The 72,089-nt window shown below is 37.7% G+C and overlaps 1 protein-coding gene across 4 annotated transcripts; it reads right to left on the minus strand.

Moving 5' to 3' along the window:
* Positions 1-6,962: 6,962 nt before the first annotated feature.
* On the minus strand, positions 6,963-44,646 carry DDX6 (DEAD-box helicase 6). 4 transcript variants are annotated; one of them, XM_090266050.1, is made up of 14 exons: positions 44,617-44,646; positions 40,858-41,330; positions 38,139-38,202; positions 36,691-36,795; positions 29,706-29,835; positions 28,769-28,915; positions 26,288-26,382; positions 24,823-24,945; positions 24,201-24,329; positions 22,825-22,941; positions 21,420-21,483; positions 12,039-12,140; positions 11,379-11,561; positions 6,963-10,375 (listed from the first exon to the last, which is right to left on the minus strand). In XM_090266050.1, the coding sequence occupies exons 2-13, from the start codon at positions 41,055-41,057 to the stop codon at positions 11,386-11,388; spliced, it is 1,452 nt and encodes a 483-aa protein (XP_090122176.1). In that variant the 5' UTR covers positions 41,058-41,330; positions 44,617-44,646; the 3' UTR covers positions 6,963-10,375; positions 11,379-11,385. The 4 variants fall into 4 exon arrangements, with proteins under 4 accessions (XP_090122176.1, XP_090122174.1, XP_090122173.1 ...); XM_090266048.1 differs by lacking the exon at positions 44,617-44,646 and adding an exon at positions 44,102-44,163; XM_090266047.1 differs by lacking the exon at positions 44,617-44,646 and adding an exon at positions 43,893-44,041.
* Between the last annotated feature and the right edge of the window lie 27,443 nt (positions 44,647-72,089).

The following is a 72,089-nucleotide window of genomic DNA, read 5'->3' on the forward strand; positions in this document are numbered from 1 at the left end:
GGCTGTGGGAGAAGGTGTGGGCAGGGTGCAGGGAAGCAGTGGGGAATAAAGTGGGACAAGTGTAATAGAAAAACAAATTTTAGTGGGGGCAAAAAATGAAAGCAAAATAAGAAAAAAAAGAAAGAAAGAAACTAGAAGTCAATTGCAAAAAATACCCTGAAAAACTTAAACACATACATGGAGGTTAAATAACATGTTACTAAGCAATGAATGGGGTTAAAAATGAGGTCAAGGAAGAAATAAAAAAGATACCCTGAGACAAATGAAAAGAACAACAAACAACCCAAAATCTATGGGAAACAGTGAAAGCAGTCTTTTTTTTTTTTTTCCATCTTCACCCAAGTACATTTCTTTTTGTTTTTTTGTTTTGAGAGTGAGAGGAAGGGAGGAAGGGGGAGAGAGAGAGACAGATAGAGAAAGAGAGAGAGACAGACTGGTTGCCTCTCATAGTGCCCAGACCCAGGATCAAATGCACACCTGACTGAGAATCAAACCCCAGAACCTTTCAGTGCACAGCATGGCTCTCCAACCAAGTAAGCCATGTGAGCCTAGGCAAATAGTAGCCTTAAAAGGTAAACTCATAGCATTACATGCCTACAAGAAACAATAAAAATCTCAAATAAACAATTAGAACCTTACACCAAAAAACAAAAAAAGACTAGAAAAAAACTGACTAAGCCTAAATTGAGTAGAGGGAAGGGAAAATAAAGATGAGAATGGAAATGAGTGAAATAGAGTCTAAAAAAAGCAATACAAAAGATCAATGAAACCAATAGCTGGTTCTTTAAAAAGATAAACAAGACTGATAAACCTTTAACCAGACTCATCAAGAAAAAAGAGAGAGGACCAAAGTAGATAAAATCAGAAATGAAAAAGAAGTAACAACTGACACCACAGAAATACAGAGGATTGTAAGAAAATATTATAAACAACTATATGCCAACATGTTGGAAAATATGGAAGAAATGGATAAATTTCTAGAAACATACAATCTTCCAAAACTGAATCAAGAAGAAACAGAAAATTTAAACAGACCAATTACAACTAACAAAATTGAAGCAGTAAAAAAAAGCTTCCAACATACAAAACTTCCTGGACCAGATGGCTTCACAGGTGAATTTTACCAAACATTCAACAAACTAACACCTATCCTTCTCAAACTATTCACAGAAATTCAAGATAAGAAAAGACTCCCAAGCTCATTTTATGAGGCCAGCATTATCCTAATTCTAAAACTAGATAAAGGCACTACTAAGAAAGAAAATTATAGGCCAATATCCCTGATGAATATAGATGCAAAAATTCTCAACAAAATATTAGCAAACCACATTCAGCAATACATTAAATGGATCAAATACATCAAACACCTTCCTGAGATTCAAGGTACAATATCTGCAAAGGAACTAACATGATGCACCACATAAACAAAATGAAGGTTAAAAACCACATGATCATAGTCATAGATGCAGAAAATGCATTTGATAAAATTCAGTACCCATTTATTATAAAAACTGAGCAAAGTGAAAATAAAAGGAATACAGCTCAACATAATAAAGGCCTTTTATGGCAAGACCAGAGCCAACATCATATTTAATGGGCAAAAACTAAAAGCATTCACCTTAAGATCAGGAGCAAAACAGGGATACCCACTTTCACCACTCTTACAACATAGTACTGGAGCCACAGCAACCAGAAAAGAAGAAAAAATAAAAAGCATCTAAATTGGAAAAGAAGAAGTTAAACTGTCATTATTTGTGGATGACATGATACTATATTGAGACAGCCCTAAAGATACCATCAAAAAACTACTATAACTGATAAATGAAGTCAATTAAGTAGCAGTATACAGAAATAATATTCAGAAATTGGTTGCGTATTTATACATCAATAATGAACTATCAGAAAGGGAAACTAAGAAAACATTCCCATCTACAATTGTCTCAAAAACATACTTAGGAATAAATTTAACCAAGGAGATAAAAGACCTGTACTAGGAAAATTATAAGACAATGAGGAAAAAAATTGAAGAAGATAAAAATAAATGGAAGCATGTACCGTATACATGGATAGGAACAATTAACATCATTAAAATGTCCACACCCCAAAGCAATCTATAGATTGAATGCAATTTATATTAAAATACAAATGGCATATTTTACAGAACTACAACAAATAATCCAAAAATTTATATGGAACTACAAGAGATGCCAAATAGCCAAAGCAGTCTTGAGAAAGAAGGACTAAGTTGGAGATATCATGTTACTTGATATCAAATTATACTACAAAGCTATATTAAACAAAACAGCATGGTACTGACATAAAAACCGACATATAGATCAATGGAACAGAAGAGAGACCCCAGATAAAAACCACGACTATATGGTCAATTAGTCTATCAGAAAGGATGCAAAAATATACAATGGGGTAAAGGCAGTCTCTTTAATAAGTATTGTTGGCAAAACTGGACAGATACATGCAAAAAAAGTGAAACTGAACTGCTTTCTTACACCACATATAATAAACTAAAAATTTATTAGACTTAAATGATCTGAAAACATAAAACTCCTAGAAGAAAAAATTGGCAATAAAATCTCTGACACATATCTTTAGGCAAGAGAAACAAAAGAAAAAATTAACAAATGGGACTACGTTAAACTAAAAACTTTTTGCACATCAAAGAAAACCATCAACAAAATGAAAAGACAACTTACTGAATAGAAGAAATTTGCCAATGATACATCTGATAATGGGTTGATATCCAAAAATTATAAATAATTCATACCTCTCAGCAGCAATTAAAAAGTTGGCAGAGGATCTGAATAGACTTTTCCAAAGAGGACATACAAGTGGCCAATAGACATATAAAAAGATGCTCAATGTCACTAATCATCCAAGATATGCACATTAAAACCACAATAATATCACCTGACACCTGTCACAATGGCTAATATCAATGAACAAACAACAAGTGTTGGTGAGGATGTGGAGAAAAGGGTGCCCTGGTGCAGTATTGGTGGGAGTGCAGATTGGTGCAGCCATTGTGGAAAACAATATGGAGTTTCCTCAAAAAATTATAAATGAAACTGCCTCATGACCCAGCGATCCCACGTCTAGATATATATCCAAAGAAACCCAAAACACTAGTTCATAAGAATGTATGCACCCCTATGTACATTGCAGCATTATTTACAATAGCCAAAATATGGAAGCAACCCAAGTGCCCATCAATAAATGAGTAGTTAAAAAGCAGTGGTATTGCAATACATATATCCAATGAAATATTACTCAGCCATAAACAGAATGAAATCTTACCATTTGTGACAGCATGAATGGACTTAAGAGTGTATTTTGGTAAGTGAAATAAGTCAGAGAAAGGCAAGTATAATATGACTTAACTTACATGTGGAATTTTAAGAAAATAAATGAACAAACAAAATGGAAACAGACTTACAGAGATACAAAGAACAAACTAATGATTACCAGGTGGGAGGGGGATTGGGAGACCAGGTGAAGAGATTAAGAAGTACTGATCAGTAGGTACAAAATAGTCACGGTAATGTAGTCAATAATATTGTAGTAATTATGTATGGTGCCAGGTGGGTACTGGAAATATTGGGGAACACTTTGCAAAGTATATAATTGTCTACTGCACTGCTGTATACTTGAACTAATACAAAGTAGTATTGAATGTAAACTATAATTGAAAACTAAAATAAAAAAATAAAAATAAACTCAAAATGGATTTAAGACTCAAATCTTAGCCCTGAAACCACAAAACTTTCAGAAAAAATCATAGGCAGTATATTCTTTGACATTGCTCTTAGCATTATCTTTTTGTATATAACTCCTTGAGCAAGGGAAACACAATAAAAACATAAACGGGAGTACATCAAACTAAAATGTTTTTGCACAGCAAAGGAAACAATTAACAAAATGAAAAGACAACCTACTGAATGGAAGAACATAATCACCAATAAATAAATTCCACAAGGGCTTAACCTTCAAAATATATGTGAAACTCATACAACAAAAAAAAAAAAAAAAAAAAAAAAAAATTAAAAGATGGGCCAAAAACCTGAACATTTCTTCAAAAAGGAAGTACAGATGGCAAACAGACATGAAAAGAAACTCAACATCACTAATCATCAGAAAAGTGTAAATTAAAACTACTGAAATGTCACCTCATATCAGTCAGAATGGGTATCATCAATAAGTCAACAGATATCAAGTGCTGGTGAGGATGTGGAGAAAAAAGAACCCTTGTGTATTGTTGGTGGAATTGTAAATTAGTGCAGAAACTAAGGGAAACAGTATGGAAATGCCTCAAGAAATTAAAAATAGAACTGCTGTATGATCCAGCTATAATTCCACTTCTATTTATCTGAAGAAATCCAAAACACTATTGAAAAAGATATATGCACACCTATGTCCGCTGCAGGATTATTAGGAATAGCCAAGACATGGAAGCAACTTAGATGTCCATGGACAGATGAAGGAGTAAAGATGAGGTGTACAATAAAATATTATTTAGCAGTAAGAACGAATGAAATCTTGTCATTTGCAACATGGTTGGACCTTGAGGTTATTATGTAAGTATAGTAAATCAGATAAAGACAAATACCTTATGAAACAGACCCACAGATATAGAGAATGAGCTGACAGTTGCCAAAGGGTAGGGCGGTGGGGAGGATGAAAATTTTAAAATCTATATAGATATATTAAAAAAGAAACACAAAACTCCATGGATCACTTGACCTCCATAAGCTTTTACTGTGACCTGCAGCATTTTGGGTCTTAGTAATCCTCAAAAATGTATTTCTTCTTTTCAAATATACAATCAACCTAGTAAATAGTCACAAGTCCTTTTGAGGAAGACTAGAAGAGGGACCCAGCTTCTAAGAGGCTTCTATCAATGAACTGACTCAAGTCTGAAAACATCAGAGATGTTCAACAGACTGGCTTGTTAGAATTCTGTTCATCAGACCTAGGGCTTTTCTGTGCATGCAAATCATGTAAAACTAGAAGGCTGCCATCTATTCTGTTCTAGGGACACTGTAGTCAATTACCTAATTACGCATTCAAGGGCCTATTGTTGCTCATTGCTACAGTCCCTTGATTTCCCCCATGCTGTTCTTTTCCTTTACCTGTAGTTCATCCCACGATACCATTAGTAAAAATCTGAATTGACACTATGCCATGAGTTATTCATCCCATCCCCTGCCTCCCCTCCACCAACCCCCATAAGGTTATTATTGCTCTCATCAAATATAACCCAACCTTAGATACTAACGTTTCTTGAGGTAACTTCCGGTCCCTAATACTGACTGTCTGGGTCCCAACAAAACACAGAGGACACACTTGTAATGGGAGGAAATGAGGACAGTTTATTTACATACACCCCACTTACAAATGTAGAGATGTAGGGGAAACTCAAGTTAGCTGAGGCAGAAATACCCAGCACTTTTTAACGTTTTTTTAAATCCTCACCTGCTGTTGATTTTAGATGAGAGAAAACATTGATTTGTTATCTCCTGTACACACCCTGGCCAGGGACCAAACCCACAACTTTCTGATGCATGGAACACTTCAACCAATTGAGCCACCCAGCCAGGGCACTCAGTACTTTCTGTAGATTGCACAAACAGGGTGAGCAAAAGTAGATGTACAGTTGTTCATATGGAAAATAATACAATATATAACTGTCCCACATACTCACAACTGTACACCTACTTTTGCCCCATCCTGTATTGTTATACCTAAGTATTTTGGGGGGTGGGGGTGTATTCAGGTTTGTCTCTGAATTTCCCATTCTTTCCTTTCCTGCTTTGTAGTTCCTTAGCATATAAATGTCACTTCTTGTTAGATTTATTTCTTAAGTTTTGTGGGCATGTTCGTATTCCTTAAGTATCTGAAAAATTCTACTGGTATTCCCCTTGGACACCTTGTGAACCAACATCTTTTTTCCTTTCCAAATGATTCTCAATTGTTTAGGCTATGAAAACTGACTAAGTAAAATGTGGTTAGCTGGACGGTGTTCTCAGGTTTTATTCAACAGGGCTCACAGAAATAGTGTAGCTTTACTGCCTCAACTCAGTATTACTTTAGAGAGCATAGCCTTCTGCTTAATAAACACACACACACACATTTGGAGTTCCAGTGGGCTTTTATTGAGATAAATTAACAAAAAAAATCAAGATTTTATCAACCATCTTTTCTAAATTTTATAAAACTCAGCAGAGACTCTGGTCCATGTGCATATACAACATAACACATCCCAACAAAAACAAAGTCCCACTGGAACATTCGCCAATTAACAGAAATTTTCCCTCTTCCAAATGTTTTCAAAATGTTGAGTCCCCACTGTTCACATCTCAGTGGAATTGGTCCCTTGTGGCTAGGGACAGTGAAATTCTACCCCCCCCTTTTTTTTTTAACAAAAAAAAAATTTTTTTTTCAGGTTTGAGTTTTCTTTCAAAAAAGGGAAGTCACTTTGTTTTCTCCAGGCACCCCTCCCCCCAACCATTGATTAAAATACAGTAGTCTGTACCTTAATAACCCAACCCTACCCCCTCCCCAGCCCAGTATTGTCTACTGGAGAATTTAAACACACTTCCTATTGGAATCTGTCTGCTGTGGAAGAGCAGAGTCCAGGTGCCAGGCTAGCTCCCTCTGACCTCATGAACTGTTATAACCTTTGGACCCTTAACTCTTTACCCCAAAGATGAGTTTTTAGATCAGGAGAGTGGATTTTTTAGGGGGGAGTTTTAAAAAACTATCTTTAAGGACATACAGAACAAGCTCATCCAAGCCCATGTAAGTTTACCAAAAAGTTGACTGACTTCAGCTCCCACAAGACCAATAATTTTGTTTGACAAAGGTATTTTGCCAGCAAAATGATCCCACAATAAATTTTTTAAGATACATAGAACACTGAAAACAGTAGCAAATTAAAATAACATGGCTTAATTCCCAAGAATTTATTTCATCTTTTTGTTACTCATCTATAAGGTCAGGAGTATGGCTAAAGGCAGTTTCTGATGAAGTTATGAGCTTTCAACAGTGTCTGTAAATCCTTAGTGCAGACACCCTCCCTTTTGGGGCACAGTCATCTCCCTCCCACCCCTATTTAAAACATAAAAATAAACCAAGTGATCAGAATGAGATGTTTTGATTCCAACAATTTACACTCAAGCTTTGTGCTGAGTTGTTTGGTTCTAACTCAAGCATGATGGTATCAAACACAAAGCACATGGCAAAGGAAAGATGCTCCCATCTCATTCTGAAGACAAATATTGATAACCAGTTGCCTCCCCCCACCCCCAGCCTTTGGTGTCAACCCTTATTATGGTGCAGGGACAAAATGAAAATAATTTAGAGACATATTTGGTTTTCCCTCTCCCTTACTTCTTCTCATGGAACATCGTTTTGGAATTTATTCCATTCCTAAGGGAAAGGCAAGAAAGCTCTTCCATCAGCATGTATGGGAAGAGAAAGACAAAACAGGCCCAGAGGCAACAGTGTGTAGCAGTCTATAACCCATTACACAACTATACAACCACAGGCTAAACCATGGGCCAGACATTATTTAAATATTAAAAATAATAGTTTTCATCCAAATGAACTACTGGAAAAAATGTTACCATTACTTAAAATAAACACCCAATACTGGAAGAATACAAAAATTTCCAATAGTAACAAATGCTCCTTATTTGTGAGGGGTATTTAAAGAGACTAGGCTTTGACCTAGTACTTAGAGCATCTTTCCATTTAACAATTCCTATTCAAGAGTCAAGCACCAAAACTGGACAGCTGCCTGTACAAGGTTGTGCCCAATATTGGTGACCCAACAGTTTAAGTGCCACTCCTCATCAGAGGATGAACTTCAGTAATACTTTCAATTTAAAGTCTGTGCTTTAAGGACCCACAGGCATGTGGCACCAAGCAGACACAGCCTGAGGATGGCAGAAGACTGTGCTGTGTATAGTCACCACACTCTTTGGCAAGATACAAAATTGCATCTATGAGCTTTTCTTTTATGACCTCTCTTATTTATCTTGCCAGAGGTGTGGGAGAAAGAGGACTGCATCAGTACTAGGGCAAGAATTTTTATTGGTCAAGAGTTGATGACTTTTAAATCCCCTCCCCCATCCCTCCCGGGGAAAGGTTACTTAATTAGGGCTTGTATTTAGGAGCCAACATTGGCCAGATATCAAATAAATGAGCTTATTCTTTTTTGAGTTTGTACTGTGCAGCTCTTGCTACAGTTTTCAAGGAATTAGGATTATGTCTGACCAGGAGGCATCTGCAGGATTTTGATCCTCAAGAAATTTTGAGTCACAAAGTTTTTGTTTAGAACAAGACAGAGTAAAATGGAACTTTGAATAATTGATTTCTTTATCCAGATCAGTTAAACATAAAAGCATTTGCAGGACTTCTAATACTTTAGGGCTTTGAAAAACAATGAAATATGGAAATCAAATTCTTAAGCATTTTTATTTTTTGTATTTATTCATTTAACCCTAGATGCCTCCTGATTGACCTAGTACACTGGGTTAAAAGGGAATTTAAAATATTTTTTAAAAAAGTTCACTGGTTTTGATTCATCTCACTCCTTTTGCCTGGAGATCAGGCCAAACATCAAGCATGTTGGGAGGGGCACAATTTAATGCAACACTATTGACTGTAAAGCATTTGCCTGCAATTTACAATGTAAAATGATAAACAAGCAGCTTTCTGCAGCATGAAAATTAACAGCTTTCAGGGGTAGCCCATTCCTGCAAGCTGACGTATCAAGGTAGGCAGAGGGCAATACCTGCACAGTACAGGAGGTGAACCACAGAAATTAAGCCCCAAAACTGCTAACTTTACCAAAGCTGGCACTGGCTAATACTGTGAAATGCAAATCCATGCTTTATACTTACACTATTCAAGATACTACTACTCAACTGAATTCCCATTCAGCAAGGGAGATTAATCTCTGTCCCCTTTTGCAGAACTTGTAAAGTTTCTCAAACTTTTAAAAAGGGGGAAGAAGCAAAATCAGAGAGCTTCTCAAAAGTAACACCATGAATTATAGGTTTTGAAGCTTCTTGCTCCCTCTGGGAGGCCTCCTCTGAAAGTACTACTTGAGATAGTGTAGCAGCAAACAGTGAAGACTTCTGAGGCCCATTTCCAACATGGGGTCCACAGAGAGGTCTCTCTACAGTAGGAGATCAAAGCATGTTTTAGAATTTAGTGTTGCAGAAAACTGAGCCCCTCTCATTGTTAGCTGCTCCCATAATCACACTAATCCCCTTAATCCCAGCAACCTTCATCCGAAAAAAAAAACAAAACATATATATGTGTATGTGTGTGTGTGTGTGTGTATGAACCCAGAAAAAAACTTATTTACAAAGTTTATACAAGTATACACACCCAATTTACATGGGACACGCTTTTGCCACAGGAAAGAGGGTCAAGGCTGACATGTCTACACATCAAGTGCCTTAACTGCTAATGGAGGCGTATGTAAACCAGTCTTTAGTGTTCTGCTACAGAGCACAAAGGCTTGTCATATGGCTCCTGCAATGATATAGACTGCTCTTTCCTTTGGGAGTGATGATGTTGCATCTACTCAGCCCAGAAAACATTTTTACTTGGAAGGTTTTTTTTTAAATACATGTATTTACAGTGCGATGAACTGCAGTTGCATAACAACTCCTCCACTTAAAGAAAAGAAAATGGTATTTATCATTACTATTATGTTTCATCTTCCAGCCCTGGGCTTGAGTATTGGGTAGAAAGGGAAGAGAGATTTCAACTTGAAACCAAAATGAAAGAAAAAATTTTAAAAAGAAAAAAAGAAAGAAAGGATTACTACTGTTGATTCCTTGGGCTGTGTCTAAAAGATGATATTCTGAATGGTCTCATAGCATAAGGCACTTCGCACAAATAAGTAATAAGCTCTCCAGGCTTAAAAAACGGATGAGTAATCAAGGAGAAGTTGAAATGCACTCAAGAATCAGCTGTTGGAGAATTCTGAAATCGTAGACAAGCTTGCGTGTTTGTCAGGATTCTTCTCTTTTTAGGGTTTTTCCCCTTCTCTTCTTTCTCCTCCTTCCTTGTCCCCCTTCTGCCCCAGAAAACTTTTTTTAAAAACCAGCAGTTAGTGCAACTAATGTTCGGTCAGCACACAGTGCAAACAAATGGAACAAAAAAGGTAAATTCCTTCTTTTCAGCTTTTTTCTCTTCACCAGTTAAAAAAAAGAAAAATGTATGAGCTCTTTTAAGTCTTCAGAGTTCCAAAATAAAAGATCAAAAACCCACAAAGAGAAGAGCATCCCCCCCCAAATGATGTGTCACAGATCCGAACAAGCCTTCTTTAGTTTGTCAAAGCCTAAAGAAAGAAACCTAAAATTAACACTTGTGAAAGCAATATGAATTTATAGTACATGGTTTTTCACAATCCCCATCCTAAATGGTCTCTCTGTAATTGCTTTTACTGAGCTTTTGTCTACTGTACAATCCACGTGGGATTAAGGGATTTCTGCTAGGCATTCTAGAGACAGAATGAGAGTAACAGTCAGCAATCATTCACAACACTTGAGTCAACATTTTTAAAATCCTTACTCAAACTTAATAAATAGCCTGACAATACACTAGCAAACACTGGCTAATTTCATGTTTGGATGAGGATTTTGTTTGACATTTAAATTTTTCAAAAAGGAGTAATTCAAAAAATCTAAAAGCAGATAAAATGTTCATTCCTAATTTGGATCCATCATCCCTCAAATTAAATAAGATTTTCATTAGAAAAAACTCCACAGTCTACTTTCCTTTATGTTGAGCCTTGTTTTGAGCATTTCTATCAGGGCCCAATAGTCACCAAAAGATGAAATGAGAGGGTGATGCAGGATACCAGAATAGGTGGGCATTTAAAAAAAAAAAAAAAAAAAAGTTATCCTCATAACCTGATTACACATTTGGCAATAAGGTATTACAAGTAATTTAACCTGATTTATTGAGGTACCCATTAGAAATTAAGAGTGAATTCCAAAAGAGATAAATGAATGATAAATGAAAATATTTCCATACTCAAAAATTGCTGGAAAAGTTTCTCTTTGTTTTCATTATTTTTTAAGACTTAATTTGTCTTAGTACTGCTCACATATCACATTACTTTAGAAGATTGCATTCAAGAACAGTATAGATTCTCTAATGAAACAGACCACAACTTCACCCAAGAGATATTGCCTGTTTTACTGTCATTTATGCCAACCAGTGTTTTATCTCTATTGCTTTTACATATGGTGGGGACATCAAATTTCCCCCATAAAAGAGGATCTTGATTTCTTTCCTTTAAACATTATGTTCACTTAGCTATCCTGCAGGGTACGCACATGCTTGTTACGGTTTATCGTCTTCTACAGGCTCACTGTGGTATTCTGCCACATATAGGCTCTTGTCAATGTTGCTTGGGATAGGTTTAATTTCTGTTCCCAGCTGCTCCTCAATACTTTTCAGGTTGAAGCGATCATCATATGTGATCAAGTTGATGGCTAAGCCAAGATGACCAAAGCGACCTAACATGAAAAAAAAAAAAAAAAAAAAGTTAAAATATGAGAATCAATGTGCATGTGCAAGTCTGTAAGTGTCAAAACCAAACAGGATTAATGTTTCTGTTCATTGCCATTCTGGATATATGAAACCACTTTTTCTAGTCTCATATTCACGTTACTTCAAGTTTCAAAGTCCAAACTAGTACTCTATTTTACCTTTTTTAAATGACAAAACAGATGTTTGTGTCTAAAGTTGCCAAAATACACATACACCACCTAATGAAAAAAGTGAGGTTTTCCTTTGTGAATTTTTATCACAAATTAAGCATATGGTAGTTAACTTTTCTGAATAAGTGTTCTAGAAGAACTAGAATTTAGCCTTAATTTACTTTTAATTCACTGTTGTCATTGCTACCACATTTTACTTCACAGAAAAATAAAACTTAGTGAATAAATTTCTCAAAAAACTTCCACAAAGAACATATCCTTTCCTTTCCTTACCTGATCTTCCAATACGATGGAGATAGGTCTCTGCCAGCTTTGGGAAGTCAAAGTTTATTACCACATTCACAGCTTGTATATCAATACCTCGGGTAAACAAATCTTTAAAAAGAAAAAAACAAATACCTCTATTAGATCCTTCAATTTTTAGCAATTGGGCAATTTTAAGTGTCTCAGTACCATAATAATACTATTTAACAGATATTTCTAGTATAACCTAAATTAATTTACCTCATTAATAATTTCATTGCATTTACAGACTACTGGCATTACCTTTCATGCATTATTATCATAAATAACTTTCTGTTCATAAGTTACTCTGCCCAGTGCTATAAGGACGTTTCAGAAAATGGTCTAAGGTAATTAGAAATACAGGTAGAGACCAAGATAACTGGTAAGCTTGTACGTGAATCTCAGAAATAACCAGTAATTTATCTTCTTTAGTCTGTGTTATAGTACTTAAGGTCAAATAGTAAATTATCTTAAAAAATAATTTGCTCTGTAACACAGAATACCTGAGAGAGAGAGAGAGAGAGAGAGAGAGAGAGAGAGAGAGAGAGAGAGAGTATACTAGTAGTTTAGAATTCATTCATCCCATTCTGCTCAATTGTTTATAATAGGTCTGAGGTAAACTAATCTGCAAGGCCATTCCCTTCTATTTTCTAGTCTCACAATTACTGTTAGTTTAGGCTCTGAAAATTATAAATAGAAACAGTAGGCTAATAAATAGGTTTCCCTGCTTCTATCAGCTCCACACTCCAACAAAATAATCCAGGATGGTCAGAATAGTATTTCTAAAATACTACTCTGAATTTGTAACTCATTGCTTTAAATTGCCTCCACATAAAATTTAAAACTGACATTCAAGGTCCTCCTCTCTGTATTTTGGTCTTAACATATTTTTCTAACATCTCCTCAGACCTTTCTTTCTACCACACTCATCCACTTACTCTTCCTTGAACATATGTTAGCCCTCTACGGATCACTTTTTAAACCAGTCTGCTAAATGAAACTTACCTAGCTTATAAAGTCAGTTAAAATTCCACCTATTCTTAGATAACCTCAGCTAGTTACTTCCCTCTCTTATGAAAATTTAGTAAGATTACTTACTACAGTTGACCCTTGAACAACGCAGGGTGGGGTGGTGTGTCCAGGGGTGCCTACCCCAGCAGAGTTGAAAAACCTGTTATAACCTGACTCCCCCAAAATTAAACTACTAATACAGCCTACTATTGACCGGATGCCTTACTGATAATGAACAGTTGATTAACATATATTTTGTATATTGTATGTTTTATACTGTGTTCTTACAATAAAGAATTTTCCTTAAGAATATTTGAGTCTGGACGTCCAGCCAAGATGGAGGCATAGACCGACATGCTCTGTCTTGCTCCACAACTAAGGACTACAACTACTGCAAAACCAAATTCCAGAAAATAAAGCTACATGGAAGTCGAACATATGAAATCATAAACAAGAGGTGCTCGTCCGGACGGGTAGGAAGGGCGAAACCGTGGCTGAACGAACTGTGCTGGAGGTTCAGCGGGACCCGGTAAGCAAAAACCCATATTTGGGGGGAGGAGAGAAGCACCTGGGAGCCGGTCTCGGCTGCAGACCAGACCCATCAGCTCCTGGTCCCTCAGCGGAAAGTAACAGCAGTAATTCATCTTGGACCCCCACCCTCACGCAGTGCCAGTGTGGTGAGAAAGGTCGCCAGATTGTGACAAGCACACAGGGCTCCACCCAATATAGCTTAGAACATGTGATAGCGCCCCGCCCAAGAAGGAAAGATAAACAAAACTGTCAGAATGGCAGAATTAATGATTCAAATACCAATCACCCAGCTAACGAAAAAACAAATAAAGGCCTTGACTGATGAACAAATAGCGAATCTTTCTGAGGCTCAGTTCAGAGCTATAGTCATAAGGCAGCTTACAGACCTAACAGCAGGGCTGAATCAAGACAGGGAAAAAATGAAGGCTAGTCCTGATGAAATGAACAAAAATACATACAAGACAAGTGGTGAGGAAGGGAAAGTCATGGATCAAATCAAAAAATTGGAACACAGGGAGAGAACAAACAGTCAACCAGTGCAGAAAGAGGAAAGAAAAAGTGAGAAATATGAGGACAGGCTCAGAAACCACTGGGACAGCTATAAGCGAACAAACATTCGAATTATAGGATTGCCAGAGGGTGGAGAAGAAGAACTAGAAATTGAAAAGTTATGGGAAAAAATAATGAAGCAGAACTTCCCTAACTTGGGGAAGAAAATGAACTTACAGGTCCAGGAAGCACAGAGTTTTCCAGATAGGCTGGACCCAGGGAGAACCACACCAAGACACATTATAATCAAAATGTCAAAAATTAAAGATAAAGAGAGAATCTTAAAAGCAGCAAGAGAGAAGAAGAGAATTATGTACAAAGGGGTCCCAATAAGACCATCAGCGGATTTATCAAAGGAGACTTTACAGGCAAGAAGGGACTGGCAAGGAATATTCAAAGTAATGAAAAGCAAAAACCTACAGCCACAATTACTCTTACCCAGCAAAGCTGTCATTCAGAATAGAAGGGCAGAGAAAGTGCTTCCAGGACAAAGTAAAACTGAAGGAGTTTGTTAGATCCAAACCACTGTTACATGAGATGTTAAAGGGACTTGTTTAGAAGGAGGATCAAATCTATGAACATTAAAATGAAAACTATATCAAACAACCAACAGCAGAAGCTAGGGAATCAAAACAAAGGCAAACTAAGTAGGTAACAAGAGTGGGAAAAGAATCATAGGTATGGGAAACACACTGGGGGGAGGTCAGCGGGGAGGGGGAGGGGGGAAAGGGAGGGAGATGGTACAGGAATTAAGAAGCATAGTAGGAGGGAGTGGAGCAGACAGGAAGATGTTGAGAAGAACTATATGCACAACCAATGAGCATGGACTAAGGGGGGGACAACTGGAGGGAGGGGGGTCACAGGGTGGAGGGGAGCAAGGGGGAAAAGAAATTGAGACAATTGTAACAGCATAATCAATAAAATTTTTTTAAAAAAGAACATTTTCCTTACCTTTAAATAAAATTTCAACGAATACTTATTGCATTTATTGAAAAATAATCTGTATATAAGTGGATCCATGCAGTTCAAATCCATGTTGTTCAAGGGTCAACAGTGTACATACCTCACATTTGAAAACTGCCTTTACTCCATTATAGATCAAGCCCAAGGCTTGCTTTTGTAAATAAAATTTTACTACCACATGGCCATACCAATTTGTGTATGTACTGTCTAAGGGTGCTTTCTGAGTTAGAATGTTAAGAGTTAAGTAACTCATAACAGAGACCGCATATTATACAAAGTCTAAAATATTCACTACCTGCCATTTTACAGAAAAAGTGTGCAGGCACTGCCTTAGACTCTTAATGTTGTTTGCTTTTTTATATCACTGATTAAACCACTGTTCACTGAAGAAAGGGGCGGCACTCTGTATGTATTTATTTATCCATTTAATACATGTTATTCAGTACATGTTGTTCTGAAAACTCAGAAAGGAGAAAGCACTGGCACTTCAAAAACTTATATGAGGGCAACCTTGTAAGTAATGATTAAAAATAAAACCCATTAACCACAATAATTCCAATCAGTGTATTAAGTACTATAAGCACAATGAATATTTTGGAAAAAATAATTTCTAATTCAAATAGGGAACTGCTTAATGACAAATGACACCTTCTGCTTGCCTATGTATTCTGAATTTGCTTAACAATTCTAAACAATTCATTGATAAATTATTTCCTAATCTAGATTATAGGCTCCCCAAATACAGGAAGCATGTGTGTATATACTTAAAAATTTTTAAATTGTATAGTAATATACACATCACATAAAATCGAGCAGCATATAGTTTCACAGAACCGAAGTAGCTGGCTAAGAATATTTCTTGAATATTAATAAGTATTTTTGAGTAAACTATAACAAATATTTGATCAAAATTCAGTTTAAAGCATCCCCATTTTGCAGGTTAAAAAAGTGACATAAAAGAAAAGTTGCTTACGGTTATATGATAAGAGATAAACAAAAGCAGGACTTGGTCCCTAATCTTAAAATTCAGGTGTCTAGTATTCTTTCCACTTTACCAAATATTTTATTTTTTGAATACTTCAATATATTTAAAGGTCAAGTGTTGATAAATGTATTAATTCACAGCTATATTAACTGTCTTTCAGAAATAAGGCAGAGAAGATAAATGAAAAGATGTGCAAGATATTTGATAGTCCTTTTGATTCTTATAAATTAACAAATTTACTATTCTGCTAAAAAAATCTGGATACACCAAAATAAACTCAAGATGGATAAAAGACTTAAATATAAATCATGACATCATAAAGATCCTAGAGAAAAACGTGGGTAAAATATCAGATATTCCACGTAGCAATATTTTCACTGATTTATCTCTCAGGGCAAGGGAAATAAAGGAAAGAATAAACAAATGGGACTACATCAAACTAAAAAGCTTCTGCATGGCTAAAGAAAACATCAGCAAAATGAAAAAGGAACCAACTGTATAGGAAAACATAACTGCCAATGATACTTCAAATAAGGGTTTGATCTCCAAAGTATATAAAGAACTTATACAACTCAACACCAAGAAGACAAACAATCCAATTAAAAAATAGGCAAAGGACAGACACTTCTCCAAGGAGGACATACAGAGGGCCCATAGGCATATGAAAGGATGTTCAACATCACTAGCCATCAGAGAGATGCAAATTAAAACCACAGTGAGATACCGCCTCACACGGGTCAGAATGGCCATCATAGACAAATTAACAAATAAGTGCTGGCGAGGACGTGGAGAAAAGGGAACCCTAGTGCACTGCTGGTGGGAATGCAGACTGGTGCAGCCACTATGGAAAACAGTATGGAATTTCCTTAGAAACTAAAAATGGAACTGCCTTTTGATCCACTGCTGAGATTATACCCAAAGAATCCTGAAACACTGATTCAAAAGAACCTATGCACCCCAATGTTCATAGCAGCACTATTTACAATAGCCATTACCTGGAAACAGCCTAAGTGCCCAACAGTAAATGAGTGGATCAAAAAACCATGGTACATCTACAAAATGGAATACTATGCAGAACGAAAGAACTCCTACCCTTTGTGACAGCATGGATGGAAATGAAGATTACGCTAAGTGAAATAAGCCAGGGAATGAAAGACAAATACTATATGATCTCACCTATAAGAGGAATCTAATGAACAAAACAAATGAGCAAACTAGAACCAGAGACATGGAAACAAGGAACAAACTGACAGTGACCAGAGGGCAAGGGGAGGGGGATAATGGGAAAGAAGGGGAAGGGTCTGGTCAAGGAACAAGTATAAGGATACATAGACATGAACAACGGTGTGGGGACTGACTGTGGGAGCAGGAGTGGAGGGATGGGTTAGGCAGGGGAGAGCAACAGAGGAAAAATTGGGACAACTGTAATTGAACAACAACAACAAAAAAAATAGTCTATATTAAAAAATTGGAGTTTACTTCTAGAGCACCATTATTTTTTTAATCCTCACCCAAGGACATTTTCCCATTGCTTCTAAAGAGAGAAAGGAAGAAAAGGGGAGAGAGAGAAGCATTGGTCAGTTGCCTCCCATATGCACCCAGACTGTGGATCATATATACCAGGACAGGGGGCTGAACCTGCAACCTTTTGGTTAAGAGGAAGATAACCCAACCAACCAAACCACACTGGCTAGCCAGGGAAGCAGAATTTTGTTGTTGTTTTTAAAGATTTTTTAAAGTTTATTTTTAGAGAGATGGGAAGGGAGGGAGAAAAATATCAATGTGTGAGAGAAACATTGATCAGTTGCCTCTTGCATGCCGCCTGCCAGGGACCTGCCCTACTACCCAGGCATGTGCCCTGACTGGGAATCGCACCAGCAACTGGCACTCAATACACTGAGCCACACCATCCATGGCAGAGTTTTTAAAAATACAAATTTTGGGACTTCCAGTCAAGATGGAGGCATAAAGAGACACACTTCGTTTGGCTCCTCATGCATCCATAGCAAGAATTACAACCAAATCTCAAAAACCAGTAATGAACAGAACTGTCAGAAAATCAAGCTACGTGGAAGTCTAACCACCAAGGATTTAAAGAAGTCACATTCATCCAGATGTAGGTAGGAGGGGTGGAGCTGTGGAGACAGGGAGGAGTGGTGGTGTGCTTTGAACAAGCGGTGGCAGTGTAACGGAGGATCCCACATTCATGTGTGATAAAAACCAGGAGGGATACCCTTGGAGGGAGGAATCCCAGCCCCAGTCCAGACCCCACATCCCAGGATTCTAGCACTGGGAGGATACACCTCCAACTACCACTGGTTGTAAAAACCAGTGGAGGCTGGGAGGCAGAAGAAACTGCCAGATTTTCACCACTTAAAAGACCCTAGGACATATGCAAACCCCGAGGCAGCAAGTGGAAGGGCATCAATCACATACAGGAAATGGGTGAAGTCACTGTGAAACGGGGAGTGCCAGGCAAATCACCAGAAGCCAGGCATCAGGTCTGTCCCCTCTCCCAGCCCTCGACCACAAACAGAACCACACAACGGTGAAGTGGGTAGACCCATCCTAGCAATTACCTAAGGCTCCATCCCACATAATTTACAGGTGCTTTTACTACATAGGCCACGCTACTAAGACAGGGAGTAAAAGCAGCTCTACTTAATACACAGAAACAAACAAAGGGAGGCTGCCTAACTGAGGAGACCAAGAAATATGGCCCTAATGAAAGAACAGAACAAAACCCCAGAAAAATAACTAAATGAAATGGAGATAGTCAACCTATGAGATGAAGAGTTCAAAACACTGGTGATAAGGATGCTCAGAGAACTCCTTGAGTATGGCAAAAAAATAAAGAAATGAAGGTTACAGTAAGTGAAATGAATAATCCACAGGAAACCAATAATGAAAGGATGGAAGCGAGAATTCAAATGGACAATCTGGAACATAAGGAAGAGATAAATTCAACTAGAACAAAAAGAAGAAACAAGAATTCAAAAAAATGACGATAGGCTTAGGAACTTCTGGGACAACTTTAAATGTGCCAACATCCGAATCACAGGGGTGCCAGAAGGAGAAGAGGAAGAGCAAGAAATTGAAAACATACTTGAAAAAATAATGAAAGAAAACTTCCCTAATTTGGTGAAAGAAACAGACATACAAATCCAGAAAGCACAGAGTCCCAAACAAGTTGGACCCAAAGAAGACCACACCAAGAAACATCATAATTAAAATGTCAAAGGTTCAAGATAAAGAGAGAATCTTAAAAGCAGAGAGAGAAGCAGGGAGTTACCTACAAAGGAGTTCCCATAAGACTCCCAGCTGATTTATCAAAAGAAACTTTGCAGGCAAGAAGGGACTCGCAAGAAGTCATCAAAGTGATGAAAAGCAAGATTACTTTATCCAGCAAAGCTATCATTTAGAATGGAAGGGCAGATAAAGTGTTTCCCAGACAAGGTAAATCTAAAGGAGTTCATCATCACCAAGCCATTATTACAGGAAATGTTAAAGGACATATTTAAAAAAAAAAAAAAAGATCAAAATCATGAACCTTAAAAAGGCAACAAATTCACAACTATCAAGAACTGAATCTAAAAAGCAAAAACAAACTAAGCAAACAACCAGAACAGGAACATAGGCATGGAGCTCATCTGGATGGTTATCAGTGGGGAGGAGGAAGGGGAAGAACGGGGGAAAAGGTGCAGAAATTAAGAAGTATAATTGGTAGGAACAAAACAGGCAGGGGGATGTTAAGCATAGTATAGGAAGGGGAGAAGCCAAAGAACTTATATGTACCATTCATGGACATGAACTCAGGGGGGTGGGATTGCTGGAGGGAGGGGGGGGGGTACCAGACAGAGGGGGGAAAAATTAAGACAACTATAATAACTATCAATAAAATATACTTCACAAAAAATACAAATTTTGAGCCCAGGCCAGTGTGGCTCAGTTGGTTAGAGCATCGTCACATAATAGGAAGGTACCACTGCCTTTGACTCCCAGTCAGAGCACATGCCTAGGTTGCAATTTTGGTCCCTGGTTGGGGGTATACGTACAAGAGAAAACCAATCAATGTTTCTCTTTCATAGTGATGTTTTCTCTCCCTCTCTCTAGAATCAATGGGCATGTCCTCAGGTGAGGATTATAGTAATAAAAAAAAATAAACTACAAATTTTGAAACACTCTAAATCTTTTTTTTTTTTTTTGGCACATGTATTCTGTATTAAATCTTACTAGTATTCTTTAAGGGACAAACACACAGACGAATAGGCTATAGTGAAGAAATCTTATTTTTATGGGAGTTAGAAGCCACTAAGATACTTCCAGATAGCATCTTCAGCCCGTACAGCTACCACAAATGCAGCAAATCCCATTTGAATCCTTTTAATAATGCACCAACAAAGGAAACATTGTTTGCAAAGCCACCCACGTATCTCCAAGCTTCATAGAGGCCCCATGGATCCCTTAGCTCGCATGCAGCCAGCTTCTCCTGTACAGTTTCTAACGATGTCCCTTCTATCTTTCATTGTTTATAATCTGGAAGTTCCATTACTATGACCATGTTCATGCCAATGTCCATGTCCATGGGCCATGTCTGACAGCAATCTGACCTCTCAGGACATTCAATATTCACTCCTCCAGCCGGAGCCAACCGGAAATGGAAGTTCAAAATACTCTAAATCTTGATCTGGGTGCTGGTTACATGAGTGCATACACATGAAAAAATCCAAATAACATACTTATGATTTATTTTTCTACATGTATATACCTCAATAACTTTAAAAAATCCTAGATTCTCCATCCAGAAGATTAATCTCATACCAATACTAAGATTATATTCCCAGTATTAAGATGGGAGGATACTGAATCTACTTGCTTTGTCTGACCTGATTATCCACCTGCTTAACCAGTGTTATTATTTTTGTAGTAAAACACAATAAAATTTAGACTAGTTTGTTTCTGGCAAAAAATTAGACGGCCACAACAAACAATTTCTAAAACAAAGATTGTTTCATAATGTAATTAATTTTGCATATGCTATATATAATTTACTCTTGTATGCTAAAACTATTCAGAAAACACACGAATTTCAAATTGGTTTAAAAGGTAGATAAGATATGAGTGCCATAAGTCTTCTGCAGTTTCCGATAAAGAACCTTATTTCAGGAGTTAACAACAACAGCTCACTCTCAATTGCAGAAATTCTAGAAGTGGTAGTAGGATGAGCTACGCTATGTATGTCACAGGCTTCTGCTGCATACTATAGAACAGAGAAAACAGAATAGAACTAGGGGGAAAAGCGATGGGTAAAGGTAATAGGAAATACTTACCAGTGCAAACAAGATTGCGGCATAAGCCATTTCGGAAATCATGAAAGACACGATTTCGATGTTCCTAAGAACAAAGTAATGCATTTGATTTGATTAAGTCAGGTACAAAGCCCCAAATTTCCCATTATTTCTTCTATACAAAATTTGTTTACACAAATGAGAGACAAGTCAATTCAATACACATAAATTATAAATAAAAGGTTAAAAAAAAAACGCACACCATAAATTGGTTTCCCTTGGGAATTCTTCAGCAACTAATACCTATCTATGCATAACTATATGTGGCATTTATTTTAACTCTTAAAGGTATTTGTATTTTTTGCTGGAGTGAATTTTAAGTAACAATTTTCACTGTTTTTATATATATACACTTTTACGATGTTTCAAACAGAGGATGTCAAAAGTTTACTTGACCAAAACATCTACCATTTACCTTTCTAGAAATTATAAACTTAAGTTAAAAAAAAACTACTTTCCAATTTAAAAACAAAAATGAAAACATACACAATGACTCTAGGAAAAGTGATTAAGTCTAGCATCTGGTAATGTGGGTTATTTTTTCAGTGCAACATTCTTCCACTTTAAAATGTTCTCATCAGCTTAATACATTCATTTCATGTGATGATTTCTACTATTAGGTGCCTACATAGTGGTATCTGATCCATGACATTAAGCTTCTTTGAAAACCAAATGTGAGCTAAGTTCTTAACATGACAAGTCTACACAGAAACTTCTTTCTTTTCATGTAATTCAGTTAGTACATACACAAAAAATGTCTTGTTATGGTTTTGAATTTATTCTGTTAATTCAAGTTCTGAAATTTAGAGATTTCATCTTTTTCTTCAAGAGAATAGTAAAGGAAGAGCATTTGGTTGAGGAGTTACATAGACATATCAAAAATACACAGCAGTGTTGTCCAATAGAAAATTTTGCAACAATGGAAATGGTCTCTATCTGTACTGTCCAAAACTGTAGCTGCTAGTGACATGTAATGTGGCACATGAAATGTAGTTAATGTGACTGAGAGACTAAATTTTAAATTTTATTTAATTTTAACTCATTTAAGCTGCCACATGTGGCTAGAGATTATTGAATTAAGTCGTGCAAATCTAGAGATTACCTGGGGAAAGAAGGGAATAAAGTCTCACATTTATATCATGCATGACAGTGTACAAACATTTGTGCATTATTTCAATCTTCCTTTGCAATAAGAGTATGTATTATTACTCTTATTTTGTAGTTAGAAAACAGAAGCTCTAAGAGGTTAAAATGAAGGGTCCTTTGTCTACTAAAGAATAATTTATTCTTAAACACAGGGCATTTGCAGAAGCATTAAAACAAAATCCAAGAAATACTTAGAAAAAAATTTTATAAAAATCTGTGCAAGTTCTAGTTTTATACTCACCTGCCTCATTTTAGCATGGATATAGAAGCAAGAATAACCCAGTTGAGAAATCTTCTTGGCTAGCAATTCAACTCGCTGAGAGGAATTACAGAAAATGATTGACTGGTTTATCTGAAGCTGGGGGGCGGGGTGGGGGGGCAGGGGAACAAAAAAGAAGACACCTTTATTTACTTTTGCACATCTTGAAAATATTGACTAGCAAACAAATGTTAAAACCACGTCTATGACTTAGAATCTTATGATACCAAAGATGCAAAACTGTAATACTATTCATTTACTTCATAGTTGCAAATAATAATTTAAAAGTTTTATTGAAGAGTATATTTCATAAAGGCACACAATTGCCAGCAAGAGTAAAATACAGCCAATTATCATCATTTGCCAGTTATATTCTATAAAGTTCCTTCAAACACTGAATTAGTGAATACAGAACCACTGCTCCTAGGAGAAGTACAGGGAGTTCCTGTGAGCCTCTGGTCATAAGTTTTTCATCCATGAATCAATAAGACAACCTTGTTTTGTGTGTTACTGCTTAAGAACACCTTACTTAACTCATAGCCAACAGCACCATGACTCATGCCTGTACAAAGTTTATCTAATACACATTTTCTCTGTAAGGCACATCAGTCTTCATATACTTAGGTGCACTAAACATCTCTTTAGCACTATGCTTAGGAGCCCTTTTAAAACAAGATCAACAAAAAGGCACAAAAATGGAGAAAAAAAAATGTGCCATTAAATAGGCCATGAGAAGAATATTGATATGTGATATGAGAACTGAAACAAGGCAGCAGTATTGCCCTGTCTGACCTCAGCTGGGAATATGCACAATGAATCAAAATTTTCATCATGTTATGCATGCCCACAAACGACCTCGAAAGTACAGAAGCATTGATTTTGTGGCTACAAACACATTTTGGCAAGCTGGCAAATACAGAATCTGTAAATAATGAGGATCAACTGTAATTAAGGTCAACTAGTTTAGAATTAAATTACAAGTGCCTGTGACTTGTCAATTATGCCTTACCAACTTCAGATCAACTGAAACTGCCTTTTAGGAGAAGCTAAGCCCCACTGCCCCTCTTTTTTTTTTTTTTAACATTTCAAGTGGTGGGAAAACTGGTACAATTGTCTGTTTTAATTTTATTTTTGATTTTAAAGAGAGGGGGAGAGATTGGCTGTGTTCCATACGTGCCCGAACTGGGGACCAAATCTACAAACCAGGCACACATCCTGACGGGGAAACCAACTGGCAACCTTTCAGTTTGCAGGACCACACCCACCCAACCACCTGAGCAACACCAGCTGGGGTTAGGACTGTGTTTTATTGGGGTTAAATACTGGATAATGTTCAGCAGCTGAAGCCTATTGTTTACCCTGGAGAAAAGCGTGTTGAGGCAGTGTACTTTTTGGCGCTCAGTTACATATGCGTAGTACTGGGTTACTCCCTTCAAAGTTAATTCCTCCATCAGGTTAATTTCATAAGGTTTCTGTAAATGGGAATTCTGGAAAAAAAAAAAAAGTCTTATTCATAAGCAAAAAGAGTGTATCTCAAACTCAAAATATATCCTATACATCTGATAAACTCTTGCTTTAAGGGACGCAGCTCTCTTCTAAACAAGTATACATATTTGTCACAAAGAAATAAATTATAATTATACAGGAGATCTAACATTCATATATGTAGCTGAATTACTATTTTGTACTTTGTATCTGGGATTATGCTGCAATCAGTTTATCTAGCATCAATGGCTATGTTGGCCTGACACCAAAAACTAAGTGAATGAAGAATTTAATCAGATTACTATTGTAGCTTAAAAACAAAAAGTTAATTTATGCACAACAAACCTTAGCTGATCAGCTGAAGAAAAAGCCAAAAAATTAAAAACTTGAAATAATCAGCTCAAAGTATAGACTGATTAGATGTAATGATGGACAAAGGTGTATTCATGGGCAACAGGATGACACTGCTTCCACGTGCATTTGTCTTATACTCACCATGAACTTCTGTACACTAAGAGGGAAAGTAGCGGAATATAATAAAATCTGTCTATTTTTAGGTAGCGTGAGAATAATATCCTCCATTATCTGCACAAAATCCTGTGACAGCAACTTATCTGCCTGAAATACAAAGAGAAGAAAACTTTAAAAACAATCAAATAATGTCAAGGTCTTTGGTCAATAATGCTTCATCCAATAGAGCATTCATGGATGTTCCTGGTTGTAAACATTAAGTTCTCTACAACAATACATAATTCAATAGCACCAAAACACATGCCCAGAAGGGGAAAAGGTCTATAATACCCATTTTGGGGGAAGGGGTAGGGGAATCCTAGACAGATATAATCCTTGTTCCCGGAACAGAATTTTAATGTGATTTCCATTAAAGAGGCAGTATGGTATAATGGTTAAAAGTATCAATACATGCTACAGAGTTAAATTACCTGGACTGAAATCTCCTTCACTTACTAGTTATGTTGGGAGGTTATTTAACCCATCAATAACTTTAGATTCCATAATTTTAAAATTAGAATGTGTACTCATTGTAATAACTACAGAATACCTATCTTACAGGGTTGCTGCAAAAATTAAATGGAAAAAAAAACATGTAAAGCACTTCGTGTTAGCACATACTAATATAAACATTATCTTTTATAGGTTACTTATTTTACAGGGTTGTTGCAAAAGTTAAAAAAAAAAAGTGAAGTACTTAGTGTTAGTACCTAGTGACTAATATGTTATTTCTCATTTCAAAAACAAACAAAAACAAAAAGTCTGGTCTGAATCAAACCATAATCAACCTATCAAAAATGCAGACCAACAAGGAAAGTAACTTTATTTCAAAATATTAACAGTTGACATTATGTATAAAACATTACTAGAGCCCAAGAATAGAGCGGAATAAGTTCTTAAAAGGTACAGAATACCTGAGGAGATTAACATATGTAACAGAGACTGAAAAACAAAATAATACAAAGTATTATATGCTAAATAGGAGCTGGAGCTATTACATGAACTTTAAAATGTATCACAGAATGGAAAGAGACTTAGAATTAACTTGGTTTGAGATTATTCAAAAAGTTTTCTTCTTGGAAAACAAGAAAAAAACCCAAACTATCTTGTAGCCCTAAGACAGACAGAAGTTGGAACTATTCCTATAAATTCCTATCATCTATTGCCTTTTTTTCCCACTTGAATTATATTTTTACTCTAAAGCTCTTTTAAGGTTATTTTTTTTTTAACAAAAATACATATTCAATTGTAAAAGTCTTTTTCCATCCATACAAGAGTATATAAAGATCACACTTTCCGTAAGATGTTTTTATAAGCAATTAGTTTGAACTGACAAAAATCATGTTTATTATGTCATAAAACACATAGTACCTTTGCTTCAGTTACTGACAGTTATAAACAAAGCTCAGCATAATAGAGAATAGCATTTTTCCAAATTAAGAGACATTACCTCATCCAATACTATCATCTGGACATGATCAACCTTTGCTACTCCTTTCTTGATAAGATCCAAGATTCTCCCAGGGGTAGCTATTACCACGTGCACTACACAAGATTAGAAAACACATTTTCATTAATTTTAACTTGGGCAAAAGGATATAGTAAAGGTTTATATACATATATAAACCTTTTAAAATGTGTATTTTATCAGAAATATTATTGTAGAGGTAGGAATTCAGTAGTTCCTCCTCATCCAGTTTTGTTTTCCATGGTAAATACAGCCTGAAAATATTAAATGGGAAATTCTAGAAATAAACAATATATGCATTTTAAATTGCATGCCATTCTGAGCAGCATGATGAAAACTCACACCCTCCCACTCCATCCTGCCCAGGATGTAAATTATCGGTTTTAGTGTTATCAGCTACCCACCTGTTATGTAACTTAGTAGCCATTTAGGTTGTCAGAATGCTGTATCTCAGTGCTTGTGTACCAGTAACATTTGATTGGGTTGGCCAAAAAGTTCATTTGTTTTTTTCCATAAGATGGCTCTAGCAGAGCGTGAGAGTCTTTAACTTCATTCGAAAGAATTTTGTCAAGAGTGTATTGTGACACCTATCATATCAGCGTACATTTTAAAAAACATCAAAACTGGTGAATTTTTGTGTAGCCATTTTAATATTGAAGATGGAAGAAAATATGCAACATTTCCGGCATATTAGGCTTTGTTATTTTAAGAAAGGTAAAAATGCAAATGAAATGCAAAAAAAGAGTTGTGCAGTGTATAGAAAAGGTACTCTGATCAAATGTGGCAAATGTGGTTTGCAAAGTTTGTGCTAGAGATTTCTCGCTGGACGATGGTGATCAAATGCAGATATTAATTGAAAGCAATCAACATTATACCATGTAGGAGACAGCTGACATACTTAAAATATCCAAATCAACAGTTATTGGTGAAAATAAAAAATGTGTCTTTTATTTTATGGAAAAAACTAAACAGACTTTTTGGCCAACCCAATACTTAATGGCCCAAAGTGCAAGAGTGGTAATTTGGGTATGCCAAAGTGCTTCCCCAAGTGAAAAGGTGAAAGTTCTTGACATAAGAAAAAAAACTGTATACCAAATTTGCTAAGAGCTATGATGAGAACCAACCTCCTACCCATGAAATTGTGAAGAAGAAAGAAAAAGTGCTAATTTTACTACTGCACCTCAAACTGCAAAAGTTATGGCCACAGTGCATATAAATGCTTAGTTAAGATGGAACATGCATTTATATCTGTGGATGGTAGATGTGAACAGAGAGGTGCCACATTTTATTGCTATAATTGTTCCATTTATTACTAGTTATTGTTGTTAATCTCTTACCATGCCTAATTTATAAATTTATCATAGGTGTATATAGGTATACAGGAAAAAACAATATATACAGAGTTTGGTACTACCCTGTTTAAGGCATCTATTGGAGGGTGGTGTCTTAAAGACCATATCCCTCTCAGGTATGGGGGGGACTACTATAGTACAAAGAGGCAAAGATGTGTTTTAGGGTATAGATTTCCACTTCATTTTAGGTTGGCTAAGACAATACTTGTTCGTTTCACCTCTACATGGGGTGAGCTACAACTTCCCAAATCACCTCCTCCAAACATATTTCCCTGTCTTACGATAATCTCTAATGAATAACAACACGCATACCAAGCTTTTGATATAGTAGATTGCCTTTCAACTAAAGTAATGGTCTTCACAAGATTGTTATAAGAATCAAAGGAAATAATCATTTTAAATAACTGTGCAGTATGAAGAATATAGTAATTAATCTAATGACAATCATGAAATTCTGACTAAAAGTCTAGATATAATTTTAGATAAGTGGATCTCATTCTTGCTGCTTTATCTTTTTTCACACAATAAAGTATCATGGAGAACTCTTCATAACAATGAATATAGATCAGCTTCATTCTTTAATGACTGTGTGGAATTCCATTCAGACTATCCTCTATGTTTAGGTTGTTAAAATTTTTCACTACTATGCTACCACACTGTAGTAAACCACCTTGCATTTGCCCAATTATTTCTTCAGGCAAGATTCTCGAAAATAAATAAAGCATATTTAAAACAAATAAATAAATAAATTTTTTAAAATGGAAAAAAAAAAAGAAAAAGATTCTTGAAAATACACGTCTATCATTTAGAAATATAATGCCAACTTGCCTTACACACCCTATGCTGCAAGACAGCCTATGTTGCCACAAACTCACACTACTGGCTACTAATGTTTTTGGTCTCATCAATCAGAAAGGCACATATCAATTTGCTGTTTTTATTTATATTTTACTGAATAAAAATGCCATGTCCTTTATTCATTTTTCTACTGCAATGTTTCTGTTCCTCACCAATTCTTAAAAACAATTTTAGTAAGTTATTGAAAGGAAGCACCTATGTGTGCAATTACACTCAGTGAGCTATAGGCCACTTTATATCAGTTATTTCCTACCTGTATCATCAAGCCTCATTATGTCATCCCGTAAATTGGTTCCTCCTGTGGTTGCCATCACTTTGGCCCCTCCCATGTGTTTGCTGACCTGGATGCAAATTTGACTGACCTGTAGAGCAAGTTCTCTTGTAGGAACAATCACCATTGCTGGAAAGTATCAAGCAACAGAGAAAAAAGAAAACAAGTAACATTTTAAGAGTTTAAGTCTTGTACTATTTTTAGTTACAAACCTTTACAGGATTCTTTGACTTGACAACTTGCTCAAAGTTTACTAATTCCATATATCAGTGAGACTCACTAGTCTAAATACCCAAATAGGAAACTCCTGCTGCCCAGGTTCATTTACATATGAAAGTATGTAAATGAAAGATGGGAGAATGATAATTATAGGTCACAAAAGCTGAAAATTTAATAAAACACTTTAGAAGTGAAAACTAAACTCTATTAGCTTACTCTAGAGTAGGGTACAGTTATGGAAATGTTTCTTCCCTGCTGCCTAAGCTCTTAAAATTCCAAAACCACATGGGCTTTAAAAAGTTTAAGGTTCATGTTTCTACAAGGAACTTAACAGACACAGCTGCCACAGAAACAATTCAGTTCCATAGTTTTTTTCCTTTTATATTTTCATTAGATTTCACATACAAGTGAAATCACAGTTCCATGGTTTTTTAGTAACATGAGATAATTTAATTTCTCATGATCTTAGTTTTCCTATCTATAAGGCAATAACTTTCTTTGCTTATCTCACTGGAATGTTGTCAAAACTGTGTAATATGTAAAAATATTTTGAAAACTACAAATCTCTTCAAAGAGTTATGAAAAGAAAGGGTAAATAGGTATTCCAGATTATGTAAATTCTAACTAACAAAAGATAATTATCTTCTATTAATATCTAGCTCCAAGGTTTAAATGGCTATTTTTAGTTTAAACAGCTAACCTTGTATATTGTCCTTCTTCAGGTCTAGCCGTTCAAGTAAGGGAATGAGGTAGGCACCACTCTTGCCTGTTCCATTTTTTGCTCTAGCTAAAATATCCCTACCAGATAAAGCAATGGGAATGCTCTCCTCCTAAAAGAGATAAGACAATGCAAATTACTTGTGAATAAAAACAGCATATAAGCAAATTCTTCTCTAACATACACTGAAGGTATACCTCTTTGATATTGCTTTACAGGGCTTGACATATGCATTTTACAAGGATAAGTAGAGACCAAGTAAATTAGCAGGACCAGTCAACATCACCATCATTATAAACCAATTATTTACCAAAACTGCTCATTACATTTTAAATTGTATCCCAATGTAATAAAAACTGTACACATGAGTGTGTATGTGTGAGTGTATGGCCAAGGAAGTTGAGCATGGACAACAAAGGGAACAAGGAAAGGGGGAACTCAGACTGACACACAAAAAAAGCAGAAGACATTTCACAATTAAAAACTGGAGGAAAAAAGCCCTGACTAGTGTGGCTCAGTGGATTGAGCACTGAGTTCACTGGCTCAATTCCCAATCAGGGCACATGCCTGGGTTACGGGCAAGGTCCCCGGTTGGTGGCATGCCAGAGGGAACCACACATTGATGTTTCTCTCCCTCTTTTTCTCCCTCCCTTCTCTCAAAATAAATAAATAACCAAATAAATAAACAATCTTTTTAAAAAAATAAAAGGAAGAATGACTGCACAAAATATTTTTAAAAAAACCACAAAAACCTTGGCTTTGACCATCTGGTCTTATTTTCTTCCCTCCAACTTTGAGTCAACTGTTAACCTCCATTGATTCATTCTATGATTTTTAAACAGGCTATCTGTGGTTCTATAGGAGAGGGAAAAAAAAGGCTAGATGGTCTCCAATAAATCTTCCAATGATTCTTCTGAACCAGGTCCTTTAAAACTATAAAACTTTTCAATTAAGTGAGGCAGGTAGAATTAATTTAGGATAATTTCATTCACATTTTGGGTATGTCTTTTGATATAGATTGCTGCCACTGACTTCTATTCCTCTGCTCTCGGACAGGGCTTATGCCCCACAGGAACTGTCTAAGGATAAGGCTTTAACAAAGTAACCTAGTCTCGAAGTTAAAATGCACTGGTTATTTTGCCCTGTATTATGGCCATTATGATTAGTCTGGAAACTCAGTGCATCCACACTGTCTCCTAGGAAGACTGGGTAATGAATCGAGAAAATTCAAGTCAGGCTCAGACAGCTTCGAAACCCAAGAGGAACTCATGGGAAGCTGTCAAGAAGAGAAAAAGAAAGGAAGCTAAAAATTCTTCAAACACTTACTGTGTGCTAGGCATTCTGATAGGTAGATACCTTATGTTATTTATATCTAGTTAGGTACTTTTTGTTTTACAACTGACAAAATGGATTCTCAGAGAATAATTGTTTTGCCCAAGGTCACAAAGCAAGATATGCTAGAACGGGAGTTTGAACTTGGGTCTGCAAATAACATGTGAGTGAGGATGTGGAGAAATTGGAACCCTCATACACTGCTAGGGGGAATGTATAGCTACTTTGAAAACAGCCTGGCAGCCTCTCAAAAGGTTAAACAGCATTATCAGAAGAACCAGCAATTGCACTCCCAGATATATATCCTCCCCAAGTGAAAACATCTCTACACAAAACTTGCACATGAATGTTCATAGCAGCATTATTCCTAACAGCTAACAATGGAAACAACTGTACCAACTGATAAACTGATAAAACTAATGTGGTATAGCCATATAATAATATTCAACAATAAAAGTGAATTAGATACATATTACAACATGGATGACACCTAAAAAATATGCTAAGTCAAAGAAGGAAGTCACAAGAGACCATATATTGTATAATCCCATTTATATGAAATGTCCAGAACAGGCAAATCCATACAAAAAGTAGACAGTGGTTGCTTAGGGCTAGGGTAAAATGAGGAGTGACTGCAAAAGTTCTTTTTGTAGTGATGAAAATGTTCTAAAGTTGACTGTAGTAATATACTAAAAACTGTGAATATACTAAAAACCACTGAATCAAATACTTTAAACATGTGACTTGTATAACACATTGCGTACGGGTGGCGAGAATTCTCGTCATTTCTAAAAGGCATTTAAACTCCCTGGTACGCAACGTGTTAATATAACCCAACAACCCCCCAAACTTAGGTTGGACGGAGGCAGAATCATGCTATCTTAGCTCTTCAAGTTCATGTTCCATGTTTTGGTTACTTTAGTATTCATTTCCCTTTCTTAGTAGCACCCTAACTTCCTTCTGAGGAATTACATCTCCCTCACCCCAATATATCGATAGTCTAGCCAACCTCCTCAGCCAAATGGTAGACAATGACTAAAGCCAGGCCAGCTGAATTTAAATTATTATAGTGCATCCTTTAACAACTCACAGATCCGTAAGCCCTTCAGAGCTTCCTCAGTTCTTGGCCAATTAATTCCAAGTGTGTTTCTCCAGACTTCTCCTTAACCCTATGAATTCCTAATATTCTTCCAATAAAGTTCCTTTTGATTAAGTTAGCCCAATTTGGTTTCTGTTGCCTATAAAAAATGGCAGTTTCCAATTTCCTAGTACTGAGGGGCATTTTACAAAAGTATGGTACCTGAAAAAGCTCAAAATTGCCCAACTAGCTTCTTTTAGAGCAGCTGCTGCTCTCTATTTCCCAGGGCCAGGTAAGTTTATGAACCTAAATTTCAGGGGGGGCAGAGGGGGATGAGTACTGTGAAGGAGATAGCAATGGTTATCACAAATACCTACTGCTATGTAGAGAAAAGGAAATGAAATATAATAATTTCAAAAATATCTAACTTAAAGAACATATCAATTTTTCCACAGTAATCAATGGGAAAATGCATTTAAAGGATTTTTTGAGAATTTAGAAACAATTTCTTTTAGCTGTAAGAAGTCCATGTTAACAGGAAGAATGATTTACAAAAGGATTAAGAATGCTATAATTCCTAACTATAAATAATAAACTATTAATCCTTGTTAGACTCAGTTGTCAAAATAATTTCAGATTCTTGACCTGATATGGAATTGAGTTGACAACAGTAAGGAACTTTAATGTTTCCTTCTATAATGGACTGTCTACCATTTTATCATCTTATCTAAAATTTCTTCAAAAGTTGTACCTAGGGTCTGCAAGCAGCAAAAACTGCCATCTCAATCATTCCAAAGTAAGGTTTCACAATGTTAAGCAAAATAAAATAGCAAATTCTCATCCCCTCCAAAGTCTGTGTTTCTATAAAGCTATGTCTTTAGAATGGCATAATTTTGCTGCTAGAACTAGTCACAGACGCTGGACCAAAAAAGATGTATGGGAGCAATCTATAGTATACCTGGTTGCAGCCTATTAGTGTAAAATCTTCTCCTGCAAGCACATCATTCTAAGTGCCTCATTCTCCAATAATCTTATAGCCAAACTGCAACTAGGTTCCATAAATGAAGATGAAACCCATCTGATCAAAAAGGCTTTTATATTTGGGGGGAAAAAATACATCTGGTAGTTGGTAAAACTAAGTACGATGGAAGATAACAAATACATTTTTTTTAGGGAGAAAGAAACAGAACAGTAAAGCAAGAGAGAAAGTAGTAAGAACAGAATGAAGGCAGCCAGTCACAAGGTTGGATTTTACTAGAGGATTTCTAAATATCTTTTTGGTTCTAAAATCCTAATATTTATGGTTTGCTACACTGAATAATTCTAATAAAAACATTATTGTGTTTTCCACAAATTCTCAGGCAAAACAACAGTGAAGAAAAAGGAATGAGAATGGTAGTCTCAGGTACCTAATACTTTGGTTAAGTAGCTAGAGAATTAATTGCTTATATGCTAAACCAACACTGAGCACAAATAAGAATCAATTTTAAAGTTTAATACAAAAGTGGTAAATAGAAGCCAACTAGGGTTTGCTAAATAAAACTATTGTATGGAATAACCCTTACTATTTCTTAAGCATTTATCACGTACTAGGCCTGCATTAAGCATACTAACATGAATCACCTCACTTAATCTTCACAACAGCCCTAAGGTATATGCTACAATATCAATTTTAAAGGTCAGCAAACCAAGGCTTAGAAAGATCTCAAATAATCAACTTAGAAAGTAGTGAAGTTGGGATTTAACCTGGGCACTCTGACTGCAATAAGTGCTCTTAAACAGTTCTGTAGACCGAGTTTGCCTGCTGATGTATGTTAACCATAATTTCATCAAAGCAATCTAAGTACAATCGAACATTTGAGGGTCTACTTCCTGCAATAAGCCTTGCTAACTACCTGAGATACAAAGCTGAATGATACAAACCCCACAGGAAAGCTCTCGTAGCTTTACATTGCTACAGAACTACATTATAGAAAAGTAGTTCCTAAATATTTTTAACATCTACACTTATACTGCCTATCTGATGATGTATGAGGGGGAACCCCCACCCCCCAAAAAAACAATTTATTTTTAAGAAACTGTGTATTTATTCTTACATGTTTCAACTTCGGTCACTTTCAATGTACTCTCCATCTGATGCAATGTACCTACTGAGACATTTTTCCCTACTGCTCTAAACAGTTTTTGAACTCATTGATTTTGATGCCTTTTAGTGCTTCTGCTGTTTTTGTTTTACCTCTTCCACATCAGTAAAAGGTTTCCCTTTGAGGACTTTTTTCATTCATGGAAAGAAAAACAACAAAAGTCACTCCAGCAAGATCAGGTGAATAGGGAGGGTGGGGCATGGTGATCATGCTGTTTTGGGTCAAAAAGTGCTGAACACTCAGAGCAGTGCGGCGGTGTGGGCAGGTGCACTTTTAAGTCACCCATCATGAAATTGGCAAACATGTTGGAAGTCTTAAAAAAAAAATTAACTGAAGCTGAATGCACCCTCACAACAATGCCAGCTGGTACACTTGATACAGATGGGTTCCTAAAACACCTAGTGGAGATAGCCTGTACTACAAGGGGCCCACCCTCCAGAAGATAATTCTGGGGTTTTTTGGGTCCCCTTCATATAACCTTATCTTGATACTTTCTCCAGCCATAAAAAATTCTTTCAGTTGGTCCACAAAGGCACATTTTCACCCCTGGGCAATCACTATTCTAGTATCCTGTGCTTACAACATGGATCAATTCTTCTTCCAGATTGCAGGTTGTTCCATCTTTCTCTAATGGCTACATGTATGTGCAATTTCAACTAGAAAGTAATATGACATTAAAATTATCTGTGATAATTAGTTGTTCTTTCTACCAAACTGTGAAAGCAGGAACCCCTTCTGCCTTGTTCATCACAACATCCTCCTCTAACTCAATGAAAAAGTGCTAAATGTCATCATAGGGGTTAGTCCTTAATACAGCCTGGATGCAACAGTTTTAATTTACACAAGGACAACAGACACGTTTAACAAACCTGTATATGTACAATGCATGTTTATATCTACATGAATGTGTATACATGCATACAGCTTGGCCTCTACTACTACTACTACTCCCCACTAACTGGAACCAGGGCTCCTTGGAGTAATGGCTGATTCCAAGGCTGGGGCAGGGTAGGTACAGGTAAGCTTGGAATCATGATATGTCCAAACATACTCAAGAAAAATGAAGGAGGAAGGGAGGGGTGAAGAGGTGGAGTACAGAGAATATTTTACGGCAGTGGGACTACTCTCTATGATACCATAATGGTAGATACATATCATTATACATTTGTCCAAACTCACAGGAAGTACAACACCAAGAGTGAACCCTAATGTAAACTATGGACTTTGGGTGATACATGTTAATGTAAGTCACTAGTTGTAACAAATATATCACAATCTATCACTCTTGCGCTGGGGAGGGGACAGGGGATGACTACGTATAAGTGGGGATGGGGTATATGGGACATCTCTATCGTCTGCTCAACTGCTGTGAACTTTAAACTGCTCTAAAAAGTAGTCTATTAGAAAAACAGTGGGGCACATTACAGAACAACTTTGAAGGAGCTCACACTGGCCAAATCTGGGAATCTGAGCACAAAAAACACTCATGACCCCATACTGATAATATAGACACATAAGGAAGAGATAAGGGAAGGCTGTTCTTCAAAAAGGCCAAATGTGGAAGTAGTTCTAGAGTTGGAAACATCATAATCCAACAAAGGTAGGATCATCAATGGTTAGCAGAAATTTTGAGGAGTAGGATCTCTGCATGATCTTAAAGTGATCTCTATAGACTGCTTATTAATTTCAAGGGAGGAGAAAAAAGAGCTGCAATTATACAGTAGAAAAATCAGACACCACCTTGATAAGGTAATCGAAATTAAAATTACCAATAAGAAATAAACAGACACTGAGTATTCCTCCAAATGTGATACCCTGAGAAGGCCATAACATGACCTCTACAGTATTTGGGCTAAGAATGTGTAACTTTAATTACATAGACACATGAGACAAACCCAACCTGAGGAATGATCTATTAAGAAAAAGGAAGGCGGCTATACTTTTACTGTCAATGTCAAAAAAGACCAAAACAGACCAAGGAAATGCTCATTATTAAAGGAGGTTAAAGAGATATAATTATATGCAATACCTGATCCTAGGATGGATCCTGTACATAAAAAGGGAAAAAATGCTAAGAAGGGCATTTTGGGATCAATTAAAAATTGGAATACAAATGACAGGTGAACAGAAAACATTATCTAATGTTAATTTGATTGCAGATAACTATACCATGGTTATAACAAGAGACTCTCTCTATTAGGAAATACAGTGAAATATTTAGAGGTAATGGGCCATAATTTCATAACCTACCCTTAAAAGGTTCAGAAAAAGTGTGTTAAGTGTACGTATATATGTGTGGGTATGTACATGCACACGAGAAATATTGATTCATTTTATCCCCAGACGAAAACAAAAAGTACATCATAATGCTTCACTCGTAACATTATACATGTGATAAAAAGGGGAAACATACCTGAATAGGAGATGGCTTTTCCCAGCCCATTTCAAAAATTCCCATCAGTAACTCCCGTTTCAAACAGTAATCTTCAAACTCATTTCCTTTTGTGGAGGTTACATCCTAGTCAACCAAGCGAAACAAACAACAATAATAAAAGAATAAAGCACAACTGTGCCCCTTTGGTAGTTAGCATGTTTAAGAAAGTTTGTATGAGATAAACTCTTTTATTTATCCCATTTGAAATATAAATATATGCATATTAACTGTCTTGATCTACATATCAACTTTTCCAGAAGACTAATCACTAACACAAGCCATTTAAAAACTGTGTTTGGGGGGAAAGGCCACCCTGTGGTCATATTCTTCTAATGACAGGTAGAATACTGTTAAGAACCATGCTGTGAAATGCAAATCACAAGATATCAAGTCAAACTCTAGCTCCACTACCCATTACCTACAAATATCCTTAATCAAAAGCATGGTTTCTCAAGTTCACCATATTGATATTTGGGCCAGAAAATTCACTGTTGTAAGGGTCTGTCCTGTAGCATTTCCCCAGCTGTGATAACCAAAAATGTTTCTAGCTATTGCTAAATACCCCTTGAGGACAAAAATCACCCAATGGAAAATACTAAGCTAAGAGAACTCATGAACTTTCAATTTCTCATCCACAAAATGGAAATAACTAGTCTCAGTCTGCTTGAAAAAGAATATGCCTTAAAATCATTTTTCCATAAATTAGATAAGATACACATACATATAAATTAAATATTAATATGTGAATACACATATTAATATAATTCTTCCAAACAGTCAACATTTTTGGCAATTCATCATATGCTCTATTGGGCTGACCAAAAAGTTCGATTTTTTCTGTAAAATGGCTCTAGTAGTGCTTTGACTGTATTGTGACAGCTGTCATATCAGCATGCATTAAAAAAACTTATCAAAATTGGTGAATTTTTGTGTAGCCATTCTAATATTGAAGACGGAAGAAGATACGCAACATTTTCGACATATCATGCTTTATTATTTCAAGAAAGGTAAAAACGAAAACTGAAACACACAAAAAAAATTTTTGTGCATTGCATGGAGAGGGTGCTATGACTGATCAGAGAGTCAAAAGTAGTTTGTGAAGTTTTGTGCTCGAGATTTCTTGCTGAACGATGCTTCATGGTTGGGTAGACTGGTTGAAGTTGACAGCAATCAAATCAAGACATTAACTGAGGACAAGCATCATTATACCATGCAGAAAATAGCCGACATACTCAAAATATCCAAATCAAGTTATTGGTGAAAATGAAAAATGTCTTCCATTTTTATGGAAAAAAACAAACTTTTAGCCAACCCAACACAATTTCAACCATTTCAACTTAGGAGTAAATACATAGTATCCGCTGTTATTAGAACTACTTCATTTTTAGAGTTTCTACATTTTAAGTTACATTTTACAACCAACTTACAGAAGTTTTGATTCTTAGATCCTTTGGAGGGAGTTTTAAAGTCTTTTTCCAGTCATCACCAGGTCTAGAGAGAATACAGTAAAAATGAAGTATCAGAATTCATAGTATGACTATTCTAAAACAAAAATAATTCATCTCTACAATTAAACTACAAAAAACACAGTAAGTTTAATATAATGCCATTTACTTAAGAATATAGTTACAGATTTTAAAACAACTTTAGAAAAACTGCTCTTCTTACAGAGAACAATCCAGGAAGGATTATAATATATCAAGAATAGAAGGGAATAAGGCAACCATCTTCTTAAGAGAAGCAATATAGTGTGACAATAGAGCAACTATTGTCACAACTGGGAATCCATGTGTTTTATTTGACCTACATATCATGTGTATGTTTTAATTTAAAATAACTGCCAGTGTGAAGAAATTAGAAGATTTTGAGTAAAAGTTCAGATTCTGCCTTTTCCTGAAAAACTGAAAGCTTTAGCAACATTGGCCAAATTATCGTATGGCAACAGCTTGACAGAGCTTAGTAACTAGATTTTTAAAATCAAGCAGCTGACCCCTTTAAATAGGGCAAGTACCCTCTCATTTGTAACTTCTGGTGACTAGCTGAAACCAACAATTCTAAAGTTTCAGATCTGAATTCAAGGCCCAACTCTACCTCTTAATAGTTCTGTGACCTTGCAGCAGTCACTTTTCCATTCTCTCATAAAGTGGGTTAAGAATTATATCAAATAATTTACACTGAGCATTCAGCACAGTGATGACAAAATAAGAACTTAGTATGAGCTGTTAATAAACATCTTTCTTAACCTTTTTTTTACCAGGAATGCTTGAAACTACAAAAGAGAATAAAAAGAACAAAAATTTAATTTTTAAAATCTCTTAGGACAGGCAAAAATCTCTAGTATAACACCCAAAACATCTAATAAAAAAAATTGGCAATATAGCAAACAATGCTTTTCAACTGTGTTGCCTTTAAAATAAATGTTTTCATTGATTTCATTACAGCTACTGATGCCTCCCTCCCAAAAAAAAAAATTTCAAGTCTTGACTTAGAAAGAAGAATACTTATTTTACTTAAAGCTAGGTCCCATATAATTTAAGGAATTCTAACACAACTATTTGCTACCAATTCCAAGGGTAATTAAAGTCTTCTACCTCAGCCTGTACCACACCAGCTTCTAAGCAAAAAAATGTCAGCTGAACATCCTAGTAGGCCACATTGTGAAATTCAATAGTGACAAAATACAGACGATACAATGCAAAATTTGTCCACAAGGAATTTATAAACTATTTAAAATGAGAAAATAAGCGATAGATTAAGTATTAAAAAGTTCTGAACAGTTGATGGAGATGACACTTTAAGACTTAAAGAAGCGACAGAACTGAAAAATAAACCATTAATCCTAGAAAAAGGAAAAAAGTAAAATCCACTGTCATCTCAAATTAAAGTAGAAAATACTCTCATAATGAAGTAACACAGCTTTATGGTTCTATTCTTAAGGATTAAAAATAGTCTAAACTTTGCTAGCTATACAGTCTGTCAAGACAAACTACAAATTAGAAAATATTCTAATTAAAGCATTCACCTTAAAAATAATAGAATATGCATTAATGGCAATCTCCTAGTGTCCAAACCAATTCTATTGGAAATTTTTATAGGTCACTAGTAAACCACATAGCAGAAACCATCTGCTATGATATCCTGGTAGTTTATAAAGGCTGCTTTTCTTGTGCTTCTAAGCACAGAAAAGATCTAGGTTGTAATAAAAAATACTTTAATTCATTGAACCAGTTTAATCATCTTAGCTTTCTAGAGGTTAAATCAATTATATGGCTAGATTCTTTTTTTTAAAGATTTATTTATTTTTAAAGAGGGGGAAAGAGGAGGGAGAAAACCATGGACGTGTAAGAAAAACATCAATCTGTTGCCTCACACATGCCCCAAAGGGGGAACCCTGGTGGCCCACAACCCAGGCACCGTGTCCTGACCAGAATCAAAACGGAGCTGGCAACCTTTTGCTTCATGGGAAGACACCCACCCAACTGAGCCACACAGGTCAGGGATATTATGGCTGGATTCTTAACAACAAACCCAAACCTCAAACGCACTTTTTAAAATGTTAATTTTTCATTAACTAAATCTTCAGTGATGCTTACCATTCAAATAATTTATAGTTAACACTTAAAAAGATGACAGCCAACAATCTTTCGAATTTAAAAGGAAACACATTCTGGAGTAAGACTGAGGCTCCTAAATTTTTAGTCAACAGGGGGGATTAGGACTACTTAAAAATGTGTGTTTCCAAGAGTTCAAAATCCTGAGTTTCTATGATACTTAACTGCTTGTTGTTTTGTAAGAGGAGAAAAATTATTTAAAAAAAAAAAAGGTAGCAGAGCAAAATTGCATAAACTTAAATACTAGGGAAAAGCCATACTGGAAAGAACAAGATGAATCTGAGCTGATGAAAATTAGCAATGTTAAAAAAAAAAAAAATCTATACAAAACATATCATCTGTACCTATATTCATTACTTAATATGACAAATATATTCTTCTATTGCAAACACCTACTGGCCATAAAACAAAGTCATCTGTTCTCTTATTTGCAATCAAAAGAGTTCAAATATACAAAGAGTACTCAACAATGAAGTAATAAAAAGTAATCTCCTTGGCCCCTCCCCCCAAGTATGTTTATTATTCTAACACTTACTTAATAGTGGTGGTCATACTCTGTGCTTGCTGCTGAGTGCCATTATTGATTGTGTTGGTGTTTTTCAGCTGGTTTATTTGTTGCTGTGTCTGTGTGCCTCCTCCTCCAGGACCACCACTGGGCTTCACAGGGCCCCTCAGCTGACCATTTTGACTGGACAGACCCATTATAACAGGGTTCTCTGTTCTGGCCGTGCTCATGCTGTATTAAATGTACAGATGTCTCTTTCAAACTTCAAAACTTTTGAAAAGTCAGTAGAGAAACTGTAATACAGTTTATTAGGCTCTCCAAAACGAAGAGATAAATATAAGTCTTGCTCAATATTGAGTCTTTTATTGCAATGCAGGCAAGCACCTGTAAGTCTCTGAACGATAAGCAGCAGTAACTTGCTCTCATGCACCGAATCAACTTTTTATTTTTTAAAAAGCTCTCTAACAAGGTTGAGTTATATATCTGAATTCATTCACTTCAATCTGAAACAAAGAAAAAGTTAAGTTAGCAAACACAGAAAGGTTGGAAAAAAACTTTGTTTTTCTTAATTCTCCTCTTTTAAACTAAAGAATTAAAGACTACAGTAGTCCCTCGCTATATTGCGGTTCACTTATCACGGCCTCACTGTATCGCGGGATTTTTAAAAATATATTTAATTATCGCGGATTTTTCCCTGTATCGTGGGATTTTGAGGTACTATATATGTATGTTGTTAAAGTTACGTAGGTTTAAGAGTGTAGAATAAATGTAAGGTTCCTGCTTTGCGAGGGGTCTGGAACATAATACCGGCGATAAGTGAGGGAATATTGTATATCTGCACTTAGACCAAATCATTAGCCAGGCTGAGACACAAAAAGATGAACTTCCCCAAAAACCAAGCCCACAATGAGACCACTCTCATTTTAAATTTGTCAGTTCGAAGCAACCCAGAGATCAAGTAAAAAGACACTGTGATTAAATTAGCATTAGTTGTCAAATGACAATCTCTTCCCTTCGAGTTTCCTCCCTGATGACTTCTCTAAAAGTCAATCATTGATTACACTTAATTGTATTAAACTCAGTATCTCACAACTAACATAAATCTACACCTGTACAAGGCAAGACAATTTATGCTTTCAGAAACAAAAAAACCATTTGTGCCTTTATAAATTTCAACTACAAAAAGTTAAACTTTATGAAGAAAAACACACTTTCTTCTTTCCCTTAAGTATTTGCCCTTTAAACTGAAGCAGGGATACAGACTGTGTACATGTCAAAATCTTTTGCTTGAAAAACAGCCAAGAAACTCTCCAGCTCCCTTAATTAATTTGAATACTAAAAACTATTAGTTAATTTCAATATGTTTTCAAAAAGGCTAGCCTAACTTAAAATAGTATTTTTTTAATTATTTAAAAAAAGAAATAGTGCCTTGTTTAAAAAAAACAAAATAACAAAAACCTGTGAAAGGCTGAACACCCTAGCCTTTACAAGAAACCCAGAGTACTAATTAATAGTTGTTTTAAAAGAAGACCTGGTTAACCTCCTTCATTTTTAATTACTGCTAAAATTGAATTCTTATTTTAAAATGTAGTAAAAAATTAATTTACAAAGGCCAGAAAATAAAGGCCTACTGTGTTGTGTTTGTTCTTTTATAACTCCTTTACATTTCTTACCAGAAATACGTTTATTTAGGTTTGGTGTTTTTTTTGTTTGTTTGCCATATACCAAGGCTTCTCAAACAGGAAAATTTTTCTAAAATACTTATGTCTTTTAAAAAATAAACGAAAATAAAGTTGCTACTAAGCAAATCCTGATTATCACTCACACACACACACACACAGAAGCATTATTTCGAAGTCTCTCAGAATCTGATTAACCCGTTAAGCAGACAGGGGTTAAGAACCACCTAACTTCAGTTCAAGGCCCTAAATGATATCTGGTATATGATCAACAATATCAGTAGTTCACACCAGAAAACTTGTTTGCAAAGTACTAAGAGAATGAAGAGGGCAACCTCCAAAGATTAAATGATATCTTTACTGTCCATCATGCATGTAAGATCTAGATCCAAAATGTGATAATTGCTCCAATCTTAAACTGAAAGCTGCACTGCAGCATTACCTCAGAAAAGGAAATATTCCTCCTACCACTTTCCAATTTAGATTTGCAACTTATATTTCTACATTTCCCAAAGTGTGACGGAAACTGACGCTGAATTAATTACAGGACTTCCCAGATTTTAGTTAACAATCGACAGTTTTACATCCAAAACAGTTATCGTCATCTCTAGCCCAGTTTCTCCAAGGTGGGTCTGCTAGTTGGAGTGACATGTTTTATTGTGAAGAAAGGAAAAGGGGACTGTGGGAAAGAAACAAGCCAATTATTTCAACGCCGGAATCGTAAGAAAATAATTTCTTGCTCTCCCTGTTCCTCCTCTCCCCCCACAAAAAACACCCACACTTCAAGTCGGCTCCCTTGTCCATAAACACTAAGAGTTGGGGCCCTGCAATCCTATCTGCGCAACAAGATAAGGAAACGAAGCAGTTCGTGGGTAGGAAACAATATGGACTCTCCCTATAAGGCCCCCGAACGAGAACCCTTAACCCAGAAAGCCCTCATTTCCTCCACGACTCCGGGTCCCAGCATCACTCTCGTTGTCGACCTTATTCCCATGCAGCTCCCGCTGGCCCCTTCTGAAGGCAGCCCACCACGACCGCACGTCCCTGCCGCCCCTACAGAGGGCTGCCTCGTACCCGGTAACCTCCGCCGTCGCCCGCAGTCCTTGCTGCCCCCACGGCCCCTCATTCCCTCATCTTCCTTAAAGCTCCTCCGAGTACTTGGCCCGCTCCTTCTCCGGGCCCCGCCGCACACAACGTCCCCATATTGGACTCCTCTAAAGCGCCCCCAATCCGCGGCTGCCGCCGGCCTTGCTCCCTAGGGCCCATCCAGGCCTCAGAGCGCTCCCACGCCGGCTGAGGGGCTTCTGCAGCCCCGACCTCACCGCTTAGCTCGACACCCACCCCCCAACCTCACCCAACTCCCCGCGGCTCGGGCCCGAGTCCTACCACCGAGGCCACTCCCGCTCGCCCCCTCGGTCCTTTATTGTTGATTCGAAGCTCCCAAAATGGCGGCGCTCCTTCCTCCTCGGAAACCTGAGTCCGCCCCCACCTAGCCCGTGGCTGCGGCCTCCTTCGCCACCGCCCACTCCGCCCTGATCCCGGGCCGCCCGGCCAACCAGCCCGCGGCCGGGACTCCCCAGGTCGGCCGGCCCTACCTCCGCCGCCACCCGCTCTCGCCGCGCCACCGAAGTCGCCACACGGGCTAACTCGGCTCCTCTGCCCCTCCCTCGCCCGCCGCTCCCCAGCCCCGCCTCCCCACATGGCGGCGGCCATGGCTCCTCCTCCACGCAAAATGGCGAGAGGTTGGTCGCCTCCTCGCCCGCGGTCCTCCGGCTTCGCGGCAGGGGCTCGGGGTCGGAGAGCTCCCTGAGGAGAGAATGAAGGGCCGTACTCCCGCACCGCCGAGGGCTCGCTGGCGGCCGAGCTGAAGGAAAGGTGAAGGGGAAATACAGTTCCGCTCACAAGGGAGAAGGAAGGCTGCTTTCTCCTCGGCTGAAAAGAAACGACTGGGGAATGGTGGCTGGGAAGACTCCACCCTGTCCCCTCCGCCACCGAACGGAGTGGAAATCGGGGGTTATAACCAGCGGGGATCTGCTCATGGCTTATGCTGACCAGAACGCACCCCGAGGATGGCCTCCCCGCGCAACGGCTCGGGGACGGGCGTGCTGACCTGTCGTCTCCCGCGGGCCCGGGAGCCTGCTGCAGGGCCGAGGGGCACGGCCGTCCAGGAGCACGCGGGACTGGCGGCCGCCAAGCGCGCGCGCGCTGGGAGCGGCGGCCGGAAGGCGGCTGGCTGTACCGAGGGGGCGCGGGGACGCTGCGCGTGGACTGCGCTGGGGAGGGGACCCAGGGTGCGACCGTCCTCCCGGCCCCAGTGGGCAGTCCCCACAGAAAGAGGGACAGTTGCTAAGGAGTCAGTGAAGCTGGAAACGAGTTTTGTAGGGGAACTGGCAGGCCGAGGGTAATTCTCCGGCCTGACCCTCACCAGGAAGATGTTTATGTATTTGTTCGCCTAAGTACTTTTCATATCCTGATGTCTCCCTTTATCCTTAACAGGAATAACAGGAAAGCAATTCTGTTCAGGTAAAACAAAAAGCTGAAGTTAGAAAGTTAGCTAGGTCAAGGGAAAAAAACTGGCATGTCAGTCAGCCGAGAGACTGAATGTACACTGGACAATGGCCAGACCATGTGAGGGCGGGACACTGACCCGAAGACAACATATCTGCACCAACCAGCCAAGGAAGTTAAAGACAGTAACCAGCTCAGAATGAACAGGAATGGTCTTTGACTGCCAGCTTCCCTAATTTTTGCACCTGATTCCAACTGGAGACCAATCAGAGAAAGTTAAATATGTTCCCCAAATCATTCACACAAGATGCCCTTCTAGTTAGTCTTTGTCCAACTTCCCCGTCCTAACACCCTCCAATTTGCTCTCATTTGTTAGTCTTTATTCCCACAGTCAATGGAAAGGTGGTAGAGAAGTGTGAAAAGGCTGTTCTTGAGATTAAAAAGAAGATTCCCCTTAGAGTTTTTAAAAATTCTTGATTTGTAGCATGTCATCTCCCACCCAGACTTTAAAACACTCATGTAAGGGAATGACCCTACACCTTGTGTCCATCCTAGAGGGAAGTGGCAAAATGGTTCCTTAATGTTAAAATGTGAGATCTTGTTTGCCTCACTGTCTTTCCAGGAAGCGTGAATGTTAAGGGGAGAGGAGCTTCAAGATTTAAAACAGTCCACTGTCTGGGGAGGTCTCTCCCTGTACCACTGAAGAGATGAGACCAGGCAAAGGAAACTTAACTTCCAAAGGAGCCTGGTTGAAGTCGTGACAAAAAACAAAAGCGAAGAGGTAATTAGAAGTAAAGTATGAAATACAGTAGCTGTCCATTCTCACCTAGGAATCCTGCCAGGGCTAAGACTTTTAAAGATTTTGCATCACGTTCTTATGAGATAGATTGCCTTATAACTTACTTATGTCAGCCTTTTTCAGTTTTCTGATGAGAAGCATAGATGGCCATGGAATAAGCTATGAACCACTTGGGTCTTTGGGGTTCAATTTAAGTAGTTGGTAGGTCCAATCCAACTATCTCCCTAGTTCAAACAGATTAACAAGAATCATAGAAAATATTATACTTTAGGAATACAGGTAAATTGTTTAATGTACACAGTAGCTTTATAAATACATAAAGTCAATCCTTTTAATATTGAATATAATTGGGTGTTCTGTGGTAGATATGGTTTCTGGAGGGTATGCTATAGCAAGTGAAGTCATCTATTTAAGTGCTTCCCAAAATTTGTTGGCCATTTTTATTTTGTTTTTAGTTACTCTCACTTCCTTCCTACCCTACTTTTTGAGTTTTGAACTATGAAGCTGTTAGCTACAGTGGTAGACCTGGATTGTTGGCTGACTTCTAGACTAATCTGTCTGTAGAAAAAATGTTTTAAAATAGGATTCAAAAACATTGGGTTAGCCAAAAAGTCCGTTACTTTTTTTTGTAAGATGGATCTAGTAGTGTTTAATTGTCTTTAATTTCATTTGAAACAGTTTTGTTAGATTGCATTGTGACAGTTGTCATACCAGCATGCATTTTGAAACAATTTATCAAAATTGGTGAATTTTTGTGCAGCCATTTTAATATTTAAGATAGAAGAAGATATGCAATATTTTCAGTGTATTATGCTTTATTATTTCAAGAAAGGTAAAAACACAGCTGAAACGCAAAAAAAGATTTGTGCAGTGTATAGAGAAGGTGCTGTAACTGATTGTGTCAAAAGTGATTTGCGAAGTTTCTTGGTACTATTGACATTTTGGCCAAGTAATTCTTTGCTGTGTGGCTGGCTGTCTTATGCATTGGAAGTTGTTTAGCAACACCCCTGGCCTCTGTGCACTAGAAGCCAATAGCAGGAGATAGCCCACATACTCAAAATATTCAAATCAGTAAAGTTATTGGTGAAAATGAAAAATGTCTTATATTTTACAGGAAAAACCATACAGACTTTTGGCCGACTCAATAGAATTGAGGTTTTCAGTATTTCTGTGTAGAACATAATAGGATTCCTTTTTTTTGAAGGAATGAGATGCAAATAAAAAATACTACTTGGATTAATCACAATAATGGGTCCTCTTAGCAAACATTATTTGCCAGTCTCACATCCTATTTACCTAAAAAATAAGCAGAAGGAAAAATTCACAAGTTAATTTACACTTGATTTCATTTTAAGTTCAATTTAAAATATTTAGAATCTATAATTTCAAGTAATTTGAAGTTGGATATATTTACATCTGTGATACTGTCTTAAGACCCAAATGTTTTTAACATGCTAAAATGGATTTCACACTTTTAACGTTCTGTAATTTTTTAAGGAAACGTCATAGATTTTTTTTCAAACTATAAACAAATGTGTTCATTAGTTAAGAAAAATGGTTTGCGCATTCCATATCCTCAATAAAATGATTATATCACACCTGGCTAAGCTTTATACTTCAACATTTTTCTTTTTTCATGACTTGCAGTATAATATTCTGATTTCCAAAAGAAGTTTCAACAGATAAAGTTTTTTTTTGCCAAATATTCTTTAGCAACATCTGGTAGTCACTAAGATTAAAGGCTAATGACCCCAAGGAGTCAAGTACCAGTTTTCTTTGGACTTCATAGTAGGTTTAAAAAAAAAAAAAATTTTTTTTGCCTCTTCAATATATACACCTGAGGAAGATAAAGCATCATCAACCTACTGAGGGCTGAGTAAAAATATCCTCAGAGAAGTACAAGTACTACACTGAAGTTAATGCATGCTAAGCAGGTGTTTTTAATCACTGAGAGACCACACCAGGCACATTCTGTCGGATTAAATATTCCACTTCCATAGTAAACTCAAACTGAAAAGTAAGAAGGCAATGTTACAAACAGGGAGAGTTAAATGGGTCGAAAGCTTTTTCCCCAAACTACCAGGTTTAGTTTGCGGAATTCATATTCCTTTTGACAGATAACATTTCCCCATTCCCAGCTAGCTCAGTTTACCAGATGTCTTTTGGTCTCATCAGGTCCCAGCGTTGTTTATTTTCTGGTCATCACTCAGAGAATTCTACCTATTTCTTTTACTTAAATTTTTCTAAAATTACAGTTCACCAGCTATTTTAACTTACTCATTAATTTGAAAATAATGTTTAGCTGGGAAGACACTGAAATCTAGAAACTAGTTGTTTAGATATAAATATAACTTAGTCCCTTAGATCAAGAAAGAACTGTTGCTGTCCCCATCTATGATGCCTTGGTCCCCTTGGGTACTTTCTGAGTTAGTTCAGGGGCAATTGCTTGACAGGTCACATCTATGGGAGTCTATGGCAATCTTGTAGATTTGTCATGGTTTGGTATGTGTACCGTGTCTCCTTTGTACCCAGGACTTTGTAACAAGATTATATTGCTGAATAACCTTCTCTACAGGGGTAGCAACAATTGTGAAAAGTGCCCAGCTCTGATTTCCTGCCACCAGTCAATTTGCAGAGCCTTTTATTGGTCCTTGGAAATAGAACTCTGATCTTAGGTATGAGCCCTGAGAAGTCAGTTTATAGCTAACGAGTATGCAATCTCTTCAGTCCTGAGTGCCATGATTAGATCAAGTCATATCTGGCTACCAGGACAAGACAGGGAACAAAGGGCTTGGGGTAGGGTGGACAGAGTATTGCAGTGCAGAGGTTTCCTTAGTAACCTTGCTAACTGTTCATCTGCATGATGACTTTTAAATATTACTCTTCATCATGTCAACCACCCCCTAAATAAACCTTTACTGTCTCCCAGTTTCTTTTTACGACATGGAGTTGACACTTCATTGACAGATGGGGACTGCCAATGTGCCTAGCCAATCCTGACTTCCCACTTTTCATCCAGTGCATTTGCTACTATTGTCTCCTGAATAGAACCCATTCCCTCACCTTCCATTGTTTCTCTTGGAAACCCTCTCATTTCCTTTCCTCTGGGCCTATCCTCCCACTTTCCCTCTGCTTGCTCTTGCCCAGCTGGACCTGTCACTTCAAAAGGTCAATATTCAAAACAACAGAGTTTGAAGTAGGGAACAGTTTGTTGATTGAAGATGTACCCAATCAAGATGGGGGACTTAGAGTTTCCTCAAATCCATTTACCTAGAGCCCAGACTTCAGGATTTTTTTTTTTTTAATGTCATTGTAAGGGAGAAAAGGAGGGGCAAAAGGTAACTGACACTGCAGACATCTGGGCACCTACAGGGATCCAAGAAAGAGTGAGAAATCTCTCAATCTCTTTGTTCATGGTCCATTGATCCCTGCTGATCTGAGTCCCCTCTTAAGGCTCCTGCAAATCTTTGATAAACCATCATTTATTTTGCACATATTTCCCTCCTCTTGCAGAGAGGCACCTTCTGGCAAGGGGCTGATTATCCAAAAACTCAAGCCTCAGTTCAAGCAGAATTCCTCCAATAATTAGCATATCTATAGCAGGAGATTTTATCCTGAAGGCCATGGGGAAAATGCAACTTAGAATCAAGATAGAGTCAGAGTAAGCATTTCCCTCTGTTACACAACCATGGCTCAGGTTCTAGAGTTAGCCAGATTGGGTTCAAATCCTAGTTCTGCTACTTATTAACTCCATAAACTTGGGAAGCTTTCTTAACTTCTGAGCTTCAATTTCTGCATTTATGAAGTGGGACTAATAGGACCTAGAGCTATTGTAAGAGTAAATGAGAACTTGTATAAATCATTTATTTTGGTGATTGATAGACCTAAAATTTTTTTTATTTGATATTGCTATTATTATTTTATTGGCTTTCATCTGAACCTCTTCTTATTCTATCAGATTAGAGCTCTTGGTTGGCCAATTCAGTTCTTTTCCCCCAGTTTCTGAGTCTCTTACTTCTTCAGCTTAGTGCCTCACCAACCTCAGTATACAAGTGCCAGGCTCTAATTTCAGAGTTTCTGCTCCAGGAATGTTGGTGCTGGAGAGTGCCTTGTAATCAGGCTGATTGGTTCCACAACAAATTCCTGCTCCCACACCTCAGCTGGGCCCTTTTTGTCACTCTGCAAGCCTTTTTCTGATGGTTCTTAATCAAGGCTGCTTATTAGCACCAACGCAGGCACTTAAAAACAAACAAACAAACAGACACCTGAGGATATATTAATTGATTTCAGAAAGACAGGAAGAGAGGGAGAAACATCAATGTGAGAGAAACATTGATTGGTTGCCTTCTGTACACTCCCGTGCCTGGGACCGAATCCACAACCTAGGCATGTGACCGGTAATTAACCTGTGATTTTTCAGTTTACAGGATGATGCTCCAACCAACTGAGCCATACCAGCCAGGGCTCCCCGCACCTCCCAATGCAGGCACTTTTAAAAATACTGGTGCTGGGCACCATCCCTGAGGAATTGAATAAGAATCCTTGGGGCTTGGTTTTTTTTTTCATTTTAAGGCTCCCCAAAAGATTCTCCTGTGCAGCCAAGGATGAGAACCACTGTTCTTAAAGGACAATTATTTCCCACAGCAGCATTCCAAATCTTTTCTTTTATTTGTAAGTTCACATTTAAATCAAAGGCCATACCACAGAAGTTTTATTAACTTTCCACCTCTCTCAGACAGATTTCTGTTGGTTACTGTCTTAGAGAATGACATATCACACTTTAAATATAAGGCTAACCTGACCCTTACATCCCTTTTTAAATAAAATATTCTATCAGTTACTCCATTTCCCTTACACTTTTAATATCTTCCTCTTTGTTGGTTCTTTCCCTTAATCTGGATTCACACCCAAGTTTTTCTCCCTTCTAAACAGCAAATAAAAACAATCTTCTCTCAGTGCCATTACCTACTGAGTGAGAAAGAGAGGAGCTAGCATTTACTGAGGTCCCTCCAGGTGTAACAGAACCCACGGGCTGTTTAGTTATTAGGGGTCCAAATGCCCACCGTGAGAAGCATAACTCTCAATACTAGAGTTTAGTGAAAAGAAAAAGAATTGTTTATTTAATGGTTATATAAATTTAGTTATTTGCGGATTTTTGCTGTTGTCTTATTTTCTTCAAAACACCCACAAACACATAGTTCTGCCTCCCTGTACCAAACCAGGCTAGTTTTAGAAAAGTCAGAGATATAGTTTTCCTACTTCCCAGACACAGTTTAGCTTTACTGGCAGCTCCCAATCATTCGATCCTGATTGGGGAGGCTTTGCCTGTGTTGTGGTGCCCTCCAGCTTTTAATGCAGAACTGCATGGAGTTCCCAGCCTTCTTGTAAACTGCATGGAGTTCTCCCTTTCCTTTCAAAGCCGCATGATGTTCTCCCTCTACTTAAAGCAGCATGGTGTTCTCCCTAAAAATGTCTGCCGCTTATTTTTAAATCCTTGGTTGCATCCTGTGATGCAGTGGACATGGTAACCAGTTGTGACCATTCACAGAACCTTATGCAGGCTCTGTATGCGTCTTTCCCCACTATTCCATGGTCTAAAACCACTCTCATCTTCTTGGGGCCTTCGAAGAACCAAAGCCATTTGCGTAACACAGACACTAGCCACTAGCCACAGGCATGTGAAGGCATCTTAAAATCTGTTTCCTTTCCCCATCCCCCAACCTGCAGGCTCTGGGGATTTTTGGAGACCCTCATTCTGTAACACAGGGACAAGCACAATGCTTGGTGACATCCAGTTGTAAAGTCCTGTTTGTTCTTGTTCCAGGGTATCAATTCCATCTCCACTTCTCCATTACTACCACTACCATCCCAATCCAAGAGTCCTGGACTTCCTGCCTCTTCCCCTCTCTAACCCACCCTATATACTAGTGCCAGCATAATTTTTCCAGTCTTTTCACTATCCTGCTGAAGAGTCTTTAATGTTCTCTTATTACTAAGAGAATAAAGTTAAAATCCCCTCATCAATCTTCAGAAAAAGTGGGAGGCCCCTGGGACCTCCTGACTCCATAACCCATGAGTAGGAGGTTGGGCCTACTGACCTTCAGATCATTGCTGAGATAATGTTACAGAGCGGTCCCCAGAATTCCCCAGAACCTGCAGTTTGGGGATGGGGAAAGGGAACAGCTTTCAAGGTATCTTTGCATATCTATGGCTGGTAGCTAGTGTCTTAGTTATGCAAATGGTTTGGTTCTTCCAAGGCCCCAAGGAGATGGGAGGGGTTTTGACCAGAGAATGGTAAGGAAATAGCATACAGGGCCTGTGCAAGGTTCTGTAATGGTAAGAACCAGTTACCATGCTCACTGTCAAGGCCGTGGTCAGGGATTTAAAAATAAGGCAGCACCCATTTTGAAGTAGAGAGTTCCACGTGGTTTACGAGGAGGTTGAGTAGGGAGAACCTTGTGGCTTTGAGACAGTAGAGGAGAACCACGAGGTTTGCAGAGAGAAGAGAGCCATGCGGCTTTGGAAGGGCGAAGAGAGAGCCATGCATGATCCAGTGCAACACGGCACATGTTTTCCTGGACTGTTATATGGAGGCTGATGACATCGCACCCCAGATCCTGAAGGAGACAGCTGACAGATAAGGATGGGGAACTTCTGGGCATGTTTTTGGCTTTTAGCCTTTTGGGGAGCAAGAGAAGTGCTGGGTCCCGTGGGAGAAGAGGGGTTTGAGCTGAAGTGTTTACTGCCTTCCCCAGGTTGGAATATTGTAAATCAGACCTGTTTTCCTCAACACTAGCTGTTGGGTTTTACACCAAGGCCCCATGTGAAAGAACCCCCTTTGGCTCTGTAACAGTAAGACTATTCTTGTGATTTTCTTTTTGTCTTTGAAATTGATCCTCATTATTCAAGTTTCAGCTTAAATGTTACCTACTCTGGCATATCTTCTCCTCTGACCATCCTTTTTATATCAGGCCCCTTCCTCACTTATTCTTTACCTCATTAAGCCATCTGAAGTTATTTTATTTATTTATTTATTTATTTATTTATTTATTTATTTTGTTTTGTTTATTTATTTATTTACTTTTAGAGAGAGGGGAAAAGAGAAAGAGAGGGAAAAGAGACATCACTGTGTGGTTGCTTCTCACTCGCGCCCCCAACTGGGGACCTGACATGCAACCTAGTCATGTGCCCTGACTGGGAATCGAACCAGTGACACTTGGCTCGCAGGCCGATGCTCAATCCACTGAGCCACAGCAGCCAGGCATCTGAAGTTATTTTGTTCACATATTTATCACTCTGCCCTCCCAAACAGCAAACCCAACGCAAATTCACTTTTACCACTGGATTTGCTAATTCACCCAACTGTTCCTTTGTGCTCCCCATTACTTTAAGCTCTTTCATTGCTCAGATATATTACCTGGTTTGTTCAGAAGAGTATGGGTTTATGCCTGGATTTTTCCACAGTAATTATTAATAGTGCTCCTACTTATTCTTCAAGGTATTCCACTTCGAACAATAAATTCTCTAAATCACTGTGATATTTATAGCCCTGTATCATAGTCACTTGAATACATGTCTTATTTCTAAGCTCACTGAGGACAAGAATAAAGTAATGTTTATATTTCTTTCACCAATAACACCTAGTAAGATATTTTGTATAAATGTAGAAGCTTTTGTTAAGTATGATTGGATGATACATTAAAATGCGATAATGTATCCAAAGAGTCTGGCACAGTATCTAACCCATGGTAAGTAAGTTAGGTTTTTAAGAAGTTCAGTAAGTTGCCCCACATGATTCCAAATGTCATGTCTCTCAAGCTCTTTTTTAGTAGACTGTGCCACACAATTTAGTACCCAATTACACACTGGCTAGTTTGCTTTTATTGAGATTTTTGTGGTCTTAGTCTGCTACTAGATTGGAAACTCTTTGAAGGGTAGTATCATGTCTTATAATTCTCCATTTCACATAGTAAAATTGGTTCATATTTATAAATTGGTTGATATTGAGATGCTTAATACTTATTGTGTGGTTAATTTTCAGGGATTCCCTGGCTGGTTTGGCTCAGTGGATTGAGCGTCGGCCTGCGAGCTAAGTGTTGGTGGTTCGATCTTCCAGTCAGGGCACATCAGAGAAGGAAAACTCTGACTCCAAAAAACCTCCGCTGCCTTGCGGCATACCTCTTCAGGGGAAAGGCTAAGGGAGTAAACCCCGACAGAAAATCCGGAGCCGGAGTCCCTAAGGCGGTTTGACGTTGTAGTCAACACCGGCAACTCCTGCGGCACACCTGAAGCCAAGCTGTATTGACTCCGTCTTTCCCTTGGACCCTTCAGCTGCGAAGAGAGGGGGGGTCTGCTGCATGGGCAACAGCAGACCCTCCATATCACCCTGCCCAGGCTCTGTAGCTTCAGCTTCACTGGAGAGGACACTCCAGCGTCATCGCAAGATGTCGATTCAACACGGGAGGAGACAGATACCGTGTCACTCCCGAGTCGGGCTGCACAGCCATTCTCGGCGGTGCAGATAGACTCTTAAGAGGCTACACCATCGTCTCTCGAGACGGACGGCTGCCGACGACGACGAATTTTCAGGGAACAGTGAAATGATGACAATGGTAGGAAATATCAAGTTAGGTACCCACAGTTGGTGGCAGGAGGGTCAAAGATCACCTTCCCTATTTCCAAATGCATGCCTCTGTGTTCTCCCAACCAGCAAAAATAGGAGCTTCAGATATCTTCACTCCTAAAATTTTCAGGATCTAAAAAGATACAGGTTCAAATAATCAAGTAATGTTTATGCAAAAGTTTAGTGTCTTTTGGAAGTATGGGAAGAATGAAAACAATGCAGTGTTGAGATCTGACTTTGGAATAATAAGACCTAAGCTATTTAGCCTCTCTTAACCTGTTTTTTCATCTGTAAAATCAGGATAATACATTTGCCCCTAGGGAGACTGTAAGAAGAATAAATGAGAAATACTCACAAATGTAAAATGCTTAGTATAGGGTCTGACTCATTGCAAGCCTTAATAAACAACAGCTATTTTTACAATAGGCAATCTCGGCAGCTTCAAAGATTGTTTTGATGATAAAGGTGGAGTAGCTTAAAATATAACTTATCAAATTTTTAGTTAAATCTTGTTTCTTGACAAGTTATAATTTTTCATTCATTCAGCACTTCATTCTTTTGTTCACTTATTTTATGTCAGGTACAAATAAATGCTTATTAAATATTGTTGAATAAATAATAGAGTAATAAAAAGTAACTTAGAGGAAATTAAGACTTTTGGGGAGCTATGCCCTCAATGATATCTCTGGATGAGCATCAAATACCCTGTGACTAGGCCCAAGACATCATGTTGGACTCTGAGGGTACAAATCCAACCACCTCACCTGTGTAGAAAGCCGCCAAGAATATATAGCATTCCTTCAAGTCTTCTAACCTGTTACCTACTTGCTACAGATGACTGCCTCATACTTCATGGAAAAAATCAAGTTCATAAAACTTAGTGCTCCTCAATTTCCCTTCTCGATCTCTACACTTATCTTCCACAGAATCTAGCCTTACCTCCTTCCCTGACATCTCTTTCCCTCTAGTACCCCAGGCAGAGTGAGGCATTCCCACCTCTATGCCAACACTGTAAATTTCTATCACTGTGCAAATCACTTAGTATCACAGTTAATTTGGTTTTAGGTTTGCCTTCCACAAACACTGGATCTATCTATGCCTTATTCTTCTCTATATGTCCACCACTTACCACACGGCCTGAAATTTGGTAGGTGCTCAAGAAATGTTTATTAAATGGGCTCTTGAGTCACTTGCACCTTCCCATTACTCTCTTCAAAAATAATCCTTCCCAAAGACCCACACGTTATCTAAATCTCTTTCTTCATACTAGATATTTTCCTCATCTCCCATATCCAATCCATCACCAAGTCCTGTAGGTTCATCCTCTATAAAATATTTCCTGAATCTGTCCACTCTTATTACCCTATTGCCTCCACCATTATTCAGACAGAATTGTGTTTCATTGGCCTCTTTTCTGCTGCAGTGTCCTAACCTGGACTCCCTACTGACTCCCTCTTGCCTTATCCCAGTCTTATTTTCCACACAGCCTTGGTAATATATTTTTAATGTAAATGAGAGCATTACTACCCTGCATTTTCATAGTTCCCCAGTGATCTAAGAATATGCTCCAAATTCCCTTCCCTGCTCTACAAGGACTTACATGATCTGAGTCCTGCCTACCCCTCCTACTTTAGCTCTGCCGCTCTCCTATTTGATCATTCTACTACAGCCACAGTGGCCCTTGGAATTCTCGGATCAGCTAAACTCTCCAAACTCAGGACTTTGTACTTAATGCTTCTTCTATCTGAAGCACTCCTCCCCTCTCCTTAAACAGCTGGCTCCTTCTTATTTCTCATGTCTCCAAGTAAATTCATTCCTCAAAGACCACCACCACCACCACCACACACACAAACCCCCCATAGGACCTGGTTTATTTTCTTCATAATCCTTATCATAGCTATAATTATTTCATTTCTTCATTTGCTGACTTATGTATTTTTGCCTTCCCTTTTAGAATATAAGCTTCAGGAGAACAGGGACCATGTATATTGTGTTCTGCATTGTATTCCAAGTGCCTAGTATGGTCCCTAGAGGAAAGAATACACCAAACAAATATTTACAAGTGAATACATGTATGAGTACCCTGTATTTAACTGCAAATTGTCCAACTTTTCTGATTTCTTCCTTTTAACTTGCAAATAGGTAGAAGATTCCCCAAGTGAAAGACAGCCTTTCGTAGATTTTGTCTTCCCCCTGGAGCTGCTGCCCTGTTTCTTTCCTTATACTACCAAAAAGTCTCTGTAGGCTTCATCAACTCCAACTCTGTGAAACAGTCCTCACTGGTATCACCAATAACCTCTTTATATTGTTAAACCCAACAACACATGCTTCAGTTTTCAGCTTACTTGACCTTCTCACAGCCACATTTCCTCAATTTTGTTCTGCAGAACACTAGTCCTTTGAGCTGCTCTGGTGAAAAACTGTTCATGTTTCTCCTATTAGATACTTTTGTAGTACCCTGTGCTTCAACTCTAGCATTTAGCACAATTGCAGTTAATTGATATGTTTAAGTAGTTAACGGCTAACTTTCCTAAGAAATGTAAACTCTTGAGGGCGGAAATCCTGTCTGCTTTGTTACTAAATAGCCCCATAATTCCAACAAATAAAAGATATTTAATATTTGTTGAACTGAATGAATGAATGCTTCCCTCTGGGAAATTCATAGTGTAAACATATTTAATGTAAAAACCCACAGAGAAGAAATTTGTTCAAATTTGTTTAGCTCAGTATTTTCCAAGCTATAGCTCTCTTTGTTCTCTCACACTTCCAGTAGTGAGATAGGTGAAATAGCTTCTACTGATAAAAGCTAAAGGAACTGTCAAGAAGGTAGTAACCCCTACTGAATTTGTGGCTTAAAACCAGCAGAGATCAGCTTGATTCAACATGGTGACTAATTTCACCTAAGGGTTCCCTCTAGCCTCATTAGATCCTGAATATCCCTATGCCTCAATTAAATGTACCCTAATAAAGAAAGCTAATTCCACTGAAGGGGAGCTATTCTGTCTGTGGAGTAGCCTATTCTCTGTCTCATTGCTTCACTAATAAACTCACTTTCACTTTAACTATGATGGCTTGAATTTGAATTATTTCCTCCATAAAGCCTGGAACCCACAGTGGATCACAGACTCTTGGGTCCCCAAACCTCTGAATGCTACCAAACACCCTGAAAGATTTAACAATACATACATTAAAACATTTTCTCTGTAGCCCTGGCTGGTGTGGCTCAGTTGGTTGAGTGCCATCCTGTGAACCAAAAGGTTACTGATTCAAATCCCAGTGAGAGCAAATGCCTGAGTGGCAGGACAGGTGCCCGGTTGGGGACATGTGAGGGGCAATCAATTGATATTTCTCTTGCACAAGATGCTTCTCTGTCTCCCTCCCTTCCCCTCTCTAAAAATAAATGAATTTAAAAAAAAAAAAAAAAAAGAAAGGATATTTACTCTCTAGCTTTTGACATTGTTGAGTACTTACTGTTTGTCTCTATTTTCCTTTATTGGCCTCTAAGATTCCACTTTCGCTGATTCTGTTTTTTCCTTTGAAGATTATCTCACCCATAATCATGAGGTCACCAGCAATTAGTTTGTTGAGAACCACCAAGTCACAAAGCCTCCAGGCCTGTGTCACCACCTAGTGACTATGTACATTTATTCTGGCTGTCTCATTAGCCCTTCATTTTACTTCTTAATCTATTTACATTTTTCACCCAACCCCACTCCTCTCTGGCAACCACCAGCTTGTTCTCTATGACACTGTTTCTGTTTTGTTTTTTTTTCATTTATTTTGTTCTTTAGTCCATAAGTGAGTGAAATCATGGTATTTGTCTGACTTATTTCACTTAACATGATATCCTCTAGGTCAATCCATGATGTTGCAAAAGATTTTATTCTTTTTTACGACTGAGTAATATTTCATTGTATGTATATACCACATCTTTTAAATCCACTTGTCTATTGATAGACACTAAGTTTGCTTTCATACCTTGGCTAATATAAATAATGCAGCAATGAACACAGGGATGCACACATCTTTTCAAATTAGGGTTTTGGGTTTCTTTGATTAAATACCCAGAAGTGGATTTGCTGGGTCATAAGGTAGTTCTATTTTTTACTTTTTTGAGGAAGCTCCTTATTGTTTTCCATAATGGTTGCACCAATCTGCATTCCCACCAACAGTGCACAAGGGTTCCTTTTTCTCCATATCCTCATAAGCACTTGTTGTTTGTTAATTTATTGATGAATAGTCATTCTGACAAGTATGACATGATATCTCATTGTGGTTTTAATTTGCATTCCTCTGATGAGCATCTTTCCATATGTCTATTGGCTATGTGAATGTTCTGTTTGGAAAAAGGTCCTCTGTTCATTTTTTAGTTGGATTATTTGGTTTTTGGTGTTAAGTTGTGTGAGTTCTTTATAAATTTTGGATATTAACCCCTTCTCAGATGTATCATTGGTGAACAAGTACCTCCTCCCACTTGGTAGGTTGTCTTTTTGTTTTGTTGATGGTTTCCTTTTTAGTTTGATGTAATCCCATTTGCTTAGTTATTTATTTATTTATTTGCTTTCCCTTGCCTAAGGAGATATATTTAAAAAAATATTACTAAGAGCAATGTCAAAGAATTTGCTACCTGTGTTTTCTTCTAGGAGTTTTATGTTTCAGATCTTACATTTAAGTTTTTAATCCATTTTGAGTTCACACTGTATATAGTGTAAAAAGTGGTCTGGTTTCATTTTTTTGTATGTATCTGTCTAGATTTCACAACACCATTTACAAGTGATTATATTTAACCCATTGTATATCCTTGCCTACTTTGCCATAGATTAATTGACCATATAGGTGTGGGCTCTCTAGTTTGTTCCATTGATCTGTGTGTTTATATTTATGTCAGTACCGTGCTGTCATATAGTTTGACACCAGGTAGTGTGATACCTCTAAGTTTGTCCTTCTTTCTCAAGATTGCTTTGGCTACTTGGAGTATTTTGTGATTTCATAAAAGTTTTAGGTTTATTTGTTCTAATTCTGTGAAAAAATGCCATTGGTATTTTGATAGGGATTGAATTGAATCTATAGATTGCTTTGAGTAGTACGGGCAATTTAATGGTGTTAATTCCTCCTATCCATGAGCATGGTATATGCTTCTAGTTATTTGTATCTTCTTTTATTTCTTTTATCATTTTCCTAGCATGAGTATTTTACCAACTTGGTTAAATTTATTCTTAGGTATTTTTTTTTTTAAGGAGTTCTTTTTTTTTTAAAGATTTTTATTTATTTATCTTCAAAGAGAGAAGGAAGGGAGAAAGAGAGGGAGAGAAACATCAATGTGTGATTTCCTCTCACATGCCCCCAATTGGGGACTGGCCTGCAACTCAGGCATGTGCCCTGATTGGGAATTGAACTGTCAACCTTTTGGTTTGCAGGCCAGCACTCAATCCACTGAGCCACACCAGCCAGGGCTATTCCTACATATTTTTTTGGTGCAATGGTAAATGAGATTGTTTTCTTAATTTATCTTTCTGATAGTTCATTATTGGTGCATAAAATGCAACCTATTTCTGAATATTAATTTTGTATCCTGATAATTTACTGAATTCTTCTTTCAGTTCTAATAGCTTGTTTTTGGTGAAATCTGTAGGGTTCTCTCTCTATAATATCATATTACCTGAAAATAATGACAGTTTTACTTCTTCCTTTCCAATTTCAATGCCTTTTATTTCTTTTTCTTGTCTGGTTCTGTGGCTAGGATTGATTGACAATTATTTTAAAGGAAGGCTAGAGCAGGTTTATGTGCTCCAATAATATGTATAAAATAATATGTATAATATGTATATTTCTCTATATATCCTGTAGGGAATGTGTTGTATCACAGCACATCACTTAGTACCTGGCTTCTCAATACCATATGTATTGAATGAACAAATCAATCAACAGAAAACAGTGAGCAGAATAGTTTGAAAGTAGAAGAGCTTTCAGGCAAGGTGAAAGGACAATGGTACAGGGTTGCCAGATAAAATACATAATTAAAATTTCAGATAAACAAAAAATTTTTAGTATAAATATGTCTCACATATTTAACTGGGATACACTTATACAAAAGTAATAATAATTTGTTGTTTACCTAAAATTCAAATTTAACTGGGTTTCTTGTATTTTTATTTGCTAAATCTGACAGTCCTAACTGGGAAAAGCTGTGGAGTGCTATAAGAATGCTGCCCAGTCTCCAGGTCTTGTGCATAACCAAACGTGAAAGAATGAGTGGCCTTCTTACAAGGGGACTGTGAGAGACCAAGTGTCTAGGGAAGGCCAGCTCTCAGTCCAGGCAGGAAAGCATGGTTGTTTCCTGAACTAGATTAAAGTAGTAGCAACCTAAATGGTTAGGAGCACAGGTTTCAGGGTCAGGCAAAGTTGAATTTGAATTCTGGCTCTGTGGCTTAAGAACTACATGATTTGGGGCAAGTTGCTTTGTATTTCTGAGACTTGATTTCCTCACATAGAAAATGGTTATTATAATAATAGTACCTATGCCCAGAGTTATTCTGAGGACAAAAGGAGATAATGTACATAAAGCTTATCCCTCAGCCTGACCCATCATAAGCTACTTAATAAGTGTATTTATTAATTAAAAAATACTTATTGAGAGTCTCCTATGTGGCAAATAATAAGGTATGTTATATAAAACAAAACAATAAACAGGTAATTATAATATTGTGTGAAAAGTGCTATTATAGATGTCAACTGAGTACCCAAGGAGAGCCAATGGGAAGGGCACATACCTGGTGGCATGGCTTCCCAAAGGAAAATATTGTTACAGAGTGGGGTCTCCAAAAATCCCCAGAGCCTGTGGGTTGGGCTTGGGGGATGCGGAGAAGGGAACAGCTTTTAAGATGCCTTTGCATGACTATGGCTAGTAGCTAGTGTCTTAGTTATGCAAATGGTTTGGTTCTTCCAAGGTCCCAAGGAGATGGGAAGGGTTTTGACCATGGAATGGTGCGGAAAGAGCATACAGAGCCTGTGCAAGGTTCTGTGAATGGTCAGAATTGGTTACCATGCCCACTGTGTCACAGGACGCAGTCAGGGATTTAAAAATAGGCGGCAACCGTTTTAGAGAAGGAGGAGAGGAGATCCACATGGTTTGCAGGAAGGCGAGAACTCCATGCAGCTTGGAAAGGAAAGGGAGAACCATGCGTGATCCAGTGCAACACGGCACATGTTCTCCTGGACTGTTATACAGAGGCTGATGATATCATACCCCAAATCCTGAAGGAGACAGCTGACAGATAAGGGATGGGGAACTTCTGGGCATGGTTTTGGCTTCTAGCCTTTTGGGGAGCAAGGGAAATGCTGGGTCCTGTGGGAGGACAGGGCTCTGAGCTGAAGTGCTCACTGCCCTCCCCAGGTTGGAAAACTATAAATAAAGACCTTTTTTCCTCAAGACTAGTTGTTGGGTTTTACACAAAGGCACCACATGAAAGAACCCCCTTTCGCTCTGTAACAGTATTGTATATCTAAATTGAGACCTGAAGGATTAGTCAGAATTAGCCAGAGGAATGGGAGGGAGAGAATGAGAATATTACACAAAAAGCACTGAGTTATGCCAGAGTTTGGCAAATTTAAAGTAAAGTAGTTCAGGTTGGCTGGAGAATAGGGTTATGGGAAAAAATAACACTGAAGAGAAATGAGTGGGGCCAGATTCTTAAGAGTCTTGTTGGTCAGTTAAAGAGTTTGTAATTTACCTTATGGCAATGGAAACTTATTAAAGAAGGTAGTGAAAAGCTCAAATGCCTTCAGAAGCAAGGCAGGTGACCTAAATAAATGTAATACAAGAGGGAGCGGTGGGGCCTGCAAAGATTCCAAGAGAACACAAACGTACCTGAAAGCATTCAAAGTCGAGTTTTAAAACCACAATCTTTTCCTGGCTGGTGTGGCTCAGTGGAGTGTTGACCTATAAACCAGAAATTTTCTGCTTTAATTCCAGTCAGGGCACATGCCTGGGCTGCACACCGAGTCCCCAGTTGGAAACAATCTCTCTCTATTTTTCTTCCTCCCTTACCCTCTCTCAAAAAGTAAATAAATAAAATCTATTTAAAAATATAGGACCATGGGAAAAGAGTGTCATGATCATATTTGTACTTTAGAAAAAGAAATTAGAATATATGAAATGAAGCTCAACTAGAGGCAGGAAGGCCAGAAGGTAATCCAGGTAAGAAATGAAGGTTTGAAATAGGATCAAGTGTGGAGAGAAAGAAATGGCAGAGCCTAGAGATATTTAGGAGGAAAAATTAATAGGCCTTGAGGATAAATTTGGTGTGAGGCTAAGGGGAAAGTCAAGATGTCCTTATGATTATTGTTATTGTTGTTATTGCAGTGAGGATTCTGTAGGTCACAGTGAAAAAGATGGCAAAGAGATCAGTGACAAGAAGAGTCAATGGAAGAAAACATGAAGAAATAAAAGGATGAGGGATTAAAAGAATGTGTGACTCAAAAGAATTGCATCCTTGCCCCTGGATGCTGAGAGTCATGGAGGCAAATTAAAAGCCTGAAAGTTCGAATTGGAGTTCCAGTAAATGAAGCCAGATTAAAGCCATATTTAATTTTACTTCCTTTCAAAACTCCCTAAAATGACAGAAAATACTATTCAAAAACTCTTAAGGACAGAGAGAACAGGAGCAGGGATGAATAACCCAGTTAGCAGAACCAGGAAACCAGTATCTGAAATTGACAGAGAGAAAGCCAAGAAGTAATTTGATCTTAACCACAGAATTTCTAAAGGCTCAGGAACTGATGTCATAGGTACCTCTGGAAGTTGTGGTGAGAAGCGACTACAAACAAATCAAGTTGAAAGTCTGCTTAATATGCAGTTAGCTGCCGAGGCCCCCTCATTGGCTCTAAGCAACTGGGCAACTGCTCCTCCCTTTTCCCTCATTTCAACAGAAGGCTAGAAGTCTAGTTTCTGGATCAGGTAAAACAGACAAGACCTAAAGATATTGTCTTTGGATGTTCATCAATGAAATAGCCCAGCCAGATCATTAAAGAGCCCAAATGATAAACAAGCATTCCCCTCTACCCACCCACCCACACACAGACAACCAAGAATCACTAGTTGAGGGAATTCTCTTATATGAAGGAGTGACCAAACAAACAGAAAAAAACTACTTTAAAGAAAACAGACTTGGTAGAAATTTCCTTCCTGCCTTCCTTCCTCCCCATCCTTCCTCTTGAGTAATTTAGTTGCAAAGTCATTACATAGGCCTGAGCAAGACAGGTATGTTACAAAGCGGGGTCCCTCCAAATCCCCAGAGCCTGTGGGTTCAGGGATGGGGGGAAGGGGACAGCTTTTAAGATACCTTTGCATATCTATGGCTGGTAGCTACTGTCTTGGTTATGCAAATTGCTTTAGTTCTTCCAAGGTGCCAAGGAGATAGGAGGGATTTTGACTATGGGATGGTGAGGAAAGAGCATACAGGCCTGGCAAGGTTCTGTGAATGATCAGAACTGGTTACCACGCCCACTGCATCACAGGCCATGGTCAGGGATTTAAAAATAAGGTGGCAGCCATTTTTGGAGAAAGAGAGAGGGAAGAGAGGGGAGTTCCATGTGGTTTTCAAGGAGTTAGAAGAGAGATCCATGCAGCTTTGAAAGGGCAGAGAGAGAACTACGTGTGATCCAGTGCAACACGGCACATGTTTTCCTGGACTGTTATACGGAGGCTGATGACATTGCACCCCAAATCCTGAAGGAGACAGCTGACAGATAAGGGATGGGGAACTTCTGGGCATGGTTTTGGCTTCTAGCCTTTTGGGGAGCAAGGGAAATGCTGGGCCCCGTGGGAGAACAGATTGTAGTATTGTAAATAAAGGCCTGTTTTCCTCAACACTAGTTGTTGGGTTTTACACTAGACCCCACATGAAAGAACCCCCATTCGCTCTGTAACAGGTATCTATGTGTGGGTTGGTGGAGGGTATCAGAGCAAAGTGAGAAGGACTTTTGTGGAGTGCGGGTAGAGCGTGGTGACTCTGGAAACCAGGTGTGAAATGTTGAAGTGTAAGTAGGGTGATGAGGAATCTACACAGGTATTAGGGTAAAGAGGGCATATGCAGAGGGGGTAGGGGTGGCAGCAGGAGCAGCCTAGCAGGGTATTTGTGCCATTGAGTATTGAGGGGTGGGTGGCAATAGCCCCAAGCTGAGTAGCAGAGCCCTGAGCAGGGCAAGGAAGGTGTCTGTCCAAGGGAGTCAGAGGCAGTCACACAGCTTGGGAGATCAGAGTCTGAGTAGAATGAGGAGTCATCCTTGCAGTCAATGTGGTGTATTGGAACTCAAGTAGAAAGAAGATGCCATCTGTGTGGGGTGAAGGGCTGTACGTGACAATGGCCTAAAGCAGGTTATGAGTGCCTAAACAGGAATGTGACCGGAGTGAGGGAAGGCATGTGTTTACAGAGGGGTTTTGGAGCTTAGTGAGGTGAGGCAGTAATCAGTATGACGTCAGGTTGAAGCAGCGAAAGCAAGAGATTGGTTATATACAGGGCAGGGGCATTGATCAAATATATACAGGGCAGGGGCACTGATCAAATAACTATGTATATTGAGGACATTAGGAGCCAGGTTTGTCACTAAACAAGAAGAAATTTGCAAACAGGGAAAAGCGGGGGAGGGGGAACTGTGGTGTTGGGTAGATATAAATATAGATGTAAATGTACAAATATACATGCATATACATATTCCCTAGCTTTATGCACTGAGAGAGCTTGGAAACGGCAATACTTCAATGGCAATTAAAACCCCTAATGCACAAATCTTGGACTCAAAATACCGTTCTCCACTGAAAGAAATCGAGGATCCTTGGAGAAATTATTGATTCCAGAGTTGAGAAAGGGAAAGTACAAGATAGACCTGAACCATCTTTCTGTGCTATAAAGTCAAAAAGTGCTTAAAGAATAAGGAATACATGTAAAAAAATGTAGAAAGGGCTTGAAGGGAACTCCCACTAATCAAATCTGAGCATCAAAATAAATTATAATAGTTGAAGGTTAAAATCCATTGAATAAAATATATGTCCATACTGATATAAATAAATGAGGAGAAGAGAAAATTTTTCTTTTTACTAGAATGTCAACTAATAAATTTAGAAGAAGAATAAAATTGGAAAAATCACCATTTGACAACTATCATAGTAAGATTCATTCAGGATAAAACACCTTAAAATTAATGAGTTGAAGTTTGATGAGGAACAGGATATGCACACAGTCTCAAAGTACCTCCCCACATACTTCTCATTGATTACAAAACCACAAAAGAGTAACTTCACAATGGAGAAACCTATCACACACCACTTTAATCAGGTGATCAAAGTTAACATTCTCAATAATGGGACAAATTAAAATCAGTTACCACCGACCATAAAAAATAAATAAATTTTACCCTTTGTGACAGTATAGATCGAACTGAAGAACATTATGCTGAGTGAAATAAGCCAGTTAGAGAAAGACAAGTACCATATGATTTCACTCATATGTGGAATCTAATGAACAACCTGAACTAACAAGCAAAATAGAGACAGACTCATAGTTAGCAAGATGACAGATAAAGGGTGGAGGAAGTTAGGGGTGGGGGGATTGAGCAAAAAGGAAAAAGGAATCAGACATGGACAACAGTGTGATGATTGCAGGGGGGGGAGTATAAGGGTACTAAATGTAATGAAAAAATAATTAAAAATTTAAATATAATAAAAGCAGTTACCGCCTAATAGGAGGCAATAAAAAGAACACAGCATCACTTCTGTGCGATTTCTGTTAAAAAATGCATCCTCTGAATTTGAGCATAAGGAAATTCAAACTGAGGGACATCCTATAAAATAACTGGCCTGGAAAAAATTGTCAAGTTCCTATAAGTCAAATAAATATCAAGAAAGAATTGTTGCAGATTGAAAGAGACTAAAGAGACATAACAATAAATGCAATGTATATATATTCCTGGATGGACCCCTTTTGCTGTGAAGGACTGCATTGAGACAATTGAAGAAATTTTATTGGAGTCTGTGGATTAGATGTCAGTCATGTATGAGTATTAATTTGTTGATTTTAATTATTGTGCTGTTAGGTAGATTATCTTTGTTTCAGGAAATACACATTAGTATTGGAGATGATAAGAATCATGTTGACAGTTTACTCATAAGTGGTTCATAAAAAATTTCTTTATTCCTGAGATATTTTGGAAATTTAAACTTCTTTCATAAAAACGTTAAATTAAAAATCTATCACTGATATCCTCAGAGAAATGAGACTATTAAATTAATGAATCAAGAATAGTACACCATAAAAAATTCAAAAAAAGACACAACTCTTGAATATTAGAAATATGGTAGCAGAAAAAAATTAAATGTATTAACAGAAAGTTTACAAGATAAAGTTGAGGAAATCTTACAGAGAAAAAGACAAAGAAAATAGAGGGAAGACAAAAAAAAAAAAAAAAGTGCCCAAGATAATTAGATTAGACCAGGAAATCCAACATCTAAATCGTAGCTGCTCAAGAGAAAGAACAGTGATATCAGAGCAGAGGAAATCAACCAATGAGTAATTAAAGAACATTCTCTAGAACTTACAAACACAAATTTCAAGATTGCAACATCTCATCCAGTGCCAGCACAGTGAATGAAAACAGACCCACGACAAGTCACCTCATCAAGGTGTATCAGATAATCACGGATAAAGAGAAGGTGTCTTAGAAAAGGGAGAGAAAAACCTAATCGAAAAAAAGGCCACATAGAAAGGCTTAGGAATCAAAATGACTACAGACCAACTAGCAGCCACATTGGAGGCTAGAAAACGATAGAGAGACATAACCTAGAATCCCAAATATAGCCAAAATATAAATGAAGTATAAAAGCAAAAGTATTTTCAAGCATGTGAGGTTTCCCAAAATTTATTTCCCAGCTATGCTTTATTCGGGAAGCTACTGAGGGATATACTTCACCAAAATGAAGAACTTAACCAAAGAGGAAAACAGGGGATGAGAAGAAGCAACACAGAGGAAGTTAAAGGGAATTTCAGGATGATGATGAAAGGTATAAGAATACAGTTGTGCAGCAGGGGTCATAGCAACCCGCCCAGATTGGAGTGGGTCAGGTGCCTCCTGGAGAGATGTTTTCAAAATGAAAGCAATAAATACCCAAAGCACTTAATGTACTGAGTTAGAATTTCAGGCTGAATTAATAAGTACATAGGAAAATAAGCATTTAAACAAACAAAAAATAATAATTAACTTCCAGGAAGCTACATGTTTAGCCAGAATGGAAAAGTAGAAATAGTACACTATTTCTGGACAGCAATTACATAGTCTTAATGACTTAATAACCTTAATGAGACTAAATAACCAAAGTTATAATATAATTATATTGGGGAATAGAAGACAGGACAATAAACATGTGATGGTGGTGGTGGCGGTTATATTGGTTGCAGTGATGGTGGTAGTGTTGATGGTAGTGGTGATGATGTTGTAGTGGTGCCATGGTCATGGGGGTGGTGATATTGGTTTTGATGATGTAGATGGTGGTAAGTGGTGGTGATGGTGAGGGTGTTGGTGGTGGTACTGGTAGTAGTGCTGGTGATGGTGGTGATAGTTGTGATGGTAGTTGTCATGGTGGTCATGGTGATGGTGATGTTAGTGGTAGTGGTGTTAGTGGCAGTGGTAGTTGTGTTGGTTGTGGTGCTGATGGTGGCAATATGGAGATGTTGGCAATGGTTATGGTGATGGTGTTGGTGGATGTGAAAGAGGGATAATTCTTCACCTTCTATAATGTGAAAGTTAATAGATAATACCTAAAACAGAAAAATCAGAAAGTAGCAGTATACCTATATTGTTTAAATATGCTGGAAAATGCAAAGGAATCAGCAAAAATAGTAGAACTTGAGTAAGAAAAGGGTGAAGGGAGTAAGAGACTAATATTTTTGTTTTTCAATGTCTTGTAGACTTAGTTTACCTTGCAGTCAAAATACAAAATAAATGTATTTGGGGAGCAAATGAAGGCTGTGTGTGGTGCAGGCACTCATGCAAGCTGAAAAGTCCAGGATTCAGATATTTAAATGATTTTGTCAGGTCTATCTCTCTCTATCTCTCAACTGTTTTCCTGTCTGTTAAACTCTTTTCACGTAGCAGTAAGATGGACTTGGGTAGCTCCAGGTTTATCTGGTTTTTATAGTATTAAAATGAAGTTAAGCAGAACTCTTTCCTGATTACTCTGGCAGATTCTAATAGGACCAGCTTGGGTCATGTGCCCATTCCTGAACTGGTAAGGGATATGGAATATTTTGATTGGCCAGACCAGTGATGTCAACTGTACAGGTCAGATGAACACTTTGTAATTGGTGAAGTGTAATGCAAATGCAAGCAACATTTATTATCTGTCCAAAGCAGATTAGAAACTGTATTAGAAGAGGATCTCTTATATAATAAGTAAGCTCTGCCCTAAGAGCAAAGAGAAGTAGGAGCCAATAATAGGGAAAGGGACAGAAAAATACTATAAAAGTCCTACATAAAAACTTTAGAAGTACAGCATTCTGAGACATTTGGTGTACAGACAAATAGTTTTACAAACAGAATATACTCTATTGTTATCAACTTAGAAAAAAAATTTTATATATTTAAAAAATCATTACTTGCCTATGTGTTTAACTTGTCTATCCAGAATGGCCTTTCTCAAAGCTCTCAGATTATGATTTAACAGGAACTCTGTCCTAGTAGAAAGTTAATATAATAGGAAAGATGACATTGATTTATTACAATTCAATGTATAATAAGAATGAAAATAATTTTTATATAATAAGCTTTACATAATAATTGAGGTTTCAGTTCCATTCTCAAAGACAGCATATTGAATTGGGTGGGTCTATTGAAATAGGACAACACTCATGTTTTTGTGTTAAGCTTGTTTGGCCAGAACTTGCTACTCTAAAACTATACTCACTCAACCCACATATAGGATGTAAACACATCGCTCACTGTAGATGTGTTTAATCTTTTGAGTTCTCTTTCTCAGTTTCCTCATTAGTAGGGCATGTGTCGATAGAACTTGCTTCTGGCAGCACAAAGCAAAAGGAGGTGTTTAATGCGTGGATTTCCAGGCTGACAGTGCTGATCCCAGAAGATGAAATATTTCACCCATTCTCCCAACTCATAAACAGCTCTAACATTAGATCCACCTGTTGCTTCAGGATATTCCAGGAACTTCAGTTCAGAGTCATATCTCTTCCTCAGCTGATTTGTACCACATCCCATTAGGAATGTCACTATACTTCAGGAAGTATGTATGATCATAATAAGTTTAGACAATAATAATAATAATAATAATAATAATAATAATAATAATAATAAGAGAAAGAATGAAAAGGAGAAGGAAAGAGAAAGAATAGTTAACTACATAGGTCATTTATGAATTTTCAAGCCTTCATTTGGTCCCTCAATTCATTTACTTTGTATTTTATCTGCAAGGTAAACTAATTCTTAATTTTATCTAGGTAATTCATTGTTGTGGATCACTATTTTGTACCAACTTGTATACACCTCACTACTTTCTTGAGGCTCTGTGCTGTTTATATTCCTACTTGTAAAAATGTATGACTATTTCCTTTTACAGCTACTGAATAGGAAACAATATGTCATTACTCAAAGTGTTCCTAATTCCAATTTTCAATCAATATAGCTCCATAAAAAATGGAGTTTTCAGGAGTCAATTCCACTGGTGGGAGGTTAGTTTGCACACAGAATTTATAAGTTTGGGAGCAAATACCCCTAGCTATCCATATTCAAATGTGCAACCACACCAGGAGGAGATTAGGGGAGAAAGTTGGTAGAAGGAGTAGGTAGGTTATTGAAAAAGATGAGGGCTAAATGAGTTGTAGTGGGGAATGGCTATGAGAGAGAAACCAGAGGAATAGAGCTAAGGGTGGAATTCAGCAGTCTAACTAGAGGAAACTAGTTGTATTTGTTTATGCTGCCATGGAGACCAAAGTACTTTAGAAACAGGAAATAGGCCAAGTGGAGAAATAAAGTGCAAATCCCCAAATTACAACATACTTAAGTGAACCTTGGAAGAGCTGGTTGCAGTTTTTTCTAATTAGCCTCATAGAAATTGCTTGATTTTAAATTTAACACTTTATTTTTCCTGCAAGTCATCTGTCTGAGGAAGTTAAGAACTATCTCTGAAGAAAAGAGCTTATACAGTGACTTCATTTCCACCCAATCTTGGAATTCTAGAAAATAGTTAAAACTCAAAATGAAGATTACTGTATGAAAAGATGTTCAACATCACTAATTATTAGGAAAATGGAAATCAAAACCACAGTGAGAGATAACCTCACACCTATAAGAATGGTTATTATAAAAAAGACAAACAAGTGTTGGTAAGGAAGTGGAGAAAAGGGAACCGTTGTGCACTGTTGGTGGGATTGTAAATTGGTGTAGCCATAGTGGAAAACAGTATGGAGTTTCCTCAAAATTTTTAAAATAGTACTACCACGTGGTCCAGCAATTCCTCTTCTGGGTATTTTTCTGAGGAAATCCAAAGCACTAATTCAATAGGATAGGTGTATCTCCATGTTCATTGCAGTACTATTTACAATAGACAAGTTACAAAAATAACCTAAGTGTCCATCGTCAGATGAATGGATAAAGAAGATATTATACATATACACACACTCAGCCATAAAAAATGAGATTGTCAGGATATTATGCTAAGTAAATATGCTAGACAGAAAGGGACAACCACCATATAATTTCACTCATATATAGAACATAAATAAAAAAATTAACGAATAAAACAAAACAAGAACAAACTCATAGATACAAACATCAGTATGGTGGTTATGAGGGGGGAAGGGAGATGGGAAATGGCAAAAGGGGTAAAAGGGGTCAAATATAAGGTAACAGAAGGAAGCTAGACTTTTGGTGGTAAGCATACAATATAGTATATAGATATCAAATTATAATGTTATACACCTGAAATTTATATAATGTTATTAACCAATGTTACCTATGTTTTTCAAAAGCCTAAATAAAAAATAATTTTAATGGACACAAGCAAGCTACTAGATGTAGAATTCAAAACACTGGTTATAAGGATGCTCAATTACCTTAGTGAGAACCTCAACAGCAAAAAAAAGAACCACTCCAAAATGAAGGATACAGTAACTGAAATAAAGAATAATTTACAGGGAATCAACAGTAGAGTGGATGAACCTGAGAATCAAATCAGTGATTTGGAATATAAGGAAGCAAAAATACCCAATCAGAAGATCAAAAAGAAAACAGAGTCCAAAAAAAAAAAAAAAAGTGAGGATAGTGTAAGGAGTCTCTTGGGACAATTTCAAGTATACCAACATTCGCATCATAGGGGTGCCGGAAGGAGAAGAGATAGAGCAAGAAATTGAAATCTTACATAAAAAAATAATGACAGCCCTGGATGGTGTGGCTCAGTGGATTGAGTGCTAACCTGTGGGCCATAAGGTCACCGGTTCAATTCCTGATCAGAGGACATGCCTGGTTTGTGAGCCAGCTCCCCAGTTGGGGGTGTGTGAGAGGCAACTAATTGATGTTTCTCCCATACATCAATGTTTCTCTCCCTCTCTTTATCCCTCCCTTCCCCTCTCTCTAAAACCAAATAAATAAA

This window comes from Furipterus horrens, unplaced genomic scaffold (genome assembly GCF_987537825.1).
Source record: "Furipterus horrens unplaced genomic scaffold, mFurHor1.1.pri manual_scaffold_2, whole genome shotgun sequence".
Taxonomy (NCBI): domain Eukaryota; kingdom Metazoa; phylum Chordata; class Mammalia; order Chiroptera; family Furipteridae; genus Furipterus; species Furipterus horrens.

Bases quoted from the DNA above. Each gene is read 5' to 3' on its own strand.
- DDX6 (XM_090266050.1), bottom strand. From the start codon at position 41,057: ATGAGCACGGCCAGAACAGAGAACCCTGTTATAATGGGTCTGTCCAGT. The intron at 12,141-21,419 runs GTAAGTATTTCC...TTCTTTTTAAAG, and splicing joins CCGCAATCTTGTTTGCACTG to ATTTGTTTACCCGAGGTATT. The intron at 11,562-12,038 runs GTAAGGAAAGGA...TTTTCATGTTAG, and splicing joins CCATCGTATTGGAAGATCAG to GTCGCTTTGGTCATCTTGGC.